The sequence below is a fragment of the Ursus americanus genome, chromosome X (assembly GCF_024610735.1).
Source record: "Ursus americanus isolate L20-20 chromosome X, mUrsAme1.1.p, whole genome shotgun sequence".
NCBI lineage: Eukaryota > Metazoa > Chordata > Mammalia > Carnivora > Ursidae > Ursus > Ursus americanus.
The window spans coordinates 815,153-880,484 of record NC_142164.1 but is presented as its reverse complement, the minus strand read 5'-3'; the positions used below and the strand labels follow the sequence as shown (position 1 = coordinate 880,484).

The following is a 65,332-nucleotide window of genomic DNA, read 5'->3' as shown; positions in this document are numbered from 1 at the left end:
CCCCGTACAGCGACATATGACCCCATCGCACCTCCGCAAACCCGTCGTGCCTCAGCTCGACCCCGCCCCCGCCCTCTACCACTGTCCAAGACGTCGTGTGAGGCCACCAGACTCGTGGCCTGTTGCCCGCCGTGTCTCTTCCTTGGGTTCAATGCCCCCAAGACGCGCGCGCGGCTCGACGTCCTGGCAGCGGTTCGGGGATGGGAGATGGGAGAGAGCCCACGAGGGATACTGGGCTGCCCCCCGCCCCCATCGCCAGTACAGGTGGAGAACCCAAAGTGGCCTTCACAGGGGGCGCCCCCCGAGATGAGCGGATCAGATCTGCGTTTTGGAAAGATCACGAAATGGCTCCTGTGGGAGGGCAAGCCTGCCAGCCGGCGGAGCTGCGCGGAGGCCGGGAGAGACATGATAGCCACTGGAATTCAAGTAGTGGCCGTGGAAAACGGGACTCGTGTCCTAGATGAAAAACCAGAATGCAACACGGAAGTCACTAAAATCCCAACTTAGTGAGCTACTGTGTAGATGCACAGAAATCCTGCAACAATACCCCGAAGTGTAAATACCCATTATCGCCGTGTGGCGGCATTGTGGGGCATTTTTATTTCCTTTGGGGGGGGGTTTCTTCCCCCAAAAGGCTGACAGTGACTTTACGTCACATTTCAGTTTTTCTTTTATTTTTAAGTAGTCTCTACACCCAACGTGGGGCAAAAACTCATGTCCGCCAGACCAAGAGTGGCATGCTCTACCGACTGAACCAGCCAGCCCAGGCACCCCCATAATCAAAAAGGAGTTTTTAAAGTGACATGCGATTTCCATTGTGGAATGTTGTATTAGTTTTCTGTGTTCCTTCTTTGGTAATCATAAGGAAGGACATAAAACTTAACTATATCATCAAATCCTGCTGGATCTCCCCTCAAAACAGATCCTAAATCAGACTTCTTTCCCTCTCCATTGCTAGTTCTGAGTGAAAGCCACCATCTGTCCAATTCCTTCAACAGCTTCCTGACTGGTTTTCTACTATACTTGTTCCTCTACAGCTTGTTCTCCACACAACAGAATTACCTCTTAATTTTTTATATAAATCATATCACATCACTTCCCTGCTTAAAATCCTAAAATGATTTTCCATTGCCCTTGGAATCATATCTAAACTCCTTGATGTAGCTTATAAAAACTCTGTGTGGGGGCATCTGGGTGGCTCAGTTGGTTAAGTGGCCAACTCTTGGTTTTAGCTCAGGTTAGGATCGTGAGATCCAACCCAGCGTCTGGCTCCATGCAAAGTCTGCTTGAGATTTTCTGATTCTCTCCCTCTGCCCTTCCGCCCTCTCAAAAATGAATAAATAAATCTTCAAAAAACCCGAGCATTGTGTGACCTGACCTCCCAGCTTGTCCATCCTGTACCCTTGCCTGTCTGCTCCCTCATTCTCTGCAGCCTGTGGGGCCTTCTCTTTCCTCCTGACGAAGGCTGGACTGCCCCCACCCCTTTGCATTGATTCTTCTGTTTGGGAGACTGTCCACAAACTTTCCCATGGTTGGCTCCTCCTTCCCATTAGGATCTTGGCTCCAGTGTCACCTTTGAAAGGCCTTCTGGGTCACCAATCCAACATACTACCCCCAGGCACCATTCATCACATTTGCCCAGTCTACTGCATTGCATTTATCATAATCTGAAATGATAATCTTGTTTTCTTTACGTTTATAACATTTGTATATCTTTCTGGTACCCCCTCCCCCCTTTTTTGGTTCTCTGCAGTTTTCTTGTTAAGATTTATTTATTTATTTTGGAGAGAGCATGAACAGAGGGAGCCACAGAGGGAGAGAGAGAAGCAGACTCCCTGCTGAGCTGGGAGCCCGATGCGGGGCTTGATGCCAAGACCCTGAGATCATGATCTGAGCGGAAATCAACAGTGTCAAGGGTCAGATGCTTGACCAGTCGACTAAGCCATCCAGGCACCCCCATCAGTGCAATTTCTATAGTATGATGTTTGCTGCTTGTTTAATGAAAGAGAGTATTAAGTAAGTACAAAAGTCATCACTCTCTGGACCCAGCAGTCCCGCCTATAGGCAGTTACTTCACAAATATGGAACAACATATGCAGAAACTCATTCACTGTAATATAATTGGTCCTAGAAAACTATTGGACCCAATATACATGCTCATCAGCAGGGAACTGGTGAAATCAACTATGGTACATTCTCACAATAGTCCTAAGTAGCAGTCAAAAAAGAAGGAAAATCCCCAGTGAAAAATGAAATGATTTCCAGGATATATTGTTGTGTAAAAAAAAGCAAAGTGCAAAGGACACACACATACTCTCTCTCTCTCACAGACACACATGCTTATTAGGAAAAAAAAGGAAGGAGAAACCTGAAATTAGTGAAAATAGTCATCTATAGGGGGTTGAGATGGTGTGGGATTTCTTGGATCATACCATTTTGTGTAGTTTTGACTTTGAATAAGAAGTACATTTGAAAGTTAAAAAAATCAAGTGTGGAAACTGAATAAAACCAAAACCAAATGAAAACAAACAAACAAAACAAAACAAATGAGCCTAAGTGCACATCCAAATGATAACAAAACCACATAGAGAAAATAATTCAGGTGACTTTTAACTCAGCTTTCTGCTTGTATATCCCTGCATGGGATACATTCTAAGGACAAAAAAACTAAATAAAAAATAATAAAATACAAGATAACCTGGAGCATTTTATAGTGCCAAAAAGTAAGGAAGTGCTTGAAACACAAAAGGATGAGGTATGCCTGCGGGACATGGGCGCCACACAGAAAGCAGCACAGCTAGAGCAATGTGATCATCCGCAAGGATATTAGACCTTTCAGAGAGGAGTATCGCTGGGAGGGGGGCATCAGGGATGGTGCTGGAGTGCTGGCAGTGTTCTATATTTCGATGTGGAGGGGACAGATACATGGGTATATTTACTTTAAAAATCCATTGAGCTGTACACTGATGATCAATGCATGTTACCCCCCAAAACAATATTCTTGGATTCTAAGTCATTGACTAAAAAACCCCGATGCATCTACCATGATAATCAAGACAAGAGAGCAGGTAAAAAGGAAAGCTCTTTAAAGAGAAATGCTGCCAACTGATAATTGCAGAAAGCAAGCGAGGATCGGCAAACCGCCATCTTGAAGCCATCAGTGCAATTCGTTCAGGCAAGGATCACACATGTGTGGTAAAACACTAGACAGAGGTTGTTGGGGAATAAGACAGTCACGTGGTCTCAAGGTATTACCCCAGACGACTTGTGCTTTAGGAAAGGAAAATGCAACTTAGAGGCGTGTCAGACACGACCTTGACCATGTGACCAAACTGAGCCTCCCCAACAGTGGGACAGCCTGATCCCAATGCCTCTTGAGGCTGTTGGAGGGGGGAGGGGAAAGGAGATAGCAATTTGTCAAAGCACTTAAGCTGAAACTAATGAGGAAGGAATCAGGAAAATCTACAGTCTGGAACATTCTACAAGGCAAGTGCTCTGGATTCTTTAAAAAATATTGTTGCTTGGGACACCTGGGTGGCTCAGTCGGTGAAGCGTCTGCCTTCGACTCAGGTCACGGTCACAGGGTCCTGAGGTCAAGTCCCACATCGGGCTCCTTGCTCAGCGGGGAGTCTGCTTCTCCCTTTGCCTGCCCCTCTGCCTGCTGCTCCCCCTGCTTGTGCGCGCTCTCTCTGATAAGTAAATAAATAAATAAAAATATTGTTGCCTGATTGCCTGGAGAAGGGAGAGTTTTGAGAGACACAGGGGGCCTCCTGCTTCCTGTTGTTAAAAGTCCGGGGGAGTGCTATAGCCATTCACTGCGGCAGGCTGTGGAGAAAATGTGCTCACTGAGGGGGTGATGTAAGCTCCGCAAGGGAAGGAGTGTGTCTTCCAGTGCCCGCGTTGCCAGCATTTGGGACACGGTGGGCGCTCAGTGAACGTGTACTGAAGGCATGAATGAGGTGTCTGCAGGAAGGCCAGGATCTGTCTCAGTCGCTCTAGACATGTGGCCTGGAGCTCAGGAAAGAGGGCCAGGAGTAAAGCACAGAGATGGGAATGAAGGTGGACAAGCTCCCTTGGGAAGTGACAGAAAGAGGAGTGGTCTGGGGACAGGGCCCTGCAGCCCCCCCACATTAAGAGGTAGGGTATGTGGGGGCAAAGAACCAGCAAAGGAGCTAGAGAAGGAGTGAATACCTGAGAGGGGCATGCAGACAGGACGGTTCCCCAGGAGCCCTGGCGGTGAGCAAGGGTGGTTGTCTCTCCTGCAGGCTTTTCAGGGCCCCAAGGTCTGGAGCTGGCTACAACTGTCCTATGTACTCCTGGGAGCGCCTGGCCCGGCTAAGCTGCACCCCTGTTGAACCTATCAGAGCTGGCAAGGCCCAGTTTTAGCCAGGCCTGAAGGTGCCAGCAAATTGTGGGGACAGCCTATTTGCTTCGGTACCTCCAATTCAATGAGCCCCACCCCAAAGCAAATGCTGCTCTGAGTCTGCCCCTCCTCCTGTGTGCCCTTTGGGAAATGGCACCACAAGCATCTCATTCCAGGAGCCAGACCACTTCTGAGAGGCCCCTTCAGCTGGGCCCTTCACTCATCCTGTTGTCTCCTGGTATCATTACAATTAACAGCAGGGCCCATAAGGTGCACCATGTCCCTGGGGGTAGGGACTGTCCCGAGGCCCCTCCCCAAGGGGCAGGCAGTGGGCCTCAGGGATCCACAGTGGCCAGGGCACAAAGGGTAGCAGGGGGGTCAGTACCTACCTCCTGGGTGGACACTTGGTTCAGAGAGGTTAAATATTCCAGCCCCTGTTGAAAATCACAGCATTCGGAGCCTGCAGGCGTACGAGGGACTGCACCTAGACTCTAGGGGCAAAGGCAGGATGCAGCCTATGGCTGTTCCATCTTCACGTGGAGTTCCTGGTCTCCTCTCCTGACAGCACAGGCCCCTTTCCCCTGGGCCTCCCACTCCCAGCCTTGCAGCATCCTTTCCCCTCCTGTCTTCCCTCCCTTGCCTACCCATCCCTGCCCAGCCACACCTACACACTTCTGCACAGACAAGCTTCCAGAATGTGGGGTCCCCAGTCACTGTCACCACCTTCTCCCTTCCCCACCCTACAGCCACTTCTTGCTCACCAACATCACCAACGACCTTCTTGTTACTAATGCCTCTTGAAGCACATCACTTCATCAGCTGAGCAGTACCAGACACACCCCCCTTTCTGGAAGGGTGTTCTTGGCTTCTCATACTGACCTTTCCCTGTGGTCTAGCGTCAGGAAGCTCCTTGGCCTTTACCATGTCTCCAGTTGGTAAAATGCGTCAAGTTGCAGTCCTCTCTTCTCTGTTCATGCTACACTCCCTGGGAAGCTACCTCATCTGTCCTCAGAGATTCTAGAATATCCTATCCACACCTAACTCCTGATCGTCATGGTAGAAGGCTGCACAGGGCTCTGGAATTAGATTGGGCCAGGGTTCCAGTCAACTCTTCCATCAGGCTCCCACCATACACCCTGAAGATCTCATTGCTGCCTCCATGTCCATCTTGCTTTCTAGGCTGAGGTCCTGATCCCCATGTCCAAGTGTCCACTGGATGGCTCCTAATCACCAGAGGGTTCTTGTCACTCCTGAGCCAGGAGGCGCTGGCACAAGGGACTCAACGACCATCTCTACGGTCTGTCTGAAATGCACATCTGTGTCACTCCCCTGGAGTGGACAACTGCTGCTTGGGGCCACCATTTAGCCCTGACTTTTGTAGAGAATCCCCCTCTCCCTCCCACCCATGGGTATCCAGGGGGCTGGCCTCCCACCACCCATCCCACTGCTGCCCAAAATGATTGGAGCGTGACCTGATTCTGACCAATAAAAGGACAGAATTTATTTGCTGGGGGCATCAGAGAAAGAAGCTACACTACAGGGCGAGAAGGTGCTCCTTGCTGGTTGTGAACAGAAATTCAGTGGAAACTGCAAGCAGCCACCTTCTGATCCTGAGGCAATGGCCTGGGATAGAGCAGACACTTCAGGGTGCAAAGGGGAGATAGGAAGAGACTGGGTATTTGGCAAAATTGTCCATCTACTGCCAATACCCCTGAACTTCTCAGTTTTATAAACCAGTGTTTCCTTTATTGTTTAAACCAATTTCTTTTATGGTTAAACCAATTATTGGAAACCAAAAGCAGCCTGGCTAATATAATTCCTTTTAGATAAGAGTCAGTCTCACATTCACCTTTAATGGGATTCAAAATTTCAACAAAATTTCCTGACTCAAAATAAAATGAAAGCATTGGTAAGTATCACGTGAGCTGCCAGACCATACCAGCTCCTGAGCGGGCCCTGCTGTTTGATACTTCCAGCTCTCAGGCGGAGCCAGGGACTTCTTTCTGCTCTTCAAAGGGTTTGCCCATTGGGCCTCTGTCTTCCCAGCCTGGGGACCCAGCATTCACCCCATGAGGTCCAAGCAGGAGGGCAACTTCCTTCTAGCCTTGACCGCCCTAGGTATCCTCCGCCAAGGAGCAGGTGCCTAGTGACCTCTAGTGCCCACACACCAGGCAAGGTGGGAGATCAGTGCCACCAGCCCATGCTTCTACCCCTCCCCAGCACTCTGAGGGTTCCTCTCAGGCAGTGAGGGGTGTGCAGAGTAAAAGGCCCTGTATCCATGTGGCAGGGGAAGGATCCACTTCTACACCGTGGGTGAACACAGGGTGTGGGGGCTGGGCCAAGGCTGAATGACCTCAAGTCAGTCACCTGTCATCCCTAAGAAGTGAGACATGCCCATGTCCAGGAGGAGACAAGCAGAGGGAGTACCCAAAGAGCTGCTGCGTGAAGGGCCAGGCCATCGCATCTCTGAGCACAGGGGGAGAGCTGCAGCTGGGGCTGCGTCAGGATGAAGGAAATGGAGTTTTCAAGAGTGGCCCCCATTGTGCAGAGTTAACAACTAGTGACCGACATGGCACAGGGACTTGCCTGAGGGCATACCGCAGAGGTCCCCAACTCCCCGACCTGCTTTTCCTTGTCAAGTGCACACTGGCTGCAGCAGCTGAGGGGGCCCCAGGGCTGGCTGTCACTTGGCCTCCTGCCAATGCCCTGAACCTGTCAGAGGTCAGGTGACAGGACTGGGCTGCAGGGGCCAGTTGCTTCCCCTTTCAGGCCTAAAGAGGAGTTTCTGGAGGGTTTATTCTCAGTGGGCTAAACATGATAGGCCAAAGTCCATCCCTTGGAGCCCATCCAAACAGCCCCTTTTTTCCTTTGTACCCTGAGACATTTCTAGAAGCTGGCTGCACTCAGATGCTGGCTTTCCCACTTCACTCCTAGGTGCCTCGTTGTCTTACTTTTTGTCTGAGGCGTGGGAGCAAACCCATATCAAGTGCTGTGAGCTGTGCCTGGCACCTAGCAAGAACCAGGTATGGATACCCAGGTACCTGCCAGCTGTGATGATGATGAGGATGATGATGATGATGAGCCAAATTGCAACAGGAGAACGTTTAATGCTACATGCAGCTTGTAGCCTGGCCGGGCTCCTCCCCACACTCTGAGAATCCTATTTGGAGAACCCCTTCTCCATAGCTTCAGTCACTTCAGGGTGCAGAAAGCGGCTAGCCAAGCGTTCGATGTCATCCAGCGTCAGGCGGTTCAGGGACCTCTCATAATCCTAAGGAGAGAAGGCCAAAAGGATTCAGGAGGTGCCAGTTGGGGTTACCCTATGACAGAGGCAGGGGATGGGAGCCTCTGGGCTGGGAGTGGATGTCCTGGGCTACCCTTCTCACCCTCTGTAGCTGATCCAGGACTCTGCTGGCGTCTGCAGCACTGAAGTGGCGGGCCAAGACTTTGGAGATCAGCTGCCAGGCTGGTGCTGGTGGTGGTGGGGCCTCCGCCAGTCTCCGGGCAGTGCTTTCTTCCAGTAACACCTTCTCCAGAGGTTTGACCACTAGGTTGAGCTTGGAATTGGGCCCAACGCTGTAATCGGAGAGTCTTTTCCCATCTGCCAAAGAGAGATTGATGGAGTCATTACTCACAGCGCAGCTCTGCACCATCTGTCTGAGGAGGGTTCAGTCACCTCCCTGAGGGTAGAGTGGCCAGCATCCCCATCCATCACACTCCTTCCCGGGCTCGGCCTAGACACTCCGTCCCCTGAATTCCTGCAGGGCTCCCTGGGCGTCTCCTCTTCCCGGGTACCTGCCAGGGCCTTGCCCTTGAACAGCAGCCGCTGCTGGCGCACAGGGACGTTGAGCTTCTCAGAGACCAGATGTTTCAGCGTGGACACCGGCTCGTCCTCCGACACCTGGCCGGGCCGAGGGTACGAGGCAGGGGCTGAGTCCGCGGCCCCCGCCGAGGGCGGCTCTCCCGGCCTCCCCATCCCCGCCCTCGGCCCGGCCCATCCCTGTGCCCAGGGGGTGGTGAGTGCGCGGGGGGCCGGCGACGCTACCTGCAGGCTGCACTCGCGGCCCTGGAGCGCTTTCACTGTCAGCTGCATGGCGGCCGCGGTGGCGTCCACTGCGGCGGGCGCGCACCCCAACGGCCCCCCGCTGCGCGCCACCGCCCAGGGCGCGCGCCGGAACCGCCCGCCGCCACCGGAAGCAGCGAGAGGGGCGCGCCCCGGCCCCGCCCCCTTCCCGCCCCGCCCCGCGCGGCCCGGCCCGGCCCACCCCCGTCGGCCCCGGAGGAGTCACCTTGGAGTCCCGCCTCGGGAACGCACAGGAACCGCGCGGACTGACAGATTGCCCTATGGCGACGGTACCTGGAAGCCCGCCACGAGAGGGAGGAGCAGCGAGTTGGGCCAGGTTGGCTTCATGTGGGAGCTGGGGCTCGGGGGGAGGGAGGGCCGGCAGTACGGTCGCCCCCAGCGGACTGGTGGGACAAGTCATGCAAACCCCTATTCTCTCGCTCAGGAGTCCACGTAATGGCCCAGCGCTGTCAAGCTGCCCGAGGGCCTTCTGCCTCCTCTTCTCTAGCCTGGCTGCAGAAAGTCAACTGAGCTTGAGAGCTGGCTGGGGAGCCCGGCCTCTGCCCTCATCCTCCCACTCTCATTCTAGAACAGTAGGGCCCACCTCTCACAAACAGGGGATGCATGGGGAAGGAGGGTTGAGACAGAAAGTCTGTGCAGAGGTCACCATTGTCACCCAAGCCAGTCCTCTACCCTGGCCCACATCTACCCAGCCACACCCTTCCTACCCACCCCCAGGCCCCTAAGGGCAAAGACTGGAAGGCACCCAGGCTTGCTTCTCTCTTTTATTGAAATATATTTTCTGAGCAGTGCCCACCTACCTAACTCAGCATGGCCTCTTTGGCACTGAAAGCTGGAGAATAAAAAACCAGTAAAAAAAATAAGCCTGGATTTTTTTCTGAGTGCATAGTGCATGAGAGCTGAAGGCCTTTGGTACACAAAAACTGTGGGGACAGTGGGTGGAGGGTGGGGGCAAAGGGTGGTGAAAGCTTGACCCAGGGGCCTCAGGGGACTGGGCACAGGCTGCTATAGATGAAGTGGCCAATGACCAAGGCCAGCATTTCTGAGGTGCCACTTAGTGCTACAATGAAGGGGGCCTGGGAGGCATAGTCCGCTTGAAGGCGACGAAGGGACAACTGTAGCATGGCCAAGGCCAGCAGGCTGTTCTGTACCCCTACCTCAATGCTGACTGTCCGCCGCTGGGCCACTGGCAGCTTCAGACATGTGGCCAGGCAGTAGCCCACCAGGAGGCCAACCAGGGGCACTGTGAGGCCCACCAGCACGATGGGCAGCCTGACGCCTGCCAGGATGAAGACCCCCATGCGGTAGGCCAGGAAGAGGCCACCCAGGAGAAGCACAAAGCTGAAGGGCTTGATGACCTGCAGCAGCAACTGGGAGAATTTGGGGAGCTTGGACTTGATCACCACGCCTGCTGCTATGGGGATAGCGATGAACAGCAGGGTCCCCAGGATCTTGGAGATGGGCACGTGAAGTGTTTCATGGATGCTTAGCAGGCGGCTGTAGATGGCTGAGGACAATGGCAGGAAACCGGTGGCAGCCACTGTTGAAATGAAAGTCATGGAGATGGCCAGGGTAACGTCTCCTCCAAGGAGGAGGCTGAAGAGGTAGCTCCCCCCGCCGCCGGGCGACGAGCAGGTGATGATGAGGCCTAGAGCCAGGGCCTTGGGCAGCATGAAGACCTTGGCCATCAGGAAAGCATAGAAGGGCATGACCAGGAACTGGCCTAGGAGGCCCAGCAGCATGGGCTGGGGGCTCTGCAGGAGCCCCTTCAGAACCTCAAGTTCTACTTTGCACCCAAATGAACACTTGTTGACAAAGATAAGAGGCAGGAGCAAGTAGAGTATTGGGTTCTCCGAGAAGTGGACCAGGTTGGTGCCAAGGGTGGTGGGGGTGTCTTCAGCAGGTGAGACCTTGATGCAGAAATCTCTCCGTTCCTCAATTAGCATGGGTGGGGCCTCATGGGGGTCCATGAGCTGGATGTGGAGTGGGGCTAGCCCAGGCAGGCCTGAGTGGATGCTGACCACAAAGCCGCCTCCACCGCCCCAGGTTATGGCACTCACATTCTTGATGGTCAACACCTCTGTGTCCAAGGAGGTGACTCTCAGCGTGGGGCCAGGGCCTGTCCTGTTGCCCTGGCCTGGGTACTGGCTCGAGATCACAATGATGCCCTCGCTCTCCTCTGGGAACTCAAACTCCATCACAGAGCCATCCCCAATGCTCAAATACTGGCCCCCTGTCAGTGGCACAGTATGGCCCAGAGCTGTGCTGAGGTTGGCACTGGCTCTTCCCCGGGCTCCCAAAGGTAGGCTGACAAGTAGCAAGGAAGCCCTGAGCATGCCTAGGGGGCCTGGACAACCTCCCCCCGCTCCTAGTCCAGGCCACCACCGGGAGCTGCCCCTGCCCTTCCTAAACACCATGGCTCCTCCCAGAGGACCGTGTGCCCACGCCCTCTGTGGCTTAGGAGAGCAGCCCCACTGGTGCCGTCGGGTTGTCCGGAGAAGGGCCCATGGGCCGGGCCTGGCCCTATGCTGTGCTCCTTGATGGCAGAGCTCTTCCTGAGGAGAGAAGAGACACAGAAAGGTGGCTGGTAAGGGTGAGCAGCTGTGAGTCCAGGAGCAAAGGGGATCTGAAAGCCCAGCAGAGCCCCTGGCCCTAAACCCAGGAACAGAAAGGCAATGCCTAGCATTGGCCCCTGAGTGCCATTTGGCTGTCTCCTTCCCCAGCATACCTGCCTCAGGTTTCCCATCCCTCACTCAGAGGGGCCACCTACAGATAGGAGTTCCCTTTCAGATTGCTGATACCTGCTGCTTTCCCTGGCCTTTTCCAACACAGTGAACATGCAGAAATGTCCTGATACCAAGGGATCTGGGAGAGCCACCCCCAACACCTATTCCCCACGGGCTTCGAGACACAGACACAGAGGGGCCAGAGTGACACCGCACCCAGGAGGAAATCTCTGAAAGGCTGCATGAGGATGGTAAGGAGGCAAGCCTGCTGAGAGCTAGTGCTGAAACACTGGCTTCGGTCAGATCTGAGAGGCCAACAGGGTGTTTGAGTGTCACTGGCCAGGCAGAAAGCAGCTGGCAAAGTAGCATGTGCAGTGAGTGGGTAACCAACTGGCCGAAGGCCTCAGGGGCTGACATCTACCACCGACATGCAGTTGTGAATGGTGCTGCTGTGGCTACCTGGCCTACCCTACCTGCCGACAGTGGTGAGGTGGGGTTCCTGGGGGCAGGGAGCAGGTCCTCTCTCCCTAGGGAAACTGCTAGAAGGGGGTCAGATAGGACCACGTGTTTGCTGGATGCTTTTCTTCCTCCTGTCAGAGCTCCCACTGCTCTGGCAGTCCCCAGAATTTGAACTCCTAGAAGCACTGTCACACCTGAGAGGCTCTGTTCAGAGTCCAGGGGCTCCTCCCCATGCCCACATGAGGCCCTACCAAAGCCTAGAACTTCCAGTGGGACTGTGAATGTTTCTGGGTGGGGGGAGGGTGCCTCAGGATAAAAGGTTTGACTGCTTCCACTTCTCAGTCTGGGCAGCCACCATCACCTGCTGGACCTGGGGCAACCAGGGTGGGGACACAGTGGTTATCCTCACTCCTGTTGGTTTCCTCACAGTGCCTCACTGCAGTGTTCCAGTCCTAGAAGAGGCCCTTGCCTCTCCAGATCCTATCAGTCTTTGGCCCTGTTCCCCCTCATCTGAAACTGGGGAGCAGGGGAAGTAGGGGGTGAAGGGCAGGTTAAGCAAAAAGCTCATTCATCCCTGGGAAAGTTCCCCCCACCCCTGCATGCCATGGCCTCTGTTGGTTTGGAGTTTGGATCACTTACCCTGGAGGCCTTGGTCCAGCTTTGTATCCCACCGCTGAAGAGGGAGGCAGGAAAACCAGAGGGAGTATGAGAAGCAAAGCGGAGGGGAGTCACAGGGAAAAGATGACAGCACCCGGGACTGAAGCCACTGGGGTGGTGTGTGAACCAGTTCAGAAGGGAGAGGAGGCTAAGGACCATTCACCCTGTCCTTCCAGTACGGCTGGCAGCTTTGAGTCACTGCAAGAGGGCTCTGGCCCAGATCCCACACCACTTCTGCCTCAGGGGCTGGAGGAGTTTGAGTAGATGCACCCCAAGGCAGGGGAGGGAACCCTGGGCCGACCGCTTTTTCCACACCGGCCGTGTGTTCGGTGTTGAGGTAGTTGGCATTGCTGACCCGGGGCTCCTCTCTACCTCGGAGTGCGGAAGTTGCCGGGTTGGGCACAGAGCTCGAGCGCGAACCGAGGAGGGAGAGGCGCGCCGCCGCCGCCGCCGCCGCCGCCGGGCTCGCGCTGCCGTTCTGCAGTCGGCAGGCGGGCGAGCCACCTGGGCGGTCCCAGGATCGCGCAAGGGGCCCTCGCGCCCCTCCCAGACCCTGCGGCCGCGCCCGTCCCCGGCCGGCCCGGCCGCCCGAGCGAGCGAGCGAGCGAACGAGCACGGAGCCGGGCCGGGGCCAGAGGCCGCCTTCCGCCCGCCCTTTCCGGCCCAAAGCTCTCACCTGCCGCCGAGGACCGGGAGCTCGGCGCCGGGGCCAGCGCCTGCCCCGCCGGCGGACGCCTGCGAGCTGGGGCCCTGGCCCCGCCCCCGCCCCGCCGAGGCTCCGCCCACCCCACCCCTCTGCGGTGGCCGGCTCGCCTCTCGCGACCGGGGCCGGTTCCGAGCGGATATGACGTATCTGGGAGCGACGAGTCGGCGCGGGCGCACACGGACCTGGATGCCTTCCGGGTCGTGGTTGTCCCACGCTGGGTCCCCCTCGAGCCGCGGGTCCGAGTCTTCTGTAGTTGCCGATGGCGCGACAGGCTCTGGGTAGGGGCGGTGGTCATGCCCAAACAGTCTGCGGCCTCTGAGGGTAGTGGAACACAGGCTTAGCCGTTAGCACGGCTCAGTCGCCCGGGGGGGCTGCTGGTGGTGGTGGGAGCCCAGGGTCAGGCTCCGCCTAGTTCCACCTTCCTTCGTTCAAGCAATGACCGAGTGTCGGCTTCCAAACTGCGGGACCTCAGTGGGCCTGTCCGCCTTTCAAAACTATTTGGCGCCACTAGCAGGGTCTGAAGGCTTCACGGAAAGGGAGTGCAAACAGATGGCATAAGTTGGGCAAAGAGGTGGTGAGAGTGTAGAAAGGACATGGGGAGACAATACGCAAGTGCCAAGTCTAAGCGGATTTGCATGTTCTGAAAGGCTGCTGGGCAACTGCAATCAGTCCACCAGCAGGACAGTGGCTTCCCACTGCTCTGCAAAAACTTGTCACGGCCGTGATGGAGGCTAGTGGTCCTGAGTTACAGGTACTTGCCCACAGGAGGTGCTGAAGACACGATTGAGAATGTAAACAAATCAGCATCTGTATTTTAATTTTTCAGGCACATAACAACTTTAATAATAAAACTGTGTTAGTTTAAACTTAAATACATTTTACTTATTTCAAAATTGTACTTGTGTTTCATAAAGTTCGGATGGGTAGTGCATGTGTTATGTAAACAGATAAACACATGGTGGGGGTGTATGCTCGAGAGGGTTTGATGTATGTCAGTGATCAAAAACATTCAGAGGCCCTAGCTCTAGGCTATTCTTTAGCCTCATGTGTGTGTGTACTCCGTGTCTCAGAACATCCCACATACTGTCCCTCTCAAATGAGGTTGAGGGGGTCCTGACGGAAGCAGCCTGGCACAGGTGAGAGGCCTGCATTTGGCACAATGCTGCAATGAAGAGTGCAGTTTGCAAAAGGGCAGTGGGAGGTGGGGCTGTCTGCGGATGGGGTATTACCCGCCAGATGGAGAAGGGGAATGGGTCAGCCAGAAGAGCTGGGGAATGAAAACCTAAAAGACTTGTCCTTCCTGGAGGAAACCTGTGTTTTAATAATCCAACTAAATGGGAATCGGTGCCAGGGCTCAAGGGGAGTAAATGTAGTTAGAAGGCTGCTCCCCATTACTGTCAATCACTGCAGCCCTCCCTGAAAAGCCAGAATGGGCTGGTGGGGTGTCTGGCATGAGGGAATTCGGAGGTGTCTACAGGAAAGGACGGCTAAATTAAAGGCAAGAGAATGTTCATAGTTGGTTTAGAGGATTAATAATTTACCACAGGAGAGGAGGAAGGGCTCTACAAAGCAGTCAAGGATATCTAGTTCCAAAAGAGAAGTCATCTGGACTGACAGAACATATAGAACAAACGATAGTGACTGCAGGGAGACCTGCTGGGAGACCTGGCACTGTACTATGTAATAGGGGCACAATGGTGACCCCGAGACGTATGCTTACCTCCTGGTCTCCGGGCAGCCGTCTCCAGGAATACTATGTGATAAATAAGCATGCACGGAAGACATGTTCTCTACAAGCACAAGTATGGCATGCATTTGGTATTTACAGGGAAGTGGCGACAACTGTCATTTTTGCCTGCCCAGCATCAGGTAACAGCACCTCAATTTTCTCTGTGGGAGCTGTCCATCCTCCACACTTGCTACACAAGGTCTGGATGCGGATCACTTCAACATTGGCCTCTGGGTGGGCACACGCCTGGGTATAGCCAATCGGAGCCAGACAGATTAATACAAGGATAAGCCCATAATCCGATCGGGACCAACAAGAACTAGTTCCCAGGGACTTGTACTAGAACCACTGGGAAGGTGGGGGCTCCTTCTTGGCTGGGATTGCTAAACTGGGACCTCTACTATTGCTCCCTGTACGCAGGGGAGACAGCATGTTTGAAAATGAAGCAAATACAGAGAAAAGTAGAGCCAAGAGATGGAGGGAGCTCATGTCCTGATAACGTAATTGGGGCTAGAATCACCTGTGGGCATTGGGGTTCAATATGGGAACACTAAGTGCCCCCCCCCCGTCATTACTTATTTTTGCTTATGTCAGATTGAGTTGGGATTCTGGCATTTATAACCAAAGGCAACCTAATTCCTAAAGGGTAGGTGGGGGAGGGGGAGGGGGGCACCACTCTGGTGCCCTGGTGGAGGAGGACTGAAGGATAAAGCTTTACCTCCACTTTGGAAATTCGGGCAGCCTGTGCTCCATACCATCATCAGCTTCCTAGCCTGGGTGGGCCAAGTGGAGGATAAAGCTGGCTTGCTGTTTCCATCTGTGTGATTCTGGTGACTCCCAGTGAGGGCATAGCCCCTTGATGAGTTAGGGACCATCACTAGGGCTCACTCCTACGTTCCCATCATGTAACCCAGTCCAGGGTAGGCCCTTGGTGGATGTTTAGGGAAGGTCAGGCCATTAGAGCAGTTGTATGAGAGGCACAGTGGGGCCTACGTGCCTCCCAGCCTTGCAGTGTGGACTTTCAGTGAGGTTCTGTTTCATTTGGGATGAGCTATCAACCTTGGGGAGCCCCACTTACCTGACTTCTAAACTCCCGGCTCCAGTGAAACTCTCCTGAACTCACCAGGGACTTTTATCTCTCCTGTAAATGGGAATAATGACAGTCCTTTTTTGCTAGAGTGGTCATGAGGCCCATGTGGGTAATATGTGTATAACTGGAATGCCAGTGGAAGAACTAAGGTGTGATGGGCCGTGGGGGGTGGGTTGCAGATGGAACACTGGCCACATGGCGATCACTGTGGCAGCCCAGTAGGTATATAGGGCTTCACGATTCTCTCTCCTTCAGGGGACGTTCAAAATTTTCTATAATAAGAGATTTAAAAGTAAATACTTGTATGCTACTACAGTCGTAGATACACGTCATTATCCATTTGTCAAACCCACAGACTGTATAACACCAAGAGGGAACCTAATGTCAACTCGGGTTTGGGTGATGATGTGTCAGTGTAGGTTGGGGATGTGGGAACTCTCTGTACTTTCTGCTCAACTTTGCTGTGAACCTAAAACTGCTCTAAAAAAGAAAGTCTATAAATAATAAATGCACATAAAGCACTTAGCTCAGGGTCAGGCTGGGAGTGGACTTGAACGATCAGCATCTGGGCCTTCCTTGTGTCTCCACTTCGCTGACCTCTGAGGTCCTAGGATCACAATGGCAGCCTCTCCCTCTGGGTGGTTCCCGGGCCTCTCATTCCTCTTTTGCCTGCTCCTTAAATACTTTCCTTTCTTGAAACTCTGTTCACATTCTGGCAGCACTGAACTCCTAGAAGGTGAAGGCTTGGGAAGCCTGTCTCCAGAGCAGGACTCGTGAAGTCCTTCACCCCTGCCTTGGCCCCCTTGAGGTTGCCTGGTTGGCTCCTGGCTTCACGAAATCTAGGAAGTTCAAACTGCCTTTTCTCCTTTTTCTGACCTTAGACTGCTTCTTTGCCCCCGGATGTGCCATTCCAGCAATACTCCTTATAGTTTCTTGCTGGTTCTCACTTAATGAAGGGAAACAGAACTGTAATCTTCAAGAAATGGCAAATAGCTCACATGACTTGGGCTTCGAAGCCCTGATCTCAAAGGCATCCAAAGTCAAGTGCTGCAAGTGTCTGGGAGGCTGTGGGGAGCAGGGAGGCACCCGGGCTGGTTTTAATCCTCATCCCTGTCTCTACTGGCCTTTGAGGTATCTGAGGGAGTTGGTGGGTTTCCTGCATTCCCAGAGGGCAGAATCATCTCTCCTGGGCAAGGCTATGGGAATGCCAGTTGGGGAGCTGCCTGTCAGTGGCAGGAGCCCTGGAAACAAAAGCTGTCTACGAAGCCTGTGGGAACAGGTCCACTAAGCCTCCAGGACATGTCCCTCCCCGCAAGGACAATGCCACCCGACTCCCCACTGAATGCACTTGATTCCATTAGGGGCCACTAATTTATTAAGAAGTCATCTAGAAGGTGGGCCCCCTGACAAACTTCAGAAGCCGCCATCTGTTGCACTAAGGATGGTCATCAGGTGCCCCTTTAGCACCCCTGCCAGCCTGGCTCCAAGGAGGCCCCTTCCTGCAGACAGCAAGGCAGGAGGCAGCCAGCTTCCTGAAGTGGCCACCAGGTGTGGCTCAGCAGAAGAAATCACACCAGAAACAGGAATAGCCCAAAGAGCAGCGAGTGGCTCTGGGATGGAGAGATTCTAGAAGATGCCCCCATCTGCTGCAGGGCTGCTGTCACGTTTGTGCAGCGAGGGGGCGGGCACACCCTGGGCCCTTGTAGCTGCAGGTGCTTAGGGATCAGGCTGGGGCTACCCAGGGGAGGCACCTTTAGAAAAAGAAGGAGATGGGTACCTGACTTCCCCTGTCAAAGTGAGCCGGGGCTGGCCCCTGCAGCCCCCACCACCAGTTACACTTGGTCCCCGGTCACTGCCTTGGAGCCCCGATGTGTTGGGGCAAGAGAGCGTTCTTGGCTGGGCGCAGGGTCAGGCCTCAGCCCTGCACTGGCGCCGCCACTGCCTTCTCCCGGCGAGGCACACGCAGCCTCCCTCAGCCTGGTCCTTGCGCTCGGCCGGCTAGCTGGCTGTTGTCCTCCTCGGGATGCAGCCTTCCATCTCCAGCGCCTCAGGCCAGCCTTCATACTTATTGGTGTGCTTACTGTTCTTCACGTGCTGTGGGGTTTGGGGAGCAGGAAGTCATGGCCTCAGCCCTCATGCATAAGGGACACACAGAGCTTTCAGTCCCTCTGTGGTGGTGCCAACTACCCGCGTGCGCTCAGGGCACTCACCACCCCCTCCCCGTCTGCCCCAGTGTCCTGATGTTCTCATCTACAAAATGGCAATAGCGGCACAGGCCTGCTTCCCTCACAGGTGGAGTGTGGGGAGCCAACTTCTCAGCACTTATGTAGGCGTGGCACACCCCGGGGAGGTAAGGAGGGAACATGTGTATGTTCCTACCCTCACCTGGCCTGCAGGGAGCTGCTGGAAGATTCAGGAAGAACAAAGCAAGAGGGGGCACTTCTTGGGGTGCTGAGTTGCTCTTTTGTGGCAGCCAGAGCCTTCCAGAGACCACTGGAACGGCCTATTTGCCTTGTCCTGCTGTGTGTGTGTGGGGGGGCAGGGCTGGAGGGCACTGTGGCTTCCACCAGGCCAGGAACCTCGCAAAGATGAGGACGGTGTCTGGGGCTTCCCAGCCCCTCACATGAGGCTTGACGTGTGTGGCTCTGGAGGAGCAGCCAACCAGAGGGCAGCAGGCGTTGGCGGGAGAAGGAAATGCAGTGTGAATCGGGGCACTGGGTTGCAGGAGGCTGGGACGGGACTGAGCATCTTGAAGATGTTAATTCTGAGTCTTAATTGTGAGTCTTGCCATTCTGAAAGCTTTGCCATTTAAAGACCTTGGACGGACCAAAGTTACTGCCCCTCCCTGTGCAGACGGTGAGGGGTCTGGAGCTACCCTGGGTAAGGGTGCTGATGCTAGAGCGGAATTCAGGGAAGTCTGAGGCATGCACTGAAGGCGCACTGGTGAGACGGAGGCAGAAGGGGTGGGCAGACTGCTCTGGGCTGGGAAGTGGAGGTGCCAGGCTCTCCACCCATACCTGCTCAAAGGGGCTCTTGTTCTGCACGCCCTTGGCCCCTACAAACACCCAGCTGTCCCGAAAGGCCAGATCCTTCACGTTCTTGCTGCCCAGATCGCTGAAAAGCTTCCTGGTTTCTTCATTCATCCTGCCACACAGAAGGAAGACATATAAGCCGTCGCCATGGGAGGCTGAGGCGGAGGCTGGCCGCAGCAATCACTTACTTGGTGGCTGGGTCATCGTAGGATGCCACAAATACCAGGGTGCCTTCATGCAGCGGCCGAATAAACTTCAGCAGGTCGTTCACATCTGCGGTGACAGGTCCCATGAAACATGGAGCATCAGGCACCATGCAGTGCCCATTCCCCACTGATCCCTGTACTCCAAACAAGGAAATTAAAGTAGGGATCAGGCCAGGGACACACCCACCAAGGGCTGCCAAGTAAGTGAAGGGACAGACTGGTATAAGAAGCCAGGGCCATCCCTATGACCATACACCTGTCCCTCTCCCTGCCTTTTCCAAACCCAAGGAAGTGCTCAAGCCACAGTGAATGGACAGAGGGCGGCGCTTCAGGAGAAAGATGCCCAGTCATTCTGCTGCACATGGCAACCACTTACCTCCTGCCCACATGTCGAAGGCCCGGGCCTCGATGAGCTCGCCACTGACCCCTGAGTTGAGAGGGAGGGAGGGGGTCCTGCTGGGCGAGCCGCCAGGGCAACTCCACCCTACCACCAACAGCCCCCCCAGACAAGGCTAAGGACGCGGCACTGGCCACTGGGTGCAGACCTTCTGGAAGCTCTTCAATTATTCCCCCATATTCATGTCCACTGTGTCCCCTTGTTCAGACAGCTACAGCCCATCCAAGGCTGTGGAGGTTCTGCCCGCCATTTGAGGACATCTAGGAGATTCCTAGGAAGCCCCCTTCAACTTCCTGGAAACTTCTTTACTGCTATTTTGCTTTTGTTTATTGGGTCACTTCTTCTGTGGAACCTTCAGCTTGCACAGACCCCTTCCCATGCCTCCCTGGGAATTCCCAGAGGCGAGCGCAGGGGAGGAGAGTGCCAAGGCAAATATCCAGGCATCTCCTCATAGGGAAGGTACAGGGAAGGAGGATGGTAGGTCATGACATGGCTCTGCTTCTCCGGTCTCAACTTTGACCCCACATCACAGGAACTCACCATTCACCAGGGCGATGTTCAGTCCACGGCCCACGTTGTCCTTGACACTGCTCATGAGCCTAGCAGGGTTGGGGGCAGAGCCCTCAAATGGCACATTTGCTCCACTCTCCTTCCAGTCTCCCATGCCCCCCCACCATCCACCCCCAAGGAGCTCACATCTTATCTTCAAGGCAGATCTTTGGTCCGATGACATTGGCAGCTCCGCTGACCATGCGGAAGGCCAGGTGCTCCTCAGGACACGGCTGGGGCAGGCCACATTTGTACTTCCTGGCTCGTGGCTCTGAGCAGGGACAGCAGGAGTGACCCACGGGCCTAGCCCTGGGGTCACCTGAGATCTGAGACGGGAAGGTCAGGACCAGCCCACAGGGAGGAATGAGTGGCCACAGAACAGGGGACCAATGGGGATGGAGAGGACATGGCTCAGGCCAAGGCCAGGGACACTTCCACAGATATTCTGCGTCTTGCTGGGGCTGGCCTCAGGGCCAGGTGACAGGGACCTTGGGGAGGCTTTTCTGCCACTGGTGGGAGGAGAGAAAAGAGGTAGGAGGGCTGTCCCTGGCTGCAGCCCTGCTGGGAACAGAGCACAGGTGGGGAAGGAGGGAGCAGATGGGAGGGTGACTGCAGGAAAGTGGTGATGAGGAGAGCACCTGACTCCCTTGGGCAGAGGTGGGAGGACAGGAGGGGGGTGGCTTCCATTACAGGTTTTTAACTGTGACCCACAAAAGATGTGTTGAAGTCCTAACTCCTGGCACCTTCAAATATAACCCTATTTGACAACAGGCTCACTGAAGATATGATTTGTTAAAATGAGCTCATCCTGGAGTAGGGTGGCCCTAAATCCAATGACAAGCGTCCTTATAAGAGACAGAAGAGAAGACACAGATACAGAGGAGAAGACTGTGTGCAGGCAGAGATAGGAGTGACATGGCCACAAGTCAAGGAACACCTGGGGCCCCCGGAAGCCAGAAGAGGCAGGAAGGACCCTCCTCTGGAGCCTGCAGAGGGGCTGTAGCCCTCCAACAGCTAGGTTTCAGACTTCCGGCTCCCCAAACATTACTGAGGGAAGAAATTTCTGTCACTTAATCCATCCAGTTTGTGGTATTTTATTCCAGCTGCCCAGGGAAACTGATACAGACTTTGATAGCCGGAGGTGGGAGGTGGGGTGCTGCTGTTACAAGTCCCCCACAAAGTAGAAATGGCTTTGGAACTGGGTAATGAAGGGAGGCTGTAGAATTCCGAGGTGCAGCGAGACATGGCCTAGATCGACTCATGAAAGTGTTGGGAGAAATATGGATGTTAAAGGCTGGTGAAAGCCCAGAAGGCAGGGAGCGGAGAGCACATAGTGACTGGAGTGGTACCAGCAATGGGCGTGTTAGAGACGCTTCTGGGGTCATCTCGGATGGAAATGGGGAACGTGTTACTGGACACCGGAGGAAAGGTGGTCCTCGTCATAAAGTGGCAAAGAACTTGGCCAAATTTGGTTCTAATGTTTTGTGGAGAGCAGAACTTGTAAACACTGAACTGGGATATTTAGCTAAGGACATTTCCAAACACAGTGTTTGAGGGCACAGCCTGGTTTCTCCTTGTTGTTCACAGTAAGACACGAGGAGAGAAAGATAAATTGAAAACGGAATTGTTAAGCACCAAGGAACCAGAATGTGAAAATTTGGAAAACAGTCTAATCATATTGCGAAATACGAGAAAGCAAGCTCTGGATACTAAAGAGCTGAGGCATGTGACTTGGGGTTCCACTCAATTCTGTCAGCAGAAGCCAGGAACTGAGGTGGGGTTATCCAGGAGACATCTGCGTGGCGCTCCTGTCTCTTACCTTAGTGTCTCATGAATTGCACAAGACACCAAGGTTTTTGAGAATTTTATACCAGCAGAAACACTGCCATCCTGGGCTGAAAGGGACAGAAAAGGAAGTAAGGATGGCTCTGAAGGCAGAGCGGTGGCTGCAGAGGGCAGAGACGGCACAGGCCCACACGGTAGGACTGCCCCCACCAGAGGGTGTCTCCCCTGGCTCTGGTGGGGACAAAGGACAGAGCATTGGGCCACAGAGGATTCTTCTCAGGCCTTGAATCCTGATGGCATTTTCCCTGCTGGGTTTCAGACTGGCTGGGACTGGTGACCCCTTTATTCCTTCCAGTTTCTCCCTTTTGAAATGGGAACATCTATCCTATGTTTATCTCACCAGTGTAATCTGGAAACAGGTAACTGGTTTTCTAGGTTCATGCAAGCAGTTCCAGTGGGCTGTGATGGCTAGTTTGGGGAGGGATGGATGGAGAACAGAGACCTGGGAGGACTTGAGGCAGGCGGTGCTATGAGGGCTGGGTACGGGGGAGGAGCGGGGAGGTGACAGGAGCCTTACCTGTGGTCACGGAGTTCTCTGGGCCTGTGGGTACAGAGAGTTGTTTGTGTTAGGGTGGAGGCCTCCAGGGGCCGGCAGCAGGGCGTTCTGGCCCTATACCATGAACTCAAGGTGGAGCGTTGGTCAGGCTCAGGGGTCAGGGCTGAGCCAGATGCAAACCCCCTGCTCTGGGAAAAGGGTAAACTGCAATTGTAAACAGTCCTTGGATGAAGCGCTACTAATAATAAGGTATAGAGCGCCCTCCCCATTCCAGAGGCCACGGTTTGAGCCTGCAGGGAGCAGCTGGGGTGTCGTCCCCAAAGTTCAGCGCAATCCCCCTGCCCCTCACTGATTCTGCTGACTCCAACAGGGCACAGAGTTCTAATTAGTAGGGATTGGAGTTCCCAGCTGAAGCAACTGGGTGGTATGGGGAACACTGCGCTGGGTGCCAGGAGACAGACCAAGGGCAGCTAGAGGTGGCCTGCCAGGAAGAGACAGAAAACCCACTGCCCCCACCCCACCCTAAGCCTCTGCCCACAGGCCCAGAGTGCCCACCAGAGTGCCCTCCACAGCAGAGCAAGGAAGAATCCCATACTCACTGGTGAAGAGTTGCTGGATGCGAGGAAAGCCACTGCCAGGCCCACCCAGGAGGATGCTGACCACGATCCAGGTAAGGCCCACGGTGACAACCAGGGCCACAATGCGGAGGGGGCCTAGAGGCAGGACAGACAGGGGCAAGGCCACCTTGGTTGTCAGTGAGGTCCTGAATGACCCTGGGGCCTCTCAGGACTGAATCTCCCCGCCACTTGGGAAGAAGTGAGCAGAGGACAGGAAGGTGGGGACCTGCTGCCATCCACCAGGCCTGAGAGGGGGACTTGAGCTCCTGGTAGGTAGAAGGAGGACACTGAATCCAGGGCTCCCAGCTTGGTTCTCGGTGGCAGGTGTGGAGGAGCCTTGCAGACCTTACTGGTCAAGAGGCTCCAAGCCTTCCCCAGGAGCCCCCTAACTTTCTGCCTCTGAGGCTACCGACATATTTATATCCCATCCGCCCTGTCCTATTTTTCTCCTGTCATGATGGAGGAGGGGGTCCCTACTCCTTTTTTCTTCAATTTTTAAAGATTTTACTTATTTATTAGAAAGAGCGCGCACGTGCAGGCATGTGTGTGTGTGTGTGTGTGTGTGTGTGTGTGTGTGTGTGCGTGCACGAGATGGGGGAGGGTCAGAGGAAGAAGCAGACTCCCGGCTGAGCAGGGAGCCTGGCGCAGGACTCGATCCCCGGACGCCAGGATCATGACTAGAGCCAAAGGCAGTCGCTTAAACAACTGAGCCACCCAGGCGCTCCCCTATTCCTTTTGAAGGCCAGTTCCTGCAGCTGCTGTGAGCTGGACCCCAAGCTCTCCTCCCAATAATCGTCATCCTCTCTCACTCTTTCTCCTCAATCTGCAACACCTCCTGTTGTAAGAAAGCACAGGAGAGGCCCTTCTTCAAATCACATCCTCATCCAGCCACTGACCTCTCTTCCCTCCCTTCGTCTTCCCCAGTCTCACCACCCACTCTCTCCCAGCCTACTCCAGTGTGGCTTTGTGTCCATCACCCCACCGAAACAGCTTGTGGCCAAAACCACCTATGACCTTCTTGGGGTCAACTCCCTGGGTCACCTGTCGGCCCCAATCTTCCTGACCTCTCAGTTGGCTGCCCGGGTCCTCCTTCAGGAAACATTTCTCCAGTGGCTTCTGAGACAGCACATCCTAACCCTAGCTGGATGCTCCTTATCCTCCCTACTTAGATTGTCCTCCTCTACTCTCCCCTGAAACGCTGGACGTGCCCATCTTCTGTCCCAGGCCGCGTCAACTCCTGGTCTCGGATTAATCCACAGAGCGGTGAGTATTTTTTACTCCAGCCGTCGCTGATCTTGAGGCCACACCCTCCCAGCCAGTTCCTCACCAGCCAGCTTTACTGGGATACATTTACAAGGCTGCAACCGTTAGCAGGTCTGAACTCCAACTCTTGAGTTCTGCTCGCCACTGCCCACCCTCATGTGTTCCTCCCCCAGCCAAGCCATCTATCGAAGTTGTCCCCCCGAGGTCAGGTTTGGCACCAGTTTTTATCTAGCCCCATTGCCGCTCTGGTCAGTTTCTACTCTAAGACCACGCCTCTCCGCTACTGCACACCGCCCCCCTCTTCACCTAGCCGCCATGCCCCCTGGAGCCTCCCCCACAACTCGTTTTTTTCAGACAGCGGCCAGTTATCCGAGTTCGCAGAAATCGACTACCCTGATCCTCATTTCACAGCTCTTGGAAGTCCTGGGAGGTGAAAGGATTTGCTCAAGGTCACAGAATGAGTGTGCAGTGCCTTCCGTTTGCAAAACCACACTCAGTGGTGCACCTGGGCCCCTCCAGACACAGACCTCCGGACACCTGGGCCTCCAGTCCCGTCCCCTTTCCAACTGTCTCCCGTTCACTGTGGAAGCCACCCACCTGCCAACCTCATGTCCACTTCTCCCGCTGGGTTGGGGCTGCCGGCAGGTGCAGTTTGGGGACCGTGCCCTCTGGGGGCAATAAAGCAGAAGAGCAGGTTTGGGTGGGACTCAACGATGATCCTGGGCTTAGCCCCTGCTGCCAGGAGGACGCGATCGGTGCACCGGCTTGTGCGTCCAACCAGCTGGTCAGGCCCCTCGGGCTCGCGGAGTGAAGACCTGTCAGGACAGGAGGGTCCTCAGGAACCCGTCGGTCACGGTCGTGCCCACGGGAGATTCTGGGGCCGGGAAGTAAAGGTGGTTCTCCCGGATGCGGGCCTCCTCCGTGGGAGGCCCTGAGCTCAGCACCCCACCCCCCCGTCAGGGCACGGGCTAGGCTGGTGGAGACTTGCCTGGCCGTGGGGGAGATGCTAGCTGGGTTGGGGGCAGCCCGGTCAGGCCGGCCGCCCGGCTCCGCTCCCCGAGCCGAGGCGAGGAAGGCGCGCACCTCTGCCCGACAGGCCCGGCAATGGCGGCCCGGGGCGGGGCCACGGCCCGCAGGCACCACCCCAGCCGTGCGCTCGGGCCCTGCCGCCGGGCGGTCAAAGGAGAGGAGGCTGAGTCCCTGCCCACAGGTCCGCCTCCACCATTCGTTCTGGCTGCCGGGGGGGAGGGGCCCGCAGCGGCACCGCCTCCGAACGCGCAGAGACTGTGCCGCTCGGATTTCGCAGGGGAGGAGCCGTGTGGCCTCGGCCCCGATCCCACATTAGCTTCGCTGCAGAAATCTTCCCTCAGGCTCCTCCAAGGTGGGAGATGCCAGCCTTCTTAGGCTTCGAGGGCTGGGGCTGAGCTCGTGGCTTGCAGTCGGATTTCTGAAGGCTGGAAGAAGCGGATGGATCTGGAGGCGTAATTAGAAGTTGTTTTAAAATTGAGATGTGTGTCTTTTAGGAAGCTGGAGGCTCAGAAGAGTACACAGGGGAAAACAGAATGCGGCGAGCCCATCGCAAAAGCGATGCCTTTCCTCACACTCCGTTTTCTAGACGGAAGCGCGTCCACATGGTCTCTGGTATCTCTGACGACGGAGAACTCCTGCCTGCTCCCCTCCTCCTCCCCTCCTGCAGGCAGGCAGCCGTGGCGCCGCCCAACGCCCCCTCACCACCTACCACGCCGGGAGGGCTGCACCCGCTGTCGGGGGGGGGGGGGGGCTCGCCTTTCTCCCTGGAGGGCAGCACCCCGGCGGCACGGGAGCCCAGGAGACATCTGTGTCCTCTGACCCAAGCATCCCACTTACGGAAACCTTCCTAAGGAAAGAATCCAAAATAGAGTAAGCTTGTAGCGTCAGGCAGTGAGAACTCTGGCTAGAATCCAGTAACTTCTCCGTTGGTATAAGATCAAGGTAATCAGTTTAGGCCCCTGATTGCTGCAGTCGGGGGTTGGTATATTTTTTTTTCCTTTTTCATGGAACTTGGGATCAGACATAATGTTGACCGTCCGTCAAACTCTTACAGATCTGTGCGTACTGGACCATGGGTACCACTGGTCTTTCCTGCAATGCTTGTAGTCGTGGTGCCCAGTAGGGGGAGCTCCTGGTCACGCACACTCGGACTGCCAGCCAGGCATGGGGCATCTGCCAGACTGGTAGTTGAGAGACAACAGTGTTTACATCTTGCTCAGAGCAGGCATTTCGAAAAGGTTGGTTTAATGAGTTCCCTTGAGGGTCCAGAGGCACATCCGCCATCCTCAAAGGAACCACATAAGTGATGGGATCCAGTTCCAGGTCTTCTGGCCCTTCTGGGGCAGCCTTGCACAACTCCCTTATTTTCTCTGGGACTGTTTTTCAGTCAGGACGTAGAGAGGATTACATCCTCATGTCCTAGGCCTTCATGTCTCCTCCTGTCCCAGTGTGGGCAAGGGCATGAGGTGGCACAGAATGTCTCCTCTGGGCGCTCTTACCTGTGCCCGTGTAATCCCCATGGCTGAGGTGCCAGTGGATGTCCTCAACAGATCTTTCATTTGCTTCTCTCAGTGTAGACACTGAAGCAGTAATCAGTTGACGGTAATCATATAGGCCTCCATGCTTCTACCCCTGAGTCGGCCCTCTCACCTGGGACCTCTTGCCCCAACTCTAGATTGGGTGATCAGATCTCAGGTGACAATTGATTTCTCCCACCCAGTCCTTCCTGCCCCTGCGTCTTTAATAACCCACAGCTTAACGGACAGTGGAATGACCTCAACAGCCCCTCATTCCACTTTCCAGGACAGGCACCAAGATTTGTACTTGACTGTTCTCATCTGGGCTCTCATGTCTCTACCTAGTGCCTCATTCTTCTTTGTAGCACAGGGGGTCAAGATCCGGGGTTGCACTGGAATGCTGTCACCTGGGTCCTCACGTCTCAGGCTTCTGTAGCCACACAGAGCTGAGGCGGCACTCAAGCCGTCTGATGGGGCTTGGGTCCCTGCCCCAGCGGAGCTTGCACCAGCTCGCACGGCCGCAGCGCTCCTTGTGCATCGCGTCTTGGGTTCTTGCGCTCTCCCTCAGGGTAAGGACCCAGATCTGACCTAACAGTTGAATGACATCACCTGTCCCTCATTCCTCCACCCGAGGTTAGGCACCAGGAGCTGAGGGGAAACTGACTCTCCACTCCTGGCCCTTAAGCCTTGCCCCAGTGTCAGCATCCAGAAGTTAAATGTTAGTTGAATGTTGAAACTTGGGCCTAGTGCTTCTACCCCAGTATAGGTACCCAGAGCTGAGGGGACTGTTGGCTCTCCTCACATGGACCCTCCTGTTCTGTCCCCGTGTAGAGATCTGGAGCCAGTTGAAAGCCCTTATACCTCAGCACCAATGTTGCCACCTGGAGCTGAGGTGACAGGTGTCTTTCCTCACCTGGGACTGCTTGCATCTGTCCCAGCGTAAGCACATGGATGTGAAGTGAGACATGGGTCTCCTCACTGGGTCTGTCATCTCTCTTCCCCATTGTCTCAGTTCAGCAAGGCCCTAAATTCTGTCAGATTGTATTCACTCAGCAGGGAGGTGACAAGCAACTGTCCTCACCTGGCCCCTCATACTTGTACCTCATTGTGGGGACCCAGAATGGAGGTGACAGTTTAATGTCCTTACTTGGGCCCTCATGCCTCTTCCCCATTGCAGGTTCCTAGAGCTGGGATGACAGCGGACTGTCCTCATCAGGTCCCTCTCTCTGTTCCTCACCCAGGGGTCAGGTGACAGTTGAGTGTCATTACCAGGGCCCTTATGTGTATGCCACAGTGTAGCACCCAGATCTGAGGTGTCAGTTGACCGCCCTCACCTGGGTCCTTGTGCCTGTCACAGGAGAGACAGAGCAGGAGATCGGGAGGTCCCAACATCCTGCCCTCCCCACTCACACATTGGTCATCATGTGTTGGGGGCCCCAGAGGAGCTGGGTCCCTCTTCTACTTTGGGCTCCTGCTGCTGCCCTTATGTGGATCCTCCCACACTTCCGGGAGCATCCTTCCTGGTGATGCCATGCCAGCAAGTTTCCCAAGGGGCCTGGGGACTCAAGATTATCCCCAGAACACAGCTCTGCTGGGTCCCCCAAAGTCTATGAATGTCTGTGGAGCTCTGCAAAGAATTCTGAGCTTGAGGACCCCTGCCAGGGTCAGGAAGGACTCCCGCATCTTCATTTATTTGGCTTCTCCTGACCCCCCCTCAAGGGTTTGAAGTTATCCTCAGGTCTGTATTCCAGGATGGTGGGCCTGAGTGGCTGGGAACTTAAGAGTAGGCAGGACAGAACCCTCTGGTGGTAAGTGGGGGAAGGTGCGGCCGCATCTACAGGAACCCATTTTGCCCCATTCCTGGCCACCATCCCTTCTGTGTCACCCCAGCTCATCTGCCCATCCCAGGCATGTGACTGCACCAGTCAAGGGCAAGACCCTCTGCAGCTACGTGGGAGCCAAAGGGTTACAGGGGAGCCTGTGAGTTCCTAGGCTGGCCCCCACTATCTCCCGGGGAGGCCCTTGCCACCGCTCCCTCTCCAGGAGGCCACAGGAACTAGCAAGGACCAAGGCCACTGCCCGCTGGCTGAAGCCTGGCCTCCAATCCTGTCCACATGGAGTCTTCTTGGCTGGTCTGCATGGACTTGGGCTAGGAGGGATCCTGAGGTCCAGATCCCACCAAGGAAAGTCACCACTGAAGGGTCTGTGATCTGTTCTAACCCCATGATGCTCCTTCCTTCCCTCTTTAGGTGACCTTGGTGATCTCCCTCCTTCCTTAATCTGAAGGCACCACCTCCCCTGGTTACAGGAGGGGATGGGGAGAGTGCAGATGGCACCCATTGGTGCAGCTTGTACATACAGGGGTGACACAGTATCCTAGCTTATGGGGCAGGAACAACCCGCCGTTAGAGTTTCTTCCTCATCTATGTATTGCTCCGGGGTGGGAACCTTGGCTCATCCCCCACAGCCAGCACTCTGTCAGGCTGCGCCCCTGTCTTCCTCACCCTTGCCAGGCCCCCCAACTGTTGCCATCCCAGCCCAGGGGGACCATGCAGGAGTGAGCCCAGCTGGTTCTCAGTGGCAGGACCAGGAGAGGCCTGGATGGTTGGAGCAAAGAGTTCTGGGCAATTGCCCCCAAGCAGGCCTGGGGGACAGAAAGGCCGAGCCCTGACAACCACAGTGCCGTGGGCTAGGTCTTCCCCTTGCCGGTAATGGAGCCTCCCTCCCCTGGCGATTTTCTGTGCTGCCTGTTCCCTCCATAAAACGCACCACCATCTGATCATTCTGTCCTTTCGTTCCTAGTTGGCTGCATCTCCCAGAACCCAGGCCACAAGCGTGGGGACTGCAGTGTTGGTTCCTGCGGTCTCCCTGGTGCTCAGGTGAGTAGAGCTGGGAGAGAGAGCAGGACAGATGCTCAGGGGCTGCTGCCTTTGTTGGGAGTCTACTGGGTTGAGCAGTGCCCCCCCCCAATTCGTGTTCATCTGGATCCTTGGAATGTGGCCTTATTTGGAAATGGGAGTGTTTACAGAGATAATCAAGGTAAGTTAAACTGAGATCATGGAATAGAGTGGGCCCCTAATCTGATATGACTGGTGTCCTCCTAAGAAGAGAAACCAGGAGACACACACCCAGAGACAAGGCAGTGCACAGAGAGAGGCTGAAACGGGTGGTGCGTCTACCGGCCAAAGCAGGCCAAGGATGCTGGCCACCACCAGCAGCTGGAAGAGGCAAGGAGGGCCCCTAGAGCCTTCGGAGGGAGGGAGCTCCCCCCTGCTGAGACCTGGATTTCTGACTTCTGGCCTCGGAGCTGTGAGAGGACGGATGTCTGCGGTCTTAAGCTCCCCCTCCCCGGCTGTAGTGCCTTATCGCAGCCATCCCCCCTGCCCCAGCATCTGGGGTCAGTCCCAAAAGCCCATTGCCTCTCCTTCCTAAATACTTCTTGTGTCCGTGGACTGTCAGTGTGTCTAAATGGCCCTCAGTGATTCTGTGACGTGACCTCGCTACGGCAGGGACAGGGTCAGGGCGGAGGAGGCCCATGTAAAAAGGAATGTGACCCAATTTCGTACCCCTATGTGGTCTGGTGATGAAGTCCCACAGAGCGGGGCAGAGTGAAGAGCACAGACGTGTGTGTGGGGGGGCTCTCAGGAGGCAGCTGTGGTGCAGGGATCAGTCATGACTAGACGTGGGGTCAGGGGTGAACAAGGCCCAGACTGCCAAGCCCATGCTGGGGAGGGACATGGGTGATGAGAACCAGGTGAGGGCTGGGTAGTCAGGGAGTCAGGTGGCCGAGGGCCCTCCACTGGCCGGACTGGCCTCAGGCGCAGGTGCCCTCCTCCACAGGTACAGGTGGCAGGAAGGAAACAAGCAGGGAGCAGGCGGGTGTGTTTGTGGATTTAATGGCAGGGGCTGAGATGGGGTGCGTCGCTGGCCGTTTCTGCTTTTCCAGTGGCGAGGGGGCCCCCTGTAGGTGCATTGAGGTGGGTGGGCCATGGAGTGCACAGTTGGGGTAATGGGGAGAACTGGGGGGGGGAGCAGAGGGGCATTCAGGGGGCCCAAGACACCAGGGACTGCTGGGCAGCACGGAGGTCCCTTCCAGCGGGTGACCAGGAATGTTGAGTGGCACTGAGACTGGTGTGAAAGCGCTTGACTCCTTCCCCCCAGTTCTGAGGACCTTGCTCATAGCCAGCAGGAGTGTGGGGTGGCCACTAGCCCATGGACACCCACCCACTGTCCCCTCCGTCATCCCTCACTCCTGTCCTAGGTGGAGGAGCCCAGGACAGGTGGAAAAGCCACTCTACTTCCTTCTGCTGGGGCTCAGTCCAGTGGACAGAAGCTGGCTCAGGAAGGGCCAGTGGCAGCTAGAGATGGTCACAGCGCGAGTCTCGAGTGCTTGGTGGTTGCGGAATGTAGCTAGGCCCGGGGTGGCCGGGGGCCAGGAATGTGAGGCTAAGGCCTATGGTCCTGAAGCCCTCTCGATGTGGGGTTGGGGTGGCAGGCAAGTGGGAGGAACAAAGACAGACAGGGCCAAGGGGGGTGGGGTTGGGACCTGGGGCTCAGGGCTCAGAGCTTGTGGGGGTTCACCCACTTGTAGGTGCCCTCGTACTGGAAGCCCACTCTCTTCATCAGCTCATCTGCCTCCGCGGGGCCTCGGCTGGGAGAGTGACAGGCAGAGGGAGACGTGAGGGAGCCCGTGGGCTCCGGTGCCACCCCCGCACAGCCCCATCCTTCCCTCCCTGCTGGGCCCCTTACCTGCCGTAAACATAAGGGATAGGCTGGAGCTTCTCACGCTCAATCTTGTGCAACAGCGGCGTAAAGATCCGCCAGGCTTCCCGGAGCTCGTCACTGAAGGGACACAGTGTGGCTTTGGGGGGTTTCTGGGGGCAGGGAGGGGGCGAGGGAGGGAGAAGGCAGCCCCATCACCTGGAGCCCAGCTCAGCCCCAGCGCACACGCGGCGCATGGGGCACCCCTTACCTGCGCACGAAGTGCATCTGGTTCCCGCAGAAGACGTCCAGGATGAGGCGCTCGTAGGCATCGGGGAGCTTCACGTTCTAGAGCAGGAGGGCTCTTGCTGAGGCTGCCTGTGCACGCAGAGCCCCCCAGCCACCGCCCCCCCGGGCCAAGTGCCCACCTTGTATCTGTTGCCGTACGTCAGGTCGAGCTCGGACTCCTCAGGGTTGAAGAACATGCCGGGTTTCTTGGTCATCATCTTGGTGTACACGGCCTCGTTGGGCTGCACGCGGATCACCAGCTCATTGCGCTTGCACTGCTGCTGGAAGATGTCGCCGGCCACGTCGCGGAACTGCAGCCGCACCTCGGCCTTGCGCTCGTTCAGTGCTTTCCCGCAGCGCAGGATGAAGGGCACCCCTGGTGGGGGCACAGCTGGCTTCAGGACCTGCCCCACCAGCGCAGGGCTGAGGGAGCAGGGGAGGGAGCGTGGGCGCGAGCACGACAGGGTGCGTGCGGTGGCTGGGTGCCACTCCTGCTGGGTCAGGCTCTGGGGACAAGGGCTCCGCGCGGTTTTGGCGGCCCTGCCTGCCAGTCCCTGAGGCGTCACCTACCGTCCCACCTCTCGTTCTCCACATAAAGGACGACGGCTGCAAAGGTCGCAGTGGTGGACCCACGGGGTACTGTGGGGTCATCCAGGTACCCTTTGGTGGACTCCCCCTCTCCGCTGGGGTTCCCCACATACTGGCCCAGGACCACGTTATCTGCTTGCACCTCTGAGATACATTTTAACACCTTGACCTGGGAGAAAACCGGGAGAGAGGGGCTCCTTGGGTAAGGGGATGGAGGGCCATGCGTGGGACAGAGGGCAGTAGGTGTGAGGAGGAAGCCATGGGACCTAGCCGGGTGGGCTTCCCGGAGGTGTGACTGGTCAGTACAGGCAGGAGGTGTGCAGTCAGTTTTGTTCACCCTGCTGAGGGCATGGCCGTGGCCCTCCAACCCAAGGGCTCCCTGGGACCACCTGGAGCCACCCTCATTTTCTTCTGAAGGACAGGCAATGGTCTGCCTGGGGGACACAACAGGCACTGCCAGTCCTGGCTGCAGGGACCAGGAGGGGGCACCTCCACCCACCTTCTCGTCACGGACGTCGTCCGAGTCTGTGGAGGCGGGCTTCTCCATGGCCACCAGACAGAGCATCTGCAGGAGGTGGTTCTGCATCACGTCCCTGCAGAGGAAGAAGCAGGTGGAACTTGGCTTGGGGGCATTTGGGCAGGGAGGAAGGTGCAAGGAGGGGGCTTACCTCTGCCCCCTCCCTGTCAGCCAGGTTCTGGGGACTCAGCACCTCAAATAGGGCTTTTAAGCAATAAGCTATGAGACTTGTTTTCTGAACCCATATCTACCCCTTGAGGTCCCCTCAGGCAAGGAAAGAGACAGTGACTCCTCCCTTCACAGCCACCACTGACCACTCAGACACCCACTCGTGAATTTGAATCTTGGGGTGGGAAGAGCCCCCCAGAACAGGGAAGGGGTGACCCTGCAGAACGGCAGGACTGCACCCCTTGCCTGTGCTAACCTCCCAGGAAGGGGAGACAGGCTCTCACCGGATGATCCCAAATTCATCGAAGTAACCCCCACGGCCCTCAGTGCCAAAGGGCTCCTTGAAAGTGAGGATGACACAGGCAATGTTGTCCCGGTTCCAGATGGGGCCGAAGATCCTGTTGGCAAACCTGCAGGAGGGGTAGGGTGGCCCTGTATCCTTGCGGGCCCACCCCAGACCCAGTCCCCCTCTACCCCGTTGCCCAGGCCTGGCCGCACCTCAGCACCATGAGGTTCTGGACCATCTCCTTGCCCAGGTAGTGGTCGATGCGGTAGATCTGGTCCTCACGGAACAAGGAAGAGATGTGGTTGGACAGCCTGTCGGAGCTCTGCAGGTCCCTCCCGAAGGGCTTCTCCACAATGACACGGTTCCAGCCTCTGTGGGAACCCGGAGCTGCGTCACCCCACACACTCCCTGGGCAGCAGGGGCCAGAACCTCGTCTTTCCCTAGGTCTCCCTCCTCAAGAAGACGCAGAGCCCTTCCTCCTGGTTTGCATTGTTAGGTGACTGGCAAAGCTCTGCCGGATGGGCCCTTCTGCCCCACCTTGGCACAGAGTCCCCAGACCCGAGGACACCTCCTGTCCTCCCCAGCCTTCAATGCCACACTGAAAACTTCCTCAGAAGCCTTCCTGCCCGACCCACTGGTCACTAGAATGGGCCCCACACTGGGGGAGGGCATGTCACGGGCACAGCTGCCTCTGCAAATTTTAAAATGGAAAAAGATCCCTTTCTTTGCTATTCCCTATGGACAGTTAATGTGGTACTTTGTGTTCAAAACGACAACAAAGTGAAACAGATGACCTTGTCTTTGACAGAAAGACAGACTGGCAGAGCCAGGGCGCAACAGAAAGCAAACTTTTTGTGGAGCAATACCACCACCTTATGGTCACGAAAGGGCTCTAGGGAAACTGAGAAACCAGAGAACAAGCGACCAGCAGCAGGAGTTTCATGGAGCAACACTGCCACCTTGTGGTCCTCGCAGGAACAGCTGCCAGGGAAAGTCGGATTTCTATGGGCCAGGAGGGTCATCAGGAGGATTTCCAAGGTAAACAAGTGCGGTAGCATTTTTGGTAAATGCTATTAGAAAGCTCCTGTATTTATACCCTACTTTCTTCTTTGGAAAGCTAACTCATGTAGCGAACAAACAGGGGTCACCATCTTTTTCAGACACGGTAGACTAGTTTGCCCCAGGGATTCTGGACAACTGCCAGGGCAGGCCAGACCACGACAGGGTACACCTAGGAGGCAGGGAGGGCAAAAGACAAGCCTTACGTCTGGCTCATGCAGGTCTCGTGGATGTTCTTGGTGACCGCCTCGTAGACTGTGGGGGGCAAGGCCAGGTAAAAGAGGCGGTTGGTCTGTGGCCCCTGGTGGAGGGCATTCATGTGGCTGTTGAGGCGCTCGTAGGAGGCCGTGTCGTCATACTGGCCAGCCACATAGGAGTTGCGGGCAAAGAACTCCTCCAGCTTGGGCTTCTCCTCTGGTGTGGCCTGAGAAAGATGGATACAGGGACACTGGCCCCTCCCCGGCCCTCCCTCTCTCATCCCATAGCCCTGGTGGGCTCCCTCAGAAGTCAGTCATCCTAGCTCCACACTGGGTTCACCCCCATCTTGTCAGCTTTGCACACCTACAGGGGAAGGCCGAGGCAGCACAACACTGCAGGAGACAGGGCCCAGCAGTCCCAGGCTGGGCCCACAGCCTGTAGTCACTTCTGGGGGCCTCATGCCCTGACACAGAAGTTAGATTTCAGGAAACTGTGACCTGGCAGAAACACAATGGACAGAGAGCTCTCTCCGAAGTCATGACACCAAACTACGGTGTGTTGGAAAGAGGCAGATGTGTAAGATTTTTGTCCTGAAGACACGTTTTCAGCTCCTGGCCCCAGACCGGGGTGTGTGTGTGTGTGTGTGTGTGTGTGTGTGTGTGTGTGGCACAGCAGGGAGGACCCGGTGTGTCCAGGTCGGAGAGGAGTTGGGAAACAGGGGTCTCAGGCTGGCAGGGTACCTGCACCTCGCCCTACACTACTTCTGTCATCAGAGCAGCTGCAGGAGCAGGTGTGGCAGGGCTGCCCCGGGGAAGGCAAGGACGAGAAGTGCTAGGGCAGAAGGGGCTCTAAGCTGTTTTCCTAAAGTGGCCCTGCCTCTCCACCATGGCAGGGAAGAAGGGGGCCTGTCCCAGGGAAGAAAAAGCAGAGAGCAGGAGTGGGAGGAGGGAAGGGCTTCCTGGGATGGGATGGGAGGTGGGCCTGTCCCTCCTGGAGACCCCCAGAAGCCACTCACTTTGAAGAAGGGCTCGCTCTGTTTCCGGATGTCAGCCACTGTGAGGCGGGAGCGGGCATAGCCCACGATGAAGGTGTCTTCGGGCAGAAGGCCATCCCGGAACAGCCACCTGAGGGCACGGCATGGCTGTGGCCAGGACGGGGAGGGTGGGGAGGGCTGGGGACAGTAGGACAGTGGGGGGACATGCTTACCAGATGGTGGGGTAAATCTTCTTCTTGGCCAGGTCGCCCTGCGGCAGAGGGAACAGGCATGGTCAGGAGAAGCTGGGGGCATGACCTACATGGTCTCCTCCCTTTCAACCTGGGCACTTGCTCAGGGTCACCACTCAGCCGCAAGCATACCTATCTTGCCCCTGTATGTATAGCAAGAGGAACTCGGATTGGAGCCTGTGCTAGCCCTTTACCCTGACCCTGAGCTGACGGCGCCCATGTATTTCAGTAGGCACCCTGAGGGGAAGGGACCTCATGCCAGGAGGTACCTCGACCACCCAGCCTGCCCTGCGATCACACAGACCACAATCTCTGGTCATAGTGCAAGCAAGTGGAACCACACCCAGGCCAACGGCCCGCTTCTGAACGGCCCACAGGCTGAAGAAAACCTGAAAACTCTAGAACTGAATGGCAACAGAAGTAGCAACACCTATGGGATGTGGCCTGAGATGCTGCCCTTAACTCGGGACTAATGAGCTCAGGGCCTGATTTTAGAAGTCAGACAAAAGAGTAGAATTTTAAAGCCAAGCAAATTACAAGGCAGGGAAACCAAAAGAAAATATCAAGAAAGCCAAAAGCTGGTGTTTGAAAAAGACTAATAAAAACAAGCAACCCTCTGGGGCAAGACTACTTTTTTAAAAGGTACCAAAAATTAGGAGAGCAACAGGACAAAAGTACAATCAGGAAAACACAGAAGGGGATTTTATGAACAACCCTGTGCCATGTCTGACAGCTTAGATGAAATGGACCAAATTTCTAGAAAAGTCCAATCCACCAAAACAGAGACAGGGACCTAAGTGGGCAATGGTCATTACGGAAACCTTTCCACCAAGGCAACGCCAACACTGACCCTGGCGCTAGAATGTTTCACCAGCGGATTCTACCAAAATGCCAGAAACAGGGAACTCCATTCTGAGGCTGACTCAGAGCCCTGCACGGAGCCCGATGTCGGACTGGATCTCTCGACCCTGAGATCATGACCTGAGCCAAAATCGAGAGTCGGCCGCTCAACCAATAGAGCCACCAAGGCGCTCTGTGTTGCACTGCTGTGTCAACTGTGTGGATGTGAGCCATCCCAATATGCTTTAATTTTGGAACCTGACAAAGGAATTCTCTACTCCAGGTGGAAGAGGAAGGGGAAAGAGTGGTTACAGGCTTCTGAAGAACAGAAGAGCAGAGCGCCCTTTCATCTGCCCACCCTGTAATTAGAGCGTGGGATGGGCCTGGGGCACAAACTCACGCTCCACTGAGTCTTGTTAATCAGTGGGGAGAGAATAAGCCAGGCTGGGGTGGACTGGACTTGCCGTAGGCAGAAAAATGAACTCCAGGGATAAGGACCTGAAAATTCAATGCAAAATTACCTTTTAGAAGTCACGTAACCATTGGATAAGTTCATTTCTATGAAGTTATGAACCCGCAAAACGGAAGCCACATGACCAGAACCAAAGAAATTTCGATCTGGCTCAATCCCCCCAGAGATAAGCAGTTAGGAAGGCACCCAGGGGGCTCCTGGGCAGGAAATCCCTCCTCTGGGTGGGGGCGGGTATAGGCTCAGGGGCGCCCTGTGCCTTGAATGCTTGCGTTTCCTCCTGTTCTTTGTTCCACCTCAAGTCTCTTTGGGTGACCTGATGTCCCCCTGGGGCTTTAGGTGAGGACCTGCATGTGGACCCCTCCACGTGTGTGTCCCTGCCCAGACTTTAGTGAGCATTGAACCCACATAGTCAAGTGTCTACTGGTCATCTCCAGCCTCCACTGGGACCCCAAACTCCCAAAGCGGGTGCTTCCCAAACCAGGGTTCCCTGTGTTGGTGTCCCTGCTCACATCTGCTAACTGTTCACAACTGATCTCCCGAGCATTCTGGAGCGGGTCTCTGTTGTAACGCCACCTTCGGAGGGCTGCTCTCACTGGTCCTTCATGGTCCGACTCCAACCCCCAGCCAAGGGCCCTACTACGGCACTCCTCACCACCAATCGTCAGTACCCGCCTCTGGCTTCTCCCGTCCGCGGGACTGGAGGGAGACCCTGCTCAGGTAACTTCAGCCCTGAGTGCTCCGTGCTCCGGGAGAAGCAGAAGCACGGCCCGCAAATACCGCCCAACCTTCCCTGCGGCAGGTAATGTTTGTTTACGATCAAATTCCAATGGGCTGAGAGGAATTGGGACAGGCTGTGGGCAGTGGCCTGGTAGTAGGGGACTAGTCTCCTGTCTGCTGAGTCACAGTGCCCAACACCCCAGGCTGTTTGCTCTTGCGGCTCCCCTTGGGATTAACTTCCGACAGAACCTGCTTGCCTTGTTCAGCTCAGACCCAGCAACCGGAGGCCTGCTGGGCTCCACGTCCGTTCAAGGGAGAGGTGAGGTATGACCTGGAACGGTGGTGGGGTCCTGCTGGCTGCTCTCCTCACGGGGAAGTGAGGTGGCCTGCCCTCCCCGCCAGCCTAGATCACACTCCTTTGCAAGAATGAACAAGGGAAGACACCGACCAAACCGAAGCACACCGTGCGTGGGGGTGATGACAGGGTCTCTCGGGGAGATGCGAGTTGGAGGCTTCTTGTCTTTCCCAACGCCCTCAATTTTGTCTGAGGACCACAGTGAGGAAAGAGCTGCCGGGGACATGTGGTGACTTTAGCAGGAGAAGCAGGACCTCACTAAGACCTCCAGCTACCAATATCTGTCCCAGTTGGGGCAAACCACTTGCCTATTGCCACCTAGGTTTGACCTCAGCGTCTAGTTTTATAAGCCCAAACCACTGCCGACATCTTTGCGTGAGGATCTGAGAGTGGAGGGCGCAGCGCAGAGCTTCACAGGCCGGCTGCCAGCTGGAGGCCTGAGAGGGATGGGCCATCCCCGGTCCCCAAGGGTCACCTGGGTCAAGGATCTGCCTGTCCTCATGGGGTGGAGCCTGGGCCCTCGCTGGCGCCCAGCTGGTTCCTGGGAACTGGGGAGATAGAACCTGGGGGCTGCTGAGGTAGGCTCCCTCCTCCACCCTGGGGCTCATGAATCATCAGGCCTTTGGGGAAGTGCCAAGGTCATCATGACACAGCAAGAATCTTACCAACCCCAGGGGGAGAAACAGCCCAGAAATGTCCCCAAAAGAGAGAGGGGCCAGGACTACCAGGGAACCCCTTGCCTAGGCACATGTTGGGATAAGGCCCGAACACCCATCAAGTCCATGGTCCTTATGGTCCACGTGGGGAGACTCAGGTCCAGAGAGGTGAAGGGCTTGCTGAGAACCCTGGAGTGAGCCAATCCTGCCCACGCAGACTCCCTGTCCTGTTCTCTCCCCGCTCCTCCGCTCCTTCCTCCATCCCCTGTGGGGGAGAGTCCTCTAGCCTGTCCGAGGTCCTATCAGGTGGGGGAGGACATGATCTGCCAGGCCCAAGGTTCCCCTCTCCCCAACACTGGTCTGTAAGGAGAAACTGGTTTTTTTCATTCCAGAGCTTTCCAGACAGGGACAGTTAGTATCTCCACTCCCTTCCTGGCTGGGGGTGGGAGTCCTGAGAAGGGGGTAAGTGGCCACATGGGAGGAACAGAGAGCAGCTCAAAGCCTATTGGGTAACTGTGAGCCGCCATCAGGACGCTCTCAGGAAGGAAGCTGGGCGTGAGAGCAAAGGTTGGGTAAGCAGGTGAGGAAGGAGGAAGGGGCAGAGGATGGCCATGTGGGTTCAGCTTGCCCTGGGGCATCCGCCACTGGGGGCTCTGTGTCTGTTCTTCTCTTTGCATGGAACACTCCCTGACCCTGGCTCTGCAGGCCCTCCTCATGGGACCTGTGTGCTGGAGGTGGCTGGGGACACAAGGGCCCGTTTGTGTTTTCTGTCACATGTGCCACTAGGAGCTCTGATGGGGCTACTAACTCTCCTTGGGTCCCTTCCCCCCAGCACACAGATCACACGGGGAAGGCAGGGCCGGTGCTCACTATACTGTAGAGAAGGTACTTGATCACTGTTTGTTGGATGAATGAGCAGTGAACTTGCTGGTTTCCCAGAAGAGCAGGTTCTGGGAGAGTGCGCCCTCAGCACCACTCTGCCTGCCTCTTATAAGGAGGGAGCAGGCATCGGAGGCTGGATAGCGGGAGCTGTTCTAGATGCTGCCTGAGCATGGGAGGCCCACCTACCTGGCCCCAGTCCCCTTGAGCAAATAACCCAGGACAAGGGGTCCTCCCCCACCCCACTCTGCTGTAGTAGCACTTCCCATTGCTGCTCTGGAAGCATCTGGTTGTCACTTTCGGAGCAGAGGAGAGCAAAGGGGAACCCTACCAATTGCAAAGAAGAGTTGCTCAACCCCAAGCTGGCCACAGGCGAAGGCAGTGAGCAGTCACAGAATCAGCTCAGCCCGAAGTCCCTTGACATTTGTTTCAAAAGCCCTCATTTGCTCCGCAGAAACACTTGAGGTGCAGAGAACGAAAGACACTTGCCAGTCATACAGCAAGCTTGGGTGCTCTCAACAAAGCATCTAAGAGTTGAGAGCCTGGAGTCCTAAGCCATTTCTTGTGGCCTGGGACCCGCTGGTGGAGCTTCCTATCATAGCCTGGTACAGGGGTGGGGGAAGGAGGAGGAATAATCCTGAGTAACTTTCTCCTCCAACCTGTTTCTTGGACCAGGGCCTGCCTAACGGTCAGAGTCCTAGGTGTGAGAGTTTGTGGCCAACACAGGTTTGGCTCCTCTAAGGAAAACATGCTGGGGCCAAGGTAGAGACTAAGCCTGCTCCCCCCCACCCCATGTCCCTGGGTCCCCCCTACCCTAGGAGTTATGGAGTCAGAGGACAGTGCTTCGGGTGGCCCACCTTCTCTCCCCCCGTCCCTCTGGCAGAGCCCTACTCCCACACCCAGCACTGCCTCCTGCTTCCTGCTCTCCTTTGCTGAATTCTGATCAAGAATCACAAAAGCTGGCAGGCAACAGGCTCTGCAGAGCTCAGCAGCACCTTATGATACATGAACAAAGAGTTACGGGGACCCTGACATGGAAGGGGCAGAGAGACAACGCCTACCCTGTCAAGAGCTAGCTAGTTTGGGTGCAATTCTTCCTTAAGATTATACGGCAAGTTACTGGCAGAAATGGTCACAGGATGGTTAGCACGTTCTTGGTCATGCTTAGGGTAAAAACGAAGTGAGACTGCTTTTAAGTTGGAGACAAAACCCTGGCAGCTCGTCTTGCCGCCCAGCAGATCTCGTTCCCACACAGCACACCGGCAGAGCGCTTTAGTCCCGGGGTCATGGCTCCACTAGGACCCACCCTCCCTCTCCTGTCCCCCCAACCCCAATCACATACAGTCCATGTGCTATAACTCTGTGTTTGCTTCTACCCTTTGATCTTTAGAATAAAATGATAGCTCCACAGGCTAAATAACGGGGTGGGGTGGGGCAGGTCATAGCTCCTCAGCAGGCCTTGGAAGTTGGGGTAATGACATGGTATTCAAAGGAAGGTCGAGTGTTTGTTCCCAGGGAACTTGCTATAGAGACAGCCAAGGCGGAGCTCGGGCCTCAGATCCTGCCTTTGGAACTCACTGACTGTGTTACATATACCACGTCACAAACAGGTTTGAAAAAGATACAGAATGAATAGCCTGCCCTGTTTGCAGTTTTCCCTGTGGAGAAAGACGTCCAACAGTCTCTAAAGCCCCCCAGCTCCAGGACACGGGTCTACGGTCAATGACCACGCACAGATTTCAGAACAGCCTGGCAGTGCATGTATACTGGGTGGTGCTGGGATGATAGTGGTGCACAGGCAGGACCAAGAGGGAGAGCCCAACTGAGCAGAGCCCCTGGGGCCCCAAGGCAATCAGCTGGGAAAGCCCAGGCACCCAGCAGGAAGGGAGCCGAGGCAATGTCAAACCCTGAGCTTGGTTTTTAAGGTGTGGGGCCTGGGGGAGACTCACCGATGCACCCATGATGATGAAGATATGTGTATCGGATTGATGGAAGGCATTGCCCTGGTACAGCTCTTCCCGAAGGATCCCGCAAACCTGGGTCCGGCTCAGGGCCACCTGCTCTGCCATGATGCTCTCTGCTTAAAGAAAGGCTCGTTGACAAAACAGGAGAAGAGAAGAGCATGGGGAAGTTGGCCACTTTCTGGAGGAGTCCTTTGGGGTCTCACCCAATGAAGCCTGATTATTGAAACCACTCACCGAATGGCCGGGGAACAGGATGGTTGGGGGCTTAGAAAACCGCAGGCTCTGGGCTCCCACCACACTATCCAGGCGGCTTTATTTCACGGCGTACTTTACAGAATTACTCAAAGTACCAGTGGATTCCAGCTAGAGCCTCAATTCTGCGGGGCCAAGTAAAGCTGCTGGAACACTGCACAACCTGCCCAGGACCATCTCACCCCACACTCAAGCGGAAACTCCACAATGAGCTGGAGCACGTTAGACCGTGCTGATGACGGAGTGCAGCTCCAGCGCTCCTCCTGCCAAGCTGGGAGACGCCGGCGAGTCACCGCCCCTCTCAGGGTCCCAGCCTCCTCAGAAGGCCAATGGAGGGATGCAAGGGACATCGGGATCGGTTAAACCCTCCCGATTTTGCCCCGCTCCCAAGCATGGCAAATGAAACGGCCTCGCGGCACAGCGCGCTCATCCGCTGGCGCGGCGCCTAGCCACTACGTTACCTGCGCCTCGCTGCCGTCGAACACCCTGCTCAAAGCCCCGGAATTCCCGATTGTTTCCGGGGGTTGCGCCCCGCCGGCTCATTTAACCGGCGGGGGCGGGCTCCTGGGCTGAGCTGACCTGCCTCAGGCGAGGCGTGTGGGCGGAGCCTCAGCGAGCCCCTCCCCCGTGGGCGGGGCGGAACCAGGGCGCCAAAGGTGCGCGCGCATCCCACGCTGGCCCTCCCTCCCCCCCGCCCTCCAGCCGCGTAAGGCTCCCACCCTTGGCCCGCCCCGCCCCTTGGGCACCTGCGCGGACGGCCCGGCTGCCGGGCGCCTTCTCTCCCCGCCGCTGCTGCGCCACGTCCTCGGTGCCACGCGCGTCTGCATGCAGCTTTGCACCGTTCGCTCGCGTACCCATCACTGGCTCGGCCCAACCCTACAGTCCAGTTTTCTCGCCCGTGCCGGGCGGTCCTGCGCCCTCGCGGAGGGCTCCACTTCCGCCGGCAGTGTGGCCACGCCTCCTCGACCCTGTTCCTGGGCGGGGCCTTCTGCAGCCCGGGGGGGGGGGGTTCCTTATTAGCTTCTCCCCTGGCGGGGGCGGGGCGACCCAACACCCGAGAGACGAGGGGGAGAGTGAGTCTCGACACCCCGAAAAGTAGCAGGTGCTGCATTATCACTAGGAACGTCCTGTGGGCCGGCCAAGGCTAGAGGACTCGGGTTCCCCTCTGGAACAGCCTCTAGCACACCTCGGCTAGCTCCAAGGTGGGGGCGGGGCTTGGGTGTTTTACTTCCGGATCCTACAGCTACGACAGCGGAAGCCGGAAGTGTGAGTTTCGGCAGCGGGAGAAGAGAAGGGTGACCGCAGAACCCGGACTTTCTCGGAGCGCCAGGCCCCGAGGAGTGCTCGCGGCTCGCCGTTCCTGCCCTTCTCACGTCGGACCAACTCTGCTGACAGGTGTGGTCCTCTTCCCGAAGACAGGGTACTATTGGTGGGCGTTCCGCCGCTTCCGAGACTCCCCCGGACGTCCAGGCTTCCCCCTCCCGTTGGGCCGTGGCCCATTTCTGCCGCCTGCTTATAGAGTACCGGCCAAGGAGGCCCGATGCAGGAGGCGGGTTACCTTGGCGGCGAGCGGGAGTTTCCGCCTCTTCCTCTCCGCCGCCGCCGCGGAGTCTGACCACACCCCTGCTTCGTGGATGACTCGATGTTCCGAGACATTTTCTGTTCATCAAAGTTGACTGAATTTGAGGTTGTTAAATTCTTTAAAAAGGCCCCAAATATAGTTTGGCAGCAACGTATCTTCATTTGCCTCAGTTTACTCGCTCTGCAAAAACGATTAATATCTACCCGACCTCAAACCGTTTCTGTGACTCGAGGATGGATGAGCCATCCTGACACTGTTCGAGGAACAGCGAGGAGGCCATTATAGCTGGAGCAGAGTGAGTGAGGGGAGAATACTTGGAGAGGAAGCAATGAGGGGCCAGATAGTTCAGGGCTTTGCAGGCCGTTTTAGGGCCTTTGGCTTTTACACGCAGGGCAATGAGGAACTGGTAGGGAACAGTGTAGAGGACGGATATAATCGGAATTACCTTTTAGGGTGATCTGGCCCCTGTGGGAAGAGCAACCTCTAGGGGACAAGGGTAGGAGGTTATTGCAGTAATCCAGATGAGTGGTGCTTTGGGCGTTTTACTATGAAAAATTTCAAAGACGTAAAAAGTAGAAAAAACAGTATAGTAAATCCCATGTCCTTACTGCCCAGCTTTGACAGTTGTCAACTCATGGCTAATTTTTTTAAATTCATGCTCCTGACAGTCCTCTTCCTTTATTATTTTCAATAACAGCTTTATTGTGATACAATTTTCATACCATACAATTCACCCATTTAAAGTGTACAGGTCATTGGTTTTTAGTATATTCAGAGTTGTGTAGCCATCACCACTATCTCATTCCAGAACGTTTTCATGACTCCAAAAAACCACTTGCCTCCTTAGCTATCACGCCATTACCCCATCTCTCCTAGCTGTTAAGCATCCACCAGTCTTTCTGTCTCTATGGATTTGCCTCTTCTGGACATTTCATATAAATGGAATCATACAGTATGTGGTCTTTTGTGAGTTGTTTTTTTCTTTTAGCATAATGTTTGCAAGACTCATCCATCTTGTGGCATGTGAACGTACTAGCTTTGGTTTTACTCATCAGTTGATGGACATTTGGATCATTTCCACACTTTGGCTGGTGTGAATAATGCTGCTATGAGCATTTGTGTGTGCACATGTGTTTTTGTTTCTCTCAGATAGATACCTAGCAGTTTCCCGCATTATTTTGAAGCAGATTCCTGACACCGTATCATTTCACCTGTAAATACTTCAGCATGCATCTCTAAGAAAGGATTAAGAACCACAACACCACTATCACACTTAAAAGAGTTAACATTAATTGCTTAGTGTCATCAAATAGATTCTGGGATACATTACGACAGGATTTCCTGATGCATTAGATGTGAGCTGTGAGACATAGAGAGAGGTCAAGAGGGACTCCAAGATTTTTGTCCTGGTAGCTGGACATCAGCTGACAAGAAGAAGGGCTGTAGGTGGAGCTGGCTTTTGGGGGCTGTCAGGAGTGCAATTTTAAGCTTAGTTTTGAGAGCACTACCCGATATCCATGTGGAGATGTGGAGTTTGCTATGTGTCTGGAGTTCGGGAAAGAGGTCTAATTTGGGGCATTGTTGCCATGACGATGAGGGGGTAAAGCTGTGAGGCTGCATGAACTCTGTACTGGAGTGACTGGAGGTAGAGAAGAGACCCCAGAACAGAGCCCTGGGGCACCACAACATGATGGGGTGGGTTGGTGAGGAGGATCCAATGAAAGGGCCTGAGCCAGAGCAGCCATTGAGGTGGGAAGAGAACCAGGAGAGTGGGCTTTTCTGGAAGCTCAGGGAAGGATCAGTGGCTCATCAGGTACTGCTGATGGGTTCGTGGGGGCTTCCGGTGGAGCAGTAACAGTTTATTCAGCATTAAAGCTGTCCTCTCAGCTCAGGCCTGCTCCTGCAAACTTCTGTTGGGATCGGCCTCCTCCTCCAGGTAGTCAGTCTTCTTGGGCAGAATTTAAAAGGGCTCCAGGCTAGTGCTGTCCCACATGGCCGACTTCTGTAGTTCATAAGAGAACGCAAACAGCTCTGCCTGTCTCTCTGCCGTGCTGTCTTAGGCTGCAAGCCCACCTCCCACTTTCAGATTCCTCAGCACATGTCAGATACTAGATAGCCCCTTCAGGCCCTCAGTTCCAGTGAACGCTCGTCAGGGTCTGAGTGGTGTCCTTGAAGCCCCTCTTACTAGGTGGATTAATTTCCTAGAGCTGCTGTGACAGATGACCACAAGCCAAGTGGCTAAGGCAATAGGCCTTTATCCTCCCCCAGTACTGGAGGCCAGAAGTCTGGAATCAAGGTGTCTTCAGGGCCATGCTCCCTCTCAGGCTTTAGGGGAGGATCCTTCCTGCCTCTTCCAGCTGCTGGTGGCTTCAGGCCTTCCTTGGCTTGTGGCCATGTCATTCTCGTCTCTGTCATCACGTGGCCTTCTCCGTGTCTATGTCTCTTATAGGGACAATTGTCATTGGATTTAAGGCCATTCTAATCCAGGATGATCTCATCTCAAGATCCTTCACTTACACCTGTAAAAAAACCCTTTTTCCATATAAGGTCACATTCATGGGTTATGGGGGTCAGGATGTGGACATATCCTGCTGCGGTCATCATTCAACACACTACGTGAGGTAAGGGGCCAGCATCTTCACTCCTGCACACTGACACCTCCCTCCAAAAATAATCCTCTCCGTAATTTCCCCCTCTTTTGTGAAATTCTTAACTTCAGTTTACAGCCTGAAGATAGGTCCTAAGCAGAGTTTATAACAAGTGCTGAACCATGGCCTTTCTGATCCCACGTATGGGCCTGCAACTCCTTTTGGAATGAGAGGATATGCCACCTCATAGGTTGAAAAGCCTGTTTTAAGTTCCTGTTACACTTGATAAAGTGCTCAGTGCTCTGCTTAAAGCGTGGCTCCAGAACCCCTGCCCAGACTACACTCCTTGTCCTGCAAGGTAAGAGAATTCTGCGAGGGTCTCATGGGACACCTGTGCTGCCTTTCTCCTCCAGACCCTGATTTGTTGGATGAGCAGGCCCCCCTGGAAGAGTCAGCTGTGTGAGATGGTGCAGCCCAGTGGTGGCCCGGCAGGGGACCAGGAAGTGCTGGGTGAAGAATCTTCTCTGGGGAAGCCAGCTATGCTCCACCTACCTTCTGAGCAGGGCACTCCTGAGACCTTCCAACGCTGTCTGGAGGAGAATCAAGAGCTCCGAGGTGAGGAGGGCAGCAGGTGTGCAGAGTAAAACGTCAGAGGTCCTAGCCCTGTTGGTGGGGGAGACTTCTTCCACTTATCTGTGCCTCTGTTTTTACTGGGTCTGGAGTGGGGGTGCACCTGAGAGCCAGCTAGTGATTCAAACTCAGCCACCCTCCCTTTTTATTTCAGGTTGGGTTCCCTGGACATGGAGTCTGAGATATAGATTGATGTGCAGGAAGTTTATTTAGAGAGCTCTCAGGACCAACACTGGGGAAGGGAAGGGAAGGAGAAGGGGAGGACAGGGAAGAAGTGGGGGTGGGTGGGCACAGGGAGAAGCTGGACAGCAGTGCAGTCCGACCCTACAGGGAGCTCTGGAGCTGGAGTGACCGTTCTGAGTTGTCCCACGTCGGGCCAACTGTGGTGGGGCTTTTCTGTCTCCATCCTGATCCGTCCTTAAGCGCCAGGCTATCCCGGGCGTGGCTACCGTGGGAGCAGGCCCTGCGGCTCCTGGGAGGGTGGCGTGGCCTGCCCTGGGAAGGACCTGTAGGGGAAGGGATGCTTTGGGAAAGAGGTGGGGGGGGCAGTTTCTGGTGCTGGTGGTGCGGGCGTGAGTGCGGGCCAGGCGGTGGCTCCCAGAACCATCCCATTTCTGTCTTCACCACGACCTCCACCCACTCACCTGCCATGTCCTCACTTGTTTGGGAGGGGGCAGCTTCTTCAGCTCCCAGTGGCCTGCACCATGCCCCTCAGGCGGCTCGCTGCCCTTGGGTAGGGCACATTTATGCCCGCCCTGCGTGTGACAGCACCCTGTCGTCTCCCCGCCCCCACCCCCCGCCTCGTAATCATGCTTAGAAATCTAGGGGTTGTCCTGCCACTGCTTGGTGTTGAGCAGCCCTGGCCTCTACCCACTCTTGCAGTTATGACAACCAGCAATGTCGCTAATGTTGTCGAATGTCTTGCTTTGATGGGGTCACACAAGAGTTGGCAGCCAGGTTGGGGCTGGGGAGACAGCTCACCTTCCACAACTATGTGTGTGGCCTCTGCTGATCCCCAGGGGGGTGCTCTGGCAAGAGGGACTTGGGGGCAAGAGTGTGCCAGGCTGGCTGTAGAGGGATCACGGCATCACCAGCTGCCCGCCCAGGGAGCTCAGGCTTTAGTGGCAGGTGGAGGCCTTGAAGCTGCGCGCCCTCCACCTCCGCTGCCTGAGCCGCGGTCGTGCGGCGTGTTGGCTCCTCACAGTGTTGGCTCTGCACATCTCTGTCAAATGGCTGCTGTATGTCAGACCCTGGGTCAAACTCCCAGGGCACTTGAAGGTGTCTGCCCCCAACGACGCTCAGGATTATGCCTAAGGAGGAGGGCGCAGGGGAGAGGACATAGACTTTGCTTGGAGTATTTGCGGGGGGAGCGTCATGGAAGAAGTTGTGTGTGTGTAGGGTGGGAGTGCATTTGTGCAACATGTCCAGGAGAGGGGGATCCAGAGAGAGAAGCAGATGAGTGGATGCCAGAGGCTGGGAGTGATGAGAAAGTGACTGGGAGCAGTATCAGGTTTTTTGGGGTGGGTGGTGCAAATGTTCTGGAACTAGCTAGAGGTGTAGGTGCATAGCTTTGTGAATACATAGAAACCACTGAATGACTGTGTACTTTAAAATAGTTAAAATGATGAGTTTGATGTGATGTGAGTTTTATCTCAATAGAAAAGGAAGTTGCATATGACTTGAGGCTTAGGGGTGCCTGGATGGCTCATTAAGTGTCTGCCTTCAGCTCAGGTCATGATCCCCGGGTCCTGGGATCGAGCCCTGCATCGGGCTCCCTGCTCAGCAGGAAGCCTGCTTCTCCCTCTCCCACTACCCCTGCTGGTGTTCCCTCTCTCGCTGTCTCTCTCTGTCAAATAAATAATAAAATCTTAAAAAAAATAAATGAGTTGAGGCTTAGGTGGGGGGCTGGGCAGGATTGCAACAGGTAGAGGGCGGAGGTGGGTGAGGGAGGTGTGCGTGAGGCAAGAGGGCCCGGTACAAGGGCCACACTCAGCTTTGCTCCCCTGCAGGGGAGGAGTCACATGGGGACAGTAGAGTGCAGAACGTGTCTATGGAGCTGGGCTCAGAAGCCACTGCGGTTCTAGTAAAAGAATGCTCTGTCATCAGGATTTTGACCAGAGAGTGACCCAAAGCTATTGCCTGTTGTGATCTTACAGAGTTCTATATTTGCAAGAACCTTTGTGTGTCACCGAGCAGTTTTGTCACCCCTCCATATTCTTCTACTGCCTGGGGTGTCCCTGGGTGTGGGGCTCTCCTTTCCTCAGCCTTCCGACTGCCTGGCCTTGGTGCACGCTCATCCTTCAGCCTGGTGAGGGGGGACTGGCTGTTTCGTGACTGCTCACTGTGCTCTCACCCTGTGAGGTGGCTGTATTTATCCCTGTTGAACAGGCAGATGAGGATGGGGAGGCTCAGAGAGGCCACTCATTGGGCCCCTCGAAGCCTTCTGGCCATCCCAGGCTGCCGCCAGCCGTGCCACAGGGCACTTTGCCCTGGTGGCCTTCCCCAAGAGTGCAGGTAGTTTAGGGTTTCCTGATTCTGAAGATAATGACAGAGTACCCCAGGGCAGGCAGGCTCGGCTTTGACCCGTGGCCAGAATACAAACGAGTCCGAGGTGCTTACAGAGAAAGTGGCACTTAGCACATAGTTTTAAGCGAAGCTGGTGTGTTTGGTATCTCTTTGGAGAAATTTAGGGGCTTTATCAGTAGCGTAAATAATTTTGAAAGTGTTACACAAAATAAGAGGAAGTGTTTCAAAGCCATCTCTGTGCCATGATGGGCCCGGGGAGGGGCTGGCAGGCCGCCTGCTAAGTCTCACCTCTCTGCTGTCTCCTCTGCCACCAGATGCCATCCGGCAGAGCAACCAGATGCTTCGGGAGCGCTGTGAGGAACTGCAGCGTTTCCAAGGCAGCCAGAGGAAGGAGAAGGAGTTCCTCATGCAGAAATTCCAAGAAGCCAGGAAACTGGTAGAAAGACTGAGCCTGGAGAAACTCGACCTGAGGAGGCAGAGGGAGCAGGCCCTGCAGGAGGTGGAACATCTGAAGAGATGCCAGCAGGTAGCCAGAGGGGTGGGGCAGGTCCTTTCCCAGGAGCTGGGGGGCCAGGGGCTCTCGCCACCTGTGACACCTCTCACCTGTATTCTGAAAACCATAGGGATGCCATTGTTCCCAGAGGGGACCTGTGGTCAGGGGTCCCCGAGAGCACCCTCAGACTTGATGGTTCACTAAGAGGGCTCGCAGAACTCAGAAGAGCCGTATAAGGGCTCCTTGTTACAGTTCTTACGCTTCTTTACAGTGGAAGCACACAGGTCGGAATCAGCAAGGACAAAAGGAGCACAGGGCCGGGTCCATGAGAGACCAGGCGTGAGCTTCCAGGTTCTTTGCCAGGGGAGGCGTACCGCAGTGCTGTTTCTCCCGCAGCCTTGTGTGACAGCCTGCCCGGGGCCCTGCCACCAGGGAAGCTTTGCAGATGTGAAGCTGAGAGGTGTGGCCCAGGGCCCCACCAGGAATCACACTGTCAGTACAGACTACCTGCCAGGTCCCTCAGGGAAGAGTGTGCCAGGTTCCTGGGGCAGCCATAACAAAGGACCACAAACTGGGTGGATTGAAGAAAGAGAAATGTATTGTCTCCCAGTTCTGGAAGCCAGAAGTCCAAGAGCAAGATATGGGCAAGGTTGGTGCGTTCTGGAGGCTCTGAGGGAGAACCTGTTCCGGGCTGCTTTCCCAGCCTTGGTTTGTGCCTTCAGTTCTTGGCCTCCTTTGGCTTGTAGATAAATCACTCCATGTCCCTCTCCATTGTCACATCACCTCCATGTGTGTCTGTATGTCTCTCCTCCTCCTCTTAGAAGGATGCCAGTGTTGAAGAGAAGTACAGCTGGACGTTAGGTCAGGTGGTGAGAAGAGGTTTTATTTGGTAGGTAGTGACAGCAGGGAAAGAGCTGAGCGGAGGTGCCTGGAACTTTCCAGAGTGAAGGAGGAGGAGGAGGGAGAGTGAGTCGTGAGCAGGGGCTCAAGCGGAAACTCACAAAGGGTCAGTCGGTGTAAACGCAGGAGGCGAGCTGGCAATTATGGAAGTCGGGGCTCTCTCCTGCACAGGGACTGGGATTCTGGGGCCCTTTCCTTCATGAGGATTCCTGTTCAAAGGCATCGTTCTCAGGTCCTTGAGATAGACTTTCCTGGGTATAGGAGGTACATAGACATTTCAAAGGGACAGAGGAAGGGTTCACAATTGGGAGCCCTGTTAGCAAATGATCTAAGGAAGGGAGGCGGGCACCTCTGTCCGTGGTTGGCTGAAACGGTCAAATTTGGCAGCATTGAACTTTCCTAGGTAGGCGTGCCAGTGGGTGGCTGGGTCTCCCAGGATCGCAGCCCTTGGCTGCTAGAAGCCATGTTCAAGTTTGGTCGGGTTGCTGAGTGCAGGGGTTTGGATGGAGTCAGAGTCATTTTGTGCTGATTTCATTTGTACTTCTCCACAGTCCCTGGATCTCCCACCCCCACCTCTTCTAGCATGACTTGATCATGACTTGATTGCATTTGCAAAGCCCTTGTCTCCAGATTAGGTCCCATCCACAGGTACTGGGGGTTAGGATGTGGGCATATCTTTTGGGGGCTGCCATTCAACCCATCCCAATCTTGAACAGGTGGACTCAGTGCTCTTTGCTAAATGCCTTCAGAGCATCTGTCCATGCCCTGGGAGCTACTTTCCGCTTGCCCTGGCTCACGTGGTGGGATGCTGGTTTCACAGCAGGGCAGTGCTGTTTTGCAGCTGACAAGTCCGACAGAAGTGTATATCGGAGCCACTACTTTGAAAAACTATTCAGCATTTCCTCTTCAAGTTGTAAATTCAGGTTGTACCCAACTCAGCAGGCTCACCCCAGGCACGCATCCAAGAGAAGCTCTTCTTCATTGACTGGCACCAAAACCTGGGCACAACTCAAGTGCCCATCACTGGAGAAGCCAGTAGAACCATAGGTTGGAAGTTTTTTAACAGCTTTATGAAGATAAAATTCACACACTGTAAGATTCACCCTTTTAAAGTACAGAATCCGTGGCTTTTTAGTATATTCATAGTCTTGTATAACCATTACTACTCTCTGGTTCCAAAACATTTTTATCCCACCCCCCTGCAAAAGAAACCTCATCTGACATTGGCCGTCACTCTGCATCCTCTCCCTCAGCCCCGGCACTCTCCAGTCTGCTTTCTGTCTGTGGGTTTGCCTATTCTGGACATTTCATACAAATGGAATCATACGGTATGTGCCCCTCACATCTGGTTTCTCTCACTCAGCATAAATGTTTTGAGGTTCATGCATATTGTAGTGTGTATGGGCACGTCGTTTCCTTTTATGGCTGACTGATAGTCTGGTGTATGGAGGTAGCACGTTTCACTTATCTGTTCATCAGTTGATGGACATTTGGGTCATTTCCACTCTTCAGTTGTTGTGAGTAATGCTACTAGGTGTTTCTTTTTTTTTAAGTTTTATTTATTTAAGTAATCTCTACACCCAGTGTGGAGCTTGAACTCACGACCCCGAGATGAAGATTCACATACCTTTCCGACTGAGCCAGCCAGGTGCCCCCAGCAATGCTGCTATGAATGTTTGTGTGTGGATGTGTGTTTTTGTTATCGGGTATGTACCTAAGAGTTTCCCTGTTAATTTGAAACAAATTCTAGACACTGTAGGATTTCGTCTGTAAATATTTCAGTGTGCATCTCTAAGAAAGGGCTTAAAAAAGACCTAACCACAATACCGCTATCACACTTAAAATAGTTAACATTAATCGTTTAGTGTCATCAAATCTTTCAGTGTCATCGAATAGACACAATACATTGTGCCATCAAGATATTTTAGCAGAGTTTCCTGATGTGTTAGATGTGAGCTGTGAGACACAGAGAGGAGTCAAGAGGAACTCCAAGGTTTTTGTCCTGGTAGCTGGAAGATGGACTTGCCACCAGCTGACAAGAAGGAGGGCTGTGGGTGGAGCCGGCTTTTGGGGGCTGTCAGGCGTGCCGTTCTGAGAGTGCTGCTAAATATCCAAGTGGTGGTGGGGGTATTTGCACTGTTCAGTGGGAAGACCTTCGCTGAGGTGCATTCTAGGAAGGTCCAGAACACAGTGAGGGGCTGAGCCACATGAGATATCTGGGGAAAGCATGCTTTAGAGTGGGGGGGAAAGTGTGTGCAAAGGTTCTGAGCCAGGAACATGCCTGTCATTTTCAGGGAGCACCAAAGAGGCAAACATGGCTGAAGATGTGTGGAAGTGGATGAGGAGTGGAAGGGGAGAGTCATGGTAGGGCCTGGCTATGTGGGCTTAGTAGGGCCAGTGGAAGGATTGGGGCTTTGACCCAAGTGTCACAGGGACCGTGGGGGCTGCTGTGCTAGTGTGAGACATTATCTGGTTTCCTGTTGACTGTAGAGTATGGGGGGGGTATTATGAGGTTGAATTGTGTCTTCCCAAGAGAAATGTCCACATTCTAAACCCTGTATCTCAGAACATGATCTTATTTGGAAACAGGGTCTTTGCAGGAGTAATAAAGTTAAGACGTGGTCATACTGGATTAGGATGTGTCTAAATCCAATGATTGCTGTCTTTATCAGAAGAGAAAAGGACACAAAGACGTCCAGGGAAGACAGCCATCTGATGATAGAGGCAGAGATTGGGGTGATGCATCTACGGGCTGAGGAGTGCCAAGGCCTGCTGGCACAGTTTTCCCCGCAGGCTCCTCAGAAGGCACTGACCCTGCCCACACCTTGCTGTCAGACTTCTGGTCTCCAGAACTGGGAGGCAGTACATTACTGTTGTCTTAAGCTCCCCACTTTGTGATTCTTTGTAGAAGACCCAGGAAACTCCCACAGGTGCAGGAGTGGAGGAGGAGCCCAGGTGGAAGTCATTGCAGCCCCCAGCGAGGGCTTCTGACCAGAGTGGGCACTAGCCCATGGGGTCTGTTGACAGGCATAGGTGATGTGGAGGTGTGGGGCAGGTAGCTGGATAGCTAAGCTGGGGCTCCTGAGAAGAGTCTGTCTTGGACGTGTGAATTTGGAAGCCGCTGGCCTGCAGGGGTATGGCAGGCCTGGAGACCAGACCCACGTGTGGAGATGCAGAGGCAAAGGGAAGGAGTGGCGGGCGTGGTGTGTGCGTGTGCACAGGAGGCCAGGGCAGGGGCGTGGAGGACAGGAGTGGCAGTTGCTGTGGGGGGGTCCAGCTGTGGAGGACTGAGGCGCTGACTCTGGGCTTGAGCGGCCTAATGTCGCAGGGGACCTGGTCTGGACAGTTGGATAAGGGAGACCGGGCATCAGGAAGTTCAGACAACTCTTGAGTTTTGTCAGTGGTAGAGAGGCCTTCTGGAAAGTGGCAGTCCATTTCATCTCTACTTCTGGTGGCCTTGGCTTGTGGAGGGGAGCACGTATTTTGACAGGGTCTTCAGGTCTGACCTCCCTTGGCACTGCGTCCTGCTGGCCTCAGTCCTTACAGTCTGCTTGTCTGCCTCATGAGACTCGAGGCAACTCTGTGCCCCTGTGTCTGCAGGGATGAGAAGGGGTTTGGGAAAGTGGGGTCATGGAACAGTTGCCTTGCTGAAGCTTCTGGAAGTGAGCGGTGAGGTGAGTAGTGGTGCCGGAGGCAGGAGAGAAGCCCTCCGGTGGCATGTCTTAGTCCCTGCCCTCTGTCCTGGGGCAGCATCACTGACAGGAAGTGGTTTTTTTTCTCGCAGCAGATGGCTGAGGACAAGGCCTCCGTGAAAGCCCAGGTGACATCCTTGCTGGGGGAGCTCCAAGAGAGCCAGAGTCGTTTGGAGGCTGCCACCAAGGAGCGGCAGGCTTTGGAGGGCAGGTGAGTGGGAAGGGAAAGCCCCCCGGGGGCTGCCATTCAGGTACCTGAGAAGAGTGAGGCACCTTAGCAGCCTCCGGCGGCTTCCTCTGTGAGAGGTTGGCTGTGGCGATCGCAGGGAAGGGTTTCCTGCCTCCCAGAGGAAAGCAGGTGCTCTGCATAAAGCGCCTTGTTGTGCCAACAGTCCAGGCACAGGGACCACCCTCAGTCAGGAAACTGTCATGTTGGCGTAGGGGACTCGTGCCAGCCTGCTGCCCAAGTGCCATCCAAGGGCCAAGTTCGCAAGTGGTCTGCTGAAGCTAGTGGCTAGACGGGCTCTTTTCTGCAAAGTGGGGTTTCCGTAGGTGGGATGCTTGGGTCAGAGGACACAGATGTCTCCTGGGCTCCCGTGCCGCCGGGGTGCTGCCCTCCAGGGAGAAAGGCGAGCCCCCCCCCCCCGACAGCGGGTGCAGCCCTCCCGGCGTGGTAGGTGGTGAGGGGGCGTTGGGCGGCGCCACGGCTGCCTGCCTGCAGGAGGGGAGGAGGAGGGGAGCAGGCAGGAGTTCTCCGTCGTCAGAGATACCAGAGACCATGTGGACGCGCTTCCGTCTAGAAAACGGAGTGTGAGGAAAGGCATCGCTTTTGCGATGGGCTCGCCGCATTCTCCTGTTTTCCCCTGTGTACTCTTCTGTGCCTCCAGCTTCCTAAATCACGTGCATCATTTTTAGGACCATCCGGTATCTTTTCTGCGTGTCTTTTTTTGTGTACATGAAAGAAACCGCTGGAGGCCACTTTGGTCCGTTTGAGACCCTGCATGGACGTTTACATCGGCATCTTTGGGCTCTAGGGCAGCGGCCTTTTGTAAGCCTCCCCCTTGTGGTTGGCCACATAAATGCTGAGCCGAAGAGCTTGGACACAAAAGCCTTGCTTGCCTCTGAGGGCATTCAGTGTGGCCATTCGAAGAGCTTCCCACTTCATACACATGGAGGCCCCCTGAGCCTTGGGCCTGTCCTGTCGGAATGGCACTCCCCCTTGTTCCAAGGCCCCGGGCAGGCAGCAGCCCCATCTGGTGATGACGACGTCAGATCACAGATGGAAATGTGCTCAGTGTATTTGGACAGGTGTGGAGAAACAGTGAGAGCAGTGACCATCCCCAGCAGCCCCCACCCCCCAGAAGCAGCCCGCGTCGCCTCTGCAGTGGAGACCACGGAGGGCCTTGGGCCAGCAGGATGACCTGGCTGGAGCCTGGGACTGGAGACCTGGGGAGCTGTGGGAAGATAGGAGAGCAGGGCTCAGAGCCTGGGGGCTGTGGGGGCTCCAGGTGGGCAGAGGCGAGCTGTGGCAGCCGTGGCCGTCAGCCAGCCAGGCAGGCGGGAGGCTCCTCTTCTAGGTGTGAGCTGTTGAGATGGGTCAGCTGCCTTCTTGCCACTTCTAGAATGCAGACTGGGAGGGAAAGAGTGCCCTCAAGGTGGCTCTCTGTGGTTGTCCCATGTCTGGTAACAGTGCTTCCGCCCTGACACCCGACAGCCTCCTCCTTTCTCACACTGAATTGGCTCTGGGTTAGCGGGACCTTCGGAGCCCCTCCCGTGCCCGCGCTCTCCCCACAGACCGCAGAGCTTCTCGAGCTTCTAGAGCCCCCTCCCCTGACTTCCGCCTCCCTTCAGCCATCGGGCAGCGGGCGGGCATCCCGCGAGCACCCCGGCGACCCCGCTTCTGCCGGGGACCCCACCGTGACCTCCGCCTTCCCCCGTGCCAGGGCCCGGGCTGCCAGCGAGCAGGCCCGGCAGCTGGAGAGCGAGCGGGAGGCGCTGCAGCAGCAGCACAGCGTGCAGGTGGACCAGCTGCGCATGCAGAGCCAGAGCGTGGAGGCGGCCCTGCGCATGGAGCGCCAGGCTGCCTCGGAGGAGAAGTGAGTGGCTTTGTGCCCGCAGGAGGGGCAGAGACCGGAGAGCCGGCCGCGGCCTGCTCTCCGTCAGGGAGCCCTTCCGCGGACTCTCCCTTACCATTATGACACCGAGATGATCCATCTTTGATACGATAGTGCGTGCTCTCTGGCCCACATTTGGATCCCCCGTTTGGCCCACGTGTTGTCCGCTCCCGGACCCTGCATTGCTTTCGTTGGCATGCCTTTGAGTCTCCTTTACTTGAGAACAGTTCTCCTGTCTCTGTTTTTCATGAAGTTGACTTTTTTTGAAGAGCACAGGACGGTTCCACCTTACTACAGACATTTTTTATTTTTAAAAATGTTCGCCTTCAGAAAAAGGATGCTAAGCATGTCGTGAAGCCTGCCTCGGAGCTGATGGCCTCTAAGGCACAAATGCCCCCAGGAAGCCCCTTTCTGGTCTGTGGACCTGACCACAGACCACCCCTGAAGGGGGTGGGGTTGCAAGCAGAAACACTGTGGCTGGAGCAGTGTAGTTTCTCCAGCAAAGGCTCCTTTTCCTTAGGCGGAAGCTGGCCCAGCTACAGGTGGCCTATCACCAGCTCTTCCAAGAGTATGACAACCACATCAAGAGCAGCATGGTGAGCAGTGAGCGAAACCGAGTGAGTATGGTGGGCATGTCCCTGAGACTGTCTAGGACTGACTTTGCCTTGGTTCCTCTCCTTGCGGCCTAGAAACAGAAGAGTATGGGTCCTACTTCCCCAAATTTAGGACTATTGGAGCTCGAGTTCTTATCTGAAGACTTGACAGAATTGGATTTGGGGAGGGATGCTTGACTTGTCCTAGAGCTTCGTCAAGGTCGCAGTGTGACAGCTCAGGGCACAATGTGCGGAGACCGGGATCCTTGGGCCGTGCTGCTTGCGGCCTGCAGTCGACTGGGCTGGGCCTCTGGATGCTCTCTCTGTGGCCTGGGAACATGCCTGTCTCCATGGCCAGTCCCTCCTGCCAGCTCGGCTCCTGGCTCAGATTTCTCAGAGCCAAGGTAAGGCCCAGAATGCTTCTATCACACTGTTGAAGGTGGCTGGGAGCCTTTTTCTGGTTTGTTCTTATCAGGCCTATACTGCGTGCAGCTTCTAGTGATCATATTTTAAGAAGGATGCTGTCAGACATGAGTGTACCCAGAGGAGACTTGTAAGGGTGGAGTGTTAGTGCGGGAGACCAGCTCAGTGTGGAGGGGATGGCCTCAGGAGGGAGTATGGCCCTATCCCTTGAAGGGTTGGAGGCGGGCTGTCTGGCTGGGGAATCTGGGAAGGGAGTGTTGGCTTGGGTGGGAAGGTGTGCCACTTGACCTCAGAGGTCCCCTCTACCCTCTGCCTTTCCTGTGCCCTGCCATGTTGACATCTTGCGGTCAGCGTCACTCCAGCAGTGGCCAGCGGGGCCTGTCTTTCATCGCTTTTGGTTCTTCTCACCTGGTGCAGCAACTGGCCTGGTGGTGGCCTGGCGTCTGCCCTGGGCTAGCTTGGGCTCCCTCAGTCCCCCTTGCCCATTTCTAGGGAATGCAGCTGGAGGATCTCAAGCTGCAGCTCCAGCAGGCCGAGGAGGCCCTGGTGGCCAAGCAGGAAGTGATTGACAAGCTGAAGGAAGAGGCTGAGCAGCACAAGATGGTGATGGAGACTGTCCCGGTGCTAAAGGCTCAGGTGAGGGTCCTCATCTGTGGCCTGCTGCTGGCACTGGCACCTGCTGTGTCTGGGGTGTCAGTTTGCGGTGGCTTCTCGGAGGCCCTTTGAGCCCCCTGTGCTGGTCCTTGATCTCTCAGTGCACTTGGGGGTGACTTTCTCTGTGCCACGGGGTTTGGGAGGGCAGGAGCTGGCTCTTCCTCATCCCCCAGCACGGAATATCCAATGAATGGCCAAAAGATGGCGGGCGCGCCCCTCTCTTGGCTTTGTTTGCCAGGCGGATATCTACAAGGCAGACTTCCAGGCCGAGAGGCAGGCCCGGGAGAAACTGGCTGAGAAGAAGGAGTTCCTGCAGGAGCAGCTGGAGCAGCTGCAGAGGGAGTACAGCAGGCTGAAGGCCAGCTGTCAGGAGTCAGCCAGGTGGGCCTTGGAGTCCATACCCACGAGGAGTGGGAGTGGGTGCCGGGGGTCTCCAGTAGCGATCACATGGGGCTGTCGGGTTACCGTGAGCTGGCTCTCCCTCTCCCCTCCTCCTGCCCTGTCCTTCCGCTGGCTCTGTGTACGCTTGTTAATTGGACAGTTTCTCTTCTCAAAGGATTGAAGATCTTAGGAAGCGGCATGTGGAGGTCTCCCAGGCCCCCTTACCCCCCACCCCAGGTGAGTGAGCTGTGGGAGGAGGGGTGAAGAGAGCAGGGTGTTAGAGAAAGTCCCATCTCAACTCCCCAGGGCTGCCCTCCAGAGTGTAGTACTCCCTCGGGGCGGGGGGGCAGGGGGAGCAGAGGGGAGGACCTAGTGGTGGTGACCCGTGGTCGGACCCGACAGTCCTATCAAGTCTCAGTACTTTCTGCCACCTGCCCTCTTTCTCCAGCTCACCCTTCCTTTCACCTGGCCCTGCCCAGCCAGAGGAGAAGCCCGCCCGAGGAGCCACCTGACTTCTGTTGCCCCAAGTGCCAGTATCAGGCTCCTGATATGGACACCCTGCAGATACATGTCATGGAGTGCATCGAGTAGGGGCTGCCTGCGGGGGACCGGCACAGGACAGCGCGCTCTGTGCTTTGCCGCCTGCCCACTCCTGACTTATGGGCTAGGTGACAGAACGGGCTACTTCTGTGAGCTCCACGAGCTAGCTCTAGGACCTATGCTTCAGTTCCCCCATCCGCTGGTCTGCCTCTGTTAGGGTACATGGAACCCACTCGGCCTCATGCTCTGCTCTTCTTGTTTGTTCCGTCTGCTTGAACCGCTTGCCTCTGGGGCTCCCTCTCTTTGTGCCTCCACGGGCAAAGTCAAGAATCAAGGCCAGGGCTCTTTGAGAACTGCTCAAGCCAACGTGGGCAGAAGCCTTTCCTCTCATGCGAGCTCCCATGCATCGTGGTGCCAGTGCCCTCGGGGGCCGTGTACTATTCCGTGCGGAGGCTGTGCCGCCAGTAGGTGTAAGCCGTCTACTTGTGCGGAACATTTGGGTTGTTGCCACTCTTTTATTGTCACAAAGGAGGCTGCAGCAAACATTCTTGCGCATCACTTACGTGTATCTTTGGGTCAGATTCTTAGAAGCTCTTTCCTTTTCCTAACACCACAGCATGCTCTTGCCCTCCCCGAGCGTTTTCCTGCCGCAGTGGTGGTGGCTGTGTTTCATCACGTTCCAGAAGCTTGTGATGCTGTTCCCTGCACCAACCCCAAATGCCCCACCCAGCCTTGTGAAGGGAAGCCTCTTGGTGACGATTGGCAGATTATGAACAGTAGAGGGCTCCTTACTGTTGTTTTGCAAGATTCTGGATGTTTCCTTGTTGTCAAAGTCAAAGGCCTTAAGCCTGCGATTGTCAGGAAAGGTCGTTGGAAGTGGAGGAAGAATGCCCTGGCCTCCCCTGGCCCTCCTCCGTCCTCCCATGGTTGGGAATGGGATGTCGCTGAATACAGCCTGGCTGGCAGCCCATTCTGAAGAGTCTGGGCCGATGGCTTGCCTGGCATGTGCGGGAGTGGGAGCAGCTTCTCCAGTTCCTGGAGGTCAGATGTCTACGCAGATGGTTGTCCTTTGGGAAGGTGTTAAAGGCACAGACAGGCTCCTCACTTCTGGGTGCTGTGCCCCAATCCTGATCCTGTAGTTTTTCTGCAAGAGCACTTTTAGTTTTGGGGGGATGTATGAATTTCCCGCAGCCACTGTAACAGATGATCGACTTGGTGGCTTAAAACAACAGGAATTCATTCTTTCGTGGTTGTGAAATCGGTGGCAGGGTTGGTTTCTTCTGGAGGTACTGAGGGAGCATTCGTTCCAGGCCTCTCTCCCAGCCTCTGGGGGTGGCCCTTGGTGTTCTTGGCTGGATGCGTCACCCCATTCTCTGCCTCCATGGTTACATGGTGTTTTCCTCTTCCTGACTGTGTCTTCTCTTCTTGTTGCTTATAAGGACACCAGTCACTGGATTTAGGGCCCACCTGCATCGTCCAGGATGAGCTCCTTTTGAGATCCTTATCTTCATTAGATCCACAGACTCTTTTTCCAACTCAGGTCATAATCACAAATTCTGGGCATTAGGACGTGCCATATCTTTTGGGCCACCATTCAGCCCAGCACAGGGCCATCTTCTGGAGCACACAGACTAGAACAAATTCAGTTCAAGACCGGTGTCTCCAGGACCAGCAGCTCCGTCGGAGGGGCTTGTCCCCTGGGGTGATGGTGGCCCCTGTAGAGGCACTGGGTGCTCTGTGGTAAGGAAAGCTGGTTTGTTGGGGGTCAGGCCCTTGCAGGCGTGGGGACTGCTGCTCCATAGGACATCTTGTCTCCAGCTGGCCACCAGCGCCAGGAGAAAGAAGGCTGTAGGCTGCGATGGGCCAGAACTGTTCAGCTCATCGATGCCCTGGCTGACAGCCACCAGCTGTGTAGGAATGGGCTTCGTGCTTTATTAGGGAAGTGGACAAAGTCCTGTGGGAGCCCTTCTCTGACTGGCTTCCTCTTCTGAAAGGGAGGTGAAAGGAAGGAGATGAGACCCAGGAGTAGTAAGAGGCAGGCGTTCTCTTCCTGGGGAGCTTTCCTCGGGTTCTGGCGACAGTAGCCGGGAGCTTTTCCAGATGTTCGTGCCTGGGCCCCGGGCCGGCTGAGTCAGGGTCTGCGTGCAGGACCAAGCGTTGGCTGGGAACCATTGCTCTTTTGAAGCTTCCCTTCCTGGGGTGCTCTTGCTCCCTACCTCCTTATAGCACCCTGTAGGACCAACTGTACACGAGACACCAAGGACTTTAAACCAGGCCATTCACTTAGAAGTGAGGGATTCTGCTTTCGCCCCTTCTGACTTGACTTAGATTGGGCTTCCAGAATAAGTGGTTGGATCCCTTCTGTGAGGGAAGCAGCCTGCCTACCTAATGACCTGTGGCCCCTTGACCTTCACAACCCTGGGTTTGGGAGGCAGAGACAGCTAGAAGCACATCCCGCTGAAACCCGTGTCATTTGTTGCTCATACAACAGCATTTCTAGTTGCGCATACAACACTGTACGCCCTCTGTTACCCGCTGGCCAATGCTTAAGAGAAATCCGGTGACCAATAAAAGAAGCACAATAAGAAAGCATTTCTCCCTCGCTAGTAGCTAAAACACAGACTCCAACTAGACGAAAAGTGATGTGAAACAAGGAACAAATGAAGACTTACGGCGCCCTGCCAGCAAGGTGCAGGGGGACGGGCCTGAGCTGGCACCCCCCGCGTGGGGGCCGGTTTAGCAGGATGGAACATGGTGACTCGCATCGGAGAGGGGCTCGCTGCACCGTCGCCGGTGGCTGCCAAAGACTGGGCTGAACACGGGTCTGGGCTCCTGGATTATGCTGACCTGCGCAGCCGGTGTTGCAAGCATCTGCTCATGTGGAGCACGCTCTATAGCATGTTGACGGGAAGAAGCCAGTAGACAATGATGTATGACGTGTGACCACAATAAAACAGTGAAAGCAGCCTCTGCACACCCTGCTACCGTTGGGATGGATGGGGGTGGTAGGGTTGCTGGTAATTCAGTTTTCCTTTTGTATTTCCGTGGTTTCTAAATGGCTGTAATTTGCATGTATTACTTGGATACGTAGAACATCCATGTTACGCCAGAGTTGGCCTGACGTTAGCGTAGCACTGAGGTGTTGTCTGCTAGCAGCTGAGAAAAGAATGCACCGTTGCAGGACTGTCAAGGAATCATCTCGGGGGTCGACTTGATGCTTCTGGGGTGTATTTGCTGGGGCTGCTGTGACAGAGTGCCACAGGCTGGGCAGCTCAAGCAACAGAAATGTCTTGTGTCCCTGTTCTGGAGGCGGGAAGTGCAAGAGCCAGGAGTTGGCAGGGTCGGTCCCTTCTGAGGGCCACGAGGGAAGGAGCTGCTCCAGGCCTGTCTCCTTGGCATGTAGATGGCAGCCTTCTCCCTGTGTCTTCATGTGGCCTTCCCTCTGTGTGCGTCTGTTTCCAGTTTTGCCCTTGACATTAGGACACAGTCCTGTTGGATTGGGGCCCACCCTCGTGACCTCGTGATAACTGCCCCTCTCTAAAGGCCGTGTCTCCAAATAAAGTCACGTTCTGAGGCCCTAGGGCCTAGGATGCCCACATTCCTTGTGGGGTAGGGGGACGTGTTTCAACCCATAACCTGTGGGTAGCCTAGCCCCGTTTTTTGCGGCCATGAGTCTGCAGCCCTAGCCTGCATTATGAGTAGGAGGCCTTCAGTTGCCTGCTGACCATTGACATGTTACAAAGGTGACAGGGCTGAGCTGGCTTCCCTGACTGAGGACTGGGTCCTGCCACGGGATAGCAACAGTCTGAACAGAGCTGCCATGTTCTCACACTCGTGCTTCTGTGAGGTGGGGTGAGCAGCAGGCAGCACTTCGGGAGAGGACACGGGCACCCGGGCACCCGAGGAGGCCTCCCTGGGCCCGTCTGACGGTGGCCTGCCGACTGGGCCTTCTGGAGCCTCAGCCTCCACACCCATAAAATAACATCAGAGCTTTGGCTTCCATTTGAGTAGCTACTGAGAGCCGGATGTAGTCTGCGTGCTTTTCCACGACGATGGACAGGGCGGAGGAAATGAGACAGGTTTCAGTAGCGGTCCTTTTCAGGACGGGGGTATGGCTGCCTCACGGTTTCCGCGATTCCCCAAGATTCATTTTGTACCTCCTCCAAAGCCATGTAACAGCTGAATAATAAGTAGCTGAGCAGTGTTTTTTGTTTTTGAGCATTTTTTTAAGAAGTTACTCTGCATTTCTAGAGCTCCATTTTATATAACAGGTACCTTATGTAGTAAATATTATGTCTATTAATTCACATCATCAGGGTTCCACCTGCTTTACTTTCTTCTCATTTTCTTCTTTTCCTTTTTTCTTCATTCTTTCTCTTTCATCTGTTGGAAGTCCTTGTGGAAGAAGAAAACAAGCTGTCCTATAGTTCTCGCTAGTAATAAGCAGCCCTGGGTATCTGAGCAAGTAGATTTGAATTGCTAAAATAAGTGTGGTGGAATAAGATCAGAATCCACTGTGAATTTAAGTGAAGGCTGTTCAAAAATGCTTCTTTAAAACTGGTTCTTGGGTCACCTGGCCAGTTCAGTCAGAAGAGCATGGGACTCTTGGTCTTGGGGTTGTAGGTTTGAGCCCCACGTTGGGCGTGGAGATTACTTAAAAATAAAATCTTGGAGCATCTGGTTGGCTCAGTCAGTTGGGCATCTGACCCTTGGTTTCGGCTCAGGTCATGATCTCATGGGACATGAGATGGAGCCCCACATCTGCCTTCCCATCCAGCCTGGAGCCCACTTAGGATTCTCTCTCTCCCTCTGCCCCTCCCCTCCTTTCTCAAAAACAAATACATAAATAAAAATAAAAATAGCCCCTAATTCTTTAGTATCTATTATCTTGGCATTTAGGAATGAAATGATATTTCCATGATCTATTTGAAAGATCAATTTTTACCAACGAGTTTACATTTTCAGCAGTAAATTTTTACTTGTGATTTTGAAGATGCAGTCAACAAATGTATATGTGCTTCTGAATGACTACTGTTTAACATTTAATTGAAGTCTATATAAAAGAGGAACTGAAAAGCTAGGAAAATACTTGAAATCTTTCCCTATCAAATGTTCCTTCCTAAGCTTCAGTGTTCCTCTTTCAACAAAGGAAATGTCTTAGGAGACTGACTATAGGTGCCTGGACCAGGAGTAAGAGGAGTCTGGGATTTTTTTCTGAAATCTAGTGAAGTGTATTTTCTTCTTTTTTTAAAAAAAGATTTTATTTATTTGAGAGAGCACAAGCAGGGGTGAGGGGCAGTGGGAGAGGGAGAAGCAGACTCCCCACTGAGCAGGGAGCCCGATGGGGGCTCCATCCCAGGACCCTGAGATCATGACCTGAGCTGAAGACAGACGCTTCACCAGCTGAGCCACCCAGGCACCCCAAGTGTGTTTTCTTCTCAAATGACTTTGTGAATTTCCAAGACTCTTGAATTATCTTTGCATCTCTTTCCAATTTGCTGTCGCTTCACCTGAAATCCAGTTGGAATGCTTATATTTCAAACCAGATATTTCATGGTGACAAAACTTAATTTGAGACATGGTTCCTAGGGCTTTGGGACCTAATGACGGGAGATGGAAGTCCACATGCTGCTCTGTCCCAGAGGAGATGAGTATCTGTTAGGGGTGCACTCTGGTCTATGTGGAGCCACCTGAGTGATGCAGATGTTGGAAAATGGAGAAGACATCACTGCAGACTCCAACCCTGTTATACCTGATAAAGAAAAGCTGTGAGAGGGGCACCTGGCTGGCTCATTCAGAAGAGCATGTGACTCTTGCTCTTGGGGTCATGCGTTTGAGCCCCATGTTGGCTGTAGCGATCACTAAAAAAAGAAAAGAAAAGCCGTGAGAATATTATTGCCTCTACAGAATGCACATCTTTTATTATTGATATCTTGAGCCCTCTCTCAAGCCTTTTCTTTCTTTTGAGAATATGTATTTTTGTTTACATCTGGGGTGGTATTAAATTGTCATCCTTAAAATATCTTTATTGGTAAGCTATGAACAATGTGATTATTAATAAAATTAGCTTGAATTCCCCCATTAAAATAAAGATCCTAAGAGAATACTATGAACAATTGTATGCCAACAAATTAGGTAACTTAGATGGAATGGACAAATTCCTAGAAACACAAACTACCAAAACTGATTCAAGCAGGAATAGAAAATCTCAACAGACCTATCATGAGTAAAGAGATTGAATCGTTGTTTGTGTTCCCCTAAAATTCATATGTTAAAATCCTGACCCC

The 65,332-nt window shown here is 55.0% G+C and overlaps 5 protein-coding genes across 11 annotated transcripts; 1 reads left to right on the top strand and 4 right to left on the bottom strand.

Annotated features, from left to right (window-relative positions):
- Positions 1-7,450: 7,450 nt before the first annotated feature.
- On the bottom strand, positions 7,451-8,567 carry UBL4A (ubiquitin like 4A). The gene is made up of 4 exons (XM_045793708.2): positions 8,409-8,567; positions 8,159-8,264; positions 7,750-7,964; positions 7,451-7,634 (listed from the first exon to the last, which is right to left on the bottom strand). Exons 1-4 carry the CDS (start codon positions 8,454-8,456, stop codon positions 7,524-7,526), a joined length of 480 nt encoding a protein of 159 aa, XP_045649664.1. The 5' UTR covers positions 8,457-8,567; the 3' UTR covers positions 7,451-7,523.
- Positions 8,568-9,198: 631 nt separating this feature from the next.
- SLC10A3 (solute carrier family 10 member 3) lies at positions 9,199-13,092 on the bottom strand. 3 transcript variants are annotated; one of them, XM_045793711.2, is made up of 3 exons: positions 12,966-13,060; positions 12,272-12,305; positions 9,199-11,002 (listed from the first exon to the last, which is right to left on the bottom strand). In XM_045793711.2, exon 3 carries the CDS (start codon positions 10,862-10,864, stop codon positions 9,431-9,433), a length of 1,434 nt encoding a protein of 477 aa, XP_045649667.1. In that variant the 5' UTR covers positions 10,865-11,002; positions 12,272-12,305; positions 12,966-13,060; the 3' UTR covers positions 9,199-9,430. The 3 variants fall into 3 exon arrangements, with proteins under 3 accessions (XP_045649667.1, XP_045649666.1, XP_045649665.1); XM_045793710.2 differs by lacking the exon at positions 12,272-12,305 and having other exon boundaries at positions 12,966-13,092; XM_045793709.2 differs by lacking the exon at positions 12,966-13,060 and having other exon boundaries at positions 12,272-12,890.
- A 4,074-nt stretch (positions 13,093-17,166) lies between these two features.
- FAM3A (FAM3 metabolism regulating signaling molecule A) lies at positions 17,167-25,366 on the bottom strand. The gene is made up of 10 exons (XM_045793712.2): positions 25,208-25,366; positions 24,817-25,034; positions 22,939-23,052; positions 22,361-22,384; positions 20,146-20,269; positions 19,990-20,048; positions 19,429-19,479; positions 19,035-19,119; positions 18,832-18,958; positions 17,167-17,908 (listed from the first exon to the last, which is right to left on the bottom strand). Exons 2-10 carry the CDS (start codon positions 24,827-24,829, stop codon positions 17,813-17,815), a joined length of 693 nt encoding a protein of 230 aa, XP_045649668.1. The 5' UTR covers positions 24,830-25,034; positions 25,208-25,366; the 3' UTR covers positions 17,167-17,812.
- A 5,279-nt stretch (positions 25,367-30,645) lies between these two features.
- On the bottom strand, positions 30,646-42,892 carry G6PD (glucose-6-phosphate dehydrogenase). 3 transcript variants are annotated; one of them, XM_045793713.2, is made up of 13 exons: positions 42,676-42,892; positions 41,663-41,790; positions 35,777-35,814; positions 35,586-35,694; positions 34,579-34,796; positions 33,526-33,684; positions 33,312-33,437; positions 32,842-32,935; positions 32,325-32,511; positions 31,895-32,130; positions 31,738-31,814; positions 31,515-31,607; positions 30,646-31,416 (listed from the first exon to the last, which is right to left on the bottom strand). In XM_045793713.2, the coding sequence occupies exons 1-13, from the start codon at positions 42,785-42,787 to the stop codon at positions 31,326-31,328; spliced, it is 1,668 nt and encodes a 555-aa protein (XP_045649669.1). In that variant the 5' UTR covers positions 42,788-42,892; the 3' UTR covers positions 30,646-31,325. The 3 variants fall into 3 exon arrangements, with proteins under 3 accessions (XP_045649669.1, XP_045649670.1, XP_045649671.1); XM_045793714.2 differs by lacking the exon at positions 42,676-42,892 and adding an exon at positions 42,391-42,547; XM_045793715.2 differs by lacking the exon at positions 42,676-42,892 and adding an exon at positions 41,912-42,127.
- Positions 42,893-43,125: 233 nt separating this feature from the next.
- Positions 43,126-63,249, top strand: IKBKG (inhibitor of nuclear factor kappa B kinase regulatory subunit gamma). Of its 3 annotated transcripts, none has more exons than XM_087859785.1 (10): positions 43,126-43,324; positions 46,513-46,714; positions 49,570-49,781; positions 54,436-54,551; positions 56,284-56,436; positions 56,975-57,071; positions 57,963-58,106; positions 58,363-58,505; positions 58,681-58,742; positions 58,954-63,249. In XM_087859785.1, the coding sequence occupies exons 2-10, from the start codon at positions 46,528-46,530 to the stop codon at positions 59,094-59,096; spliced, it is 1,257 nt and encodes a 418-aa protein (XP_087715911.1). In that variant the 5' UTR covers positions 43,126-43,324; positions 46,513-46,527; the 3' UTR covers positions 59,097-63,249. The 3 variants fall into 3 exon arrangements, with proteins under 3 accessions (XP_087715911.1, XP_087715912.1, XP_087715910.1); XM_087859786.1 differs by having other exon boundaries at positions 43,129-43,324; positions 54,433-54,551; positions 56,975-57,050; XM_087859784.1 differs by having other exon boundaries at positions 43,131-43,324; positions 54,433-54,551.
- The last annotated feature ends 2,083 nt before the right edge of the window (positions 63,250-65,332 follow it).

Excerpts from the sequence above, each read along its gene's own strand:
- IKBKG (XM_087859784.1), top strand. The coding sequence starts at position 46,528 with ATGAGCAGGCCCCCCTGGAAGAGTCAGCTGTGTGAGATGGTGCAGCCC. Across the intron at positions 49,782-54,432 it reads ATCTGAAGAGATGCCAGCAG|CAGATGGCTGAGGACAAGGC; the intron begins GTAGCCAGAGGG and ends TTTTTCTCGCAG. Across the intron at positions 58,506-58,680 it reads AGCTGTCAGGAGTCAGCCAG|GATTGAAGATCTTAGGAAGC; the intron begins GTGGGCCTTGGA and ends CTCTTCTCAAAG.
- G6PD (XM_045793713.2), bottom strand. The coding sequence starts at position 42,787 with ATGGGTACGCGAGCGAACGGTGCAAAGCTGCATGCAGACGCGCGTGGC. Across the intron at positions 41,791-42,675 it reads CAGCCGGGCCGTCCGCGCAG|AGAGCATCATGGCAGAGCAG; the intron begins GTGCCCAAGGGG and ends TTCTTTAAGCAG. Across the intron at positions 31,417-31,514 it reads ATCCCTTATGTTTACGGCAG|CCGAGGCCCCGCGGAGGCAG; the intron begins GTAAGGGGCCCA and ends TCACTCTCCCAG.
- SLC10A3 (XM_045793709.2), bottom strand. The coding sequence starts at position 12,448 with ATGGTCCTTAGCCTCCTCTCCCTTCTGAACTGGTTCACACACCACCCC. Across the intron at positions 11,003-12,271 it reads GCTGGACCAAGGCCTCCAGG|GAAGAGCTCTGCCATCAAGG; the intron begins GTAAGTGATCCA and ends TTCTCTCCTCAG.
- UBL4A (XM_045793708.2), bottom strand. The coding sequence starts at position 8,456 with ATGCAGCTGACAGTGAAAGCGCTCCAGGGCCGCGAGTGCAGCCTGCAG. Across the intron at positions 8,265-8,408 it reads GCCGCGAGTGCAGCCTGCAG|GTGTCGGAGGACGAGCCGGT; the intron begins GTAGCGTCGCCG and ends CGGCCCGGCCAG. Across the intron at positions 7,965-8,158 it reads CAAGGGCAAGGCCCTGGCAG|ATGGGAAAAGACTCTCCGAT; the intron begins GTACCCGGGAAG and ends TCTCTTTGGCAG.
- FAM3A (XM_045793712.2), bottom strand. Across the intron at positions 20,270-22,360 it reads AGAGAACTCCGTGACCACAG|AGCCACGAGCCAGGAAGTAC; the intron begins GTAAGGCTCCTG and ends GTCCCTGCTCAG. Across the intron at positions 17,909-18,831 it reads ACAAGAGCCCCTTTGAGCAG|CACGTGAAGAACAGTAAGCA; the intron begins GTATGGGTGGAG and ends CAAACCCCACAG.